General features: G+C 36.4%; 2 protein-coding genes across 2 annotated transcripts; both read left to right on the top strand.

Moving 5' to 3' along the window:
• Positions 1-16,031: 16,031 nt before the first annotated feature.
• Positions 16,032-32,572, top strand: LOC145681167 (mitochondrial import inner membrane translocase subunit Tim8 A-like). Its single transcript, XM_081752627.1, has 2 exons — positions 16,032-16,252; positions 32,125-32,572. Exons 1-2 carry the CDS (start codon positions 16,160-16,162, stop codon positions 32,317-32,319), a joined length of 288 nt encoding a protein of 95 aa, XP_081608753.1. The 5' UTR covers positions 16,032-16,159; the 3' UTR covers positions 32,320-32,572.
• Pex3 (peroxisomal biogenesis factor 3) lies at positions 32,463-34,129 on the top strand. Its single transcript, XM_081752626.1, has one exon. The coding sequence runs from the start codon at positions 32,463-32,465 to the stop codon at positions 33,750-33,752; it is 1,290 nt and encodes a 429-aa protein (XP_081608752.1). The 3' UTR covers positions 33,753-34,129.
• The last annotated feature ends 37,960 nt before the right edge of the window (positions 34,130-72,089 follow it).

Here is a 72,089-nt window from a genome sequence, read left to right as displayed (position 1 = left end):
GAATGACACTGTGGGAGGAAACAAGAGTACCCAGAGAAAAACCCACGGACACGGTATTGTCCATCACAAACTTAATTGGCCAGAGATTGAACCAGAGACCCGATGAACCAGAGGTAACCGCTCTACTACTGAGCCATCGCGTGCCCCTATTATTATTATTAGAGTAGGGAGCTAGAGTGAAGTGATGTAATAAGAATTATTGTTACCACGCATGCAAGATCTAAGCAATTGTTGATGTAGTGCGTTTAGAATTTTTAACGACTTGTGCCCCAGCCCACAAAATTTCTGTGGTTCTCTATGGGCCTTATGGGAATCGGATCCCATCTCCCACACGGAAGACACGAACGCTATCTATATTATATGCAGTGTTTTGTATTGCAGAAAAAATAATTTTTACTACATGTTATTTACAAGATACAAAAGAATATGTAGATAATAATTGCTTATTGCCATTGTTGGGCATTAATCAATTAAAAAATCAATTGCAATTAATCAAGCAATTGAAAGTAATTGCTGTGAAAATCAATTGCAATTGAATTAATTATAAACTATAATCAATTGGAATTGAATGACTGAATTTAATTGCACTTACTTTCCACGGCAATTGCTTTCAATTGATTGATTAATTGCAGTTGACTCTCATTGATTAATAGCCAGCTGCAATTAATAATTGATCATTACTTACAGTATCTTAAATGTTAATTGAAGCCAAACTTAAAAGTTAATTGTTAATTGTTAATTCAATTGAAATTCGCCCAACACGGTTACTGCATTGGAAGTGCGTATGTTACCAGGGCCGGCGAGAGGGAAGGGCAGGAGGGGCCAGAGCCCTGGGGCCCAAGGCCCAAAGAGGGCCCGGCGGCCGAGGATAAAGAATTACTAAACGTATATTTTTACTCAGTTCGCTCCCAATCAGTGCGCTCTTTGTGTAACAATTTTTGTGTACTGTGGTCTTGCAAAGAAATGACAGGTGACCAGATCCAAGAACAAGCAGCTGCACTAGTCCAGCGATACCCAAAAGATTTAGGAGATCTTTCTGATGAACTGCATAGCCTGAAATTGATATATTCAACCAATTTTGGTGAGAAAACGCTTTCACCATGGGATCTCCTAAATAACATCAAAACTGAATCTAGAAACTATTTCCAAATCTGACAGTAGCCCTTCGTATATTCGCCACAATCCCTGCTACCGTTGCTAGTGCAGAGCGCTCTTTCTCTCTGTTAAATAGAGTAAAAAATGTTTTACTCTCTACAATGTGTCAAGACAGATTATCAAGCTTAAGCTTGTTGGCAGTGGAGACAGAACTTATCAAGTGTACCAAACTGGATGCTATCATTGATGAATTCGCCCTGAAAAAAAGTCAGAAAGGGAATTTTGTTGTAACTATACGTAGAATAGGATACATTGTAACTAACAGTTGTCTAGTAGTAATATGTATACTAAATTTCTCCTACAGACAATTACTATTAATATCACATTATTAATCACACTATAGTTAATTTGAGCAATATTTCATTGAAGTAACTAAATTAGGCCTAATGCCTCATGTTTCTAGTTAAGGAAGACTAACTGCATAGCTTACTTCTATATAAATATTTATAGCAACAATTTGTGCAAAGGTATGTATGTATAGTACAGGGTATTTTGGATGGTTGAGAACATTTACTTTCTCAACTTTTATTAATTATTTAATACTTTTTGTATTTCCTTCACAAATTAGTTCGTTTTGAGCATTTGAGCATTAGGGGAGAACTTTTGCTATTAAATATATATATATATATATATATATATATATATATATATATATATATATATATATATATATATATATATATATATATATATATATATATATATATATATATATATATTCATTTTAGTTTTAAAGCCTTCAAAAATCTTAGAACCAACAAGTATGGGGTCTAAACAAAATCATAAATAGTGAATTAATGATTTTTTTTTTTTCATCGAACAGTGAACATAGGCTAGGTTCAGAGTTCTTATTATTCACTTATTTGGAGATATAGCAATACTGTTCAGCATGTAAATTAAACGCATTAATGATCTAATAAAGAGTTCAAAATAAGTCTTAATGTTCATTTTAGTTTATTTCCGTCCAAAGTGGTAAGTACGTAAAAAGTCATAAGGAAATATGTAAGGGGCCCGGGATTGCTCAGCCCCGGGGCCCGCGACCGCTCTCGCCGGCCCTGTATGTTACAATCTATAATAGTTTTAGCTTCAAAAATCACTTATTTATTATTTTTAATCTGGCCACTTTTGAATGGAATTGAATGGTAGCATCAACAGGTTACACTGTACTCCTTTGTACGAGCACGATCACTGTTCAGAAAGGAGCAAGTGTAGACATCTAGCGGTGAATGTAGTGAAGCTCTTGAGCGTTCTGCTTTTCACACTTCGTTCATGATTTCCTTTGCTACTCTTAATCCGGTGTTCAATAAACATGGAAAAATTAATGAAAAATGTAAAGAATTAAAATTAAAATTTAAGCTCTGAAAAAATTTATTATCATCATAGGCATTCTGCCATTATTGCCAGATGGCAGGTGCTTGCTGCTACTGAGAAGCATCCATGCTCCACGGCCTTCCTCTAATATCCTCGTCTTCAACTACGATTTTTCTGTTTTGATATCATTCATTAATTGTAGTTCCCTTCGTCGCCTTCCTCTCGTTTCTGACGTCATACCCTTTAGCACCTCTTTCATGATACAGTTTCTTTTTAGCCAATGTCCTAACCAGTTTCTCTTCTTCTTCTTAATATATCTAAAATTGCTGTTTTCTCCCTCACCATTTCAAGACACTCTCATTCGTTTTCCGCTCCATTCTTCTCCACACCCACATGTCGGAAAAATTAATGTAGTCAAAAAAAAAAAAGTAACGGTTAAAATCAAAGTTAATTGATTGAAACAATTTTCAATACTGTGCAATAAGATTATTTTGAACTATGAAAGTTTATGCATTTAATTGAAAATTAATTATGAGCATGTTAAAATTGACATTATTATAAATAGCGACTTTCACACAAATTGATAATTAATAAAAATAAAATTCATAAAATTAAACAATTTTACCAATGCTATACTATAGATAGAAATAGCTCTTCCTGCTAGTATAGTGGCTAGCACACGTACTTTTGATGCACGTGGTCCCTGCTTCGATTCCCGATGGGAGAAAATTGAAATTTAAACGCATTAGAGTGGTTGGAATTTTATCCTCGACTGTAGGTTCATATCTCAGTGCAGGAAAGCATCGACGCTAAATTTTATCAACAACAGATATTGATATAACGTATTCAAAGATATTAACTTTGATATGTGTATGTAAGGTCAGTTTGATGTCAAAGGGAAACTTGTTATTTTCAATAGTGTTGATTTATAAACAGGAATACAATATTAAACATAGAATATTAATTAATGTTACTTTTAATTTTGGTTATTCTGCTTCCATTGTGTACATATTTCTTCTAACACGAGCATAGGAGCCCTCTATGTAGGTCAGCGCTTCCCAACCTTTTTCAACTTGCGGCATACTACGGATGTTACTTGGATTCTCGCGACACACTTATAGATAGTATTATTTGTAAATATGAAACACAGGGGTATTTTTCTGTGATTATCGATCTCCTTATAGAGAAGAAAGCTCTATCACTGGTTTTTCCCCGTGGTAAATCATTATGCTTATTTTTCATTCTAATTTAAAAAATATTTGGTCTAGGAATTAATTCGTGCGGGTGGACAAGAGATGGCGCAACGAACGGAGCGTCCCACAGTTCCGTGTATCCACACATGTGTTGCAAACCCCTGTCATCGCGTATCGTTCGTAGTATAGGGCAGTGGATTAAAGCGTCAACAACACCAGTTTGTAGTTAAGTGAACATGGCGCAATTTGTGCCTGATAAAGTGTTTTTGCGGGGTGTCCTGCTGCATTACTTTAACATGCAGAAAAGTGCGACTGAAAGTCATCGTATTTTGGTGGAAGTGTATGGTGACCATGCTCTAGCTGAGCGAACGTGTTAGAAGTGGTTTGCACGGTTTAGAAGTGGTGATTTCGGCTTGGCAGACCAAGAGCGAGCTGGACAGCCAAAAAAATTTCAAGACGAAGAATTGACAGCATTGCTCGAGCAGGATTCGTGTCAAACGCAGGAACAACTTGCAGCAGCATTAGGCGTTGATCAAACAACAGTCTCCAAACGCTTGAAAGCCATGGGAATGATTCAAAAGATGTCACATTGGGTTCCACAAGAATTGAAAGACAGAGACGTTGAAAGACGAAAAACCATTTGCGTATTGCTGCTTCAACGACAGAGCAGAAAGGGGTTTCTGCATCGAATTATTACGGGTGATGAGAAGTGGATCCATTACGAGAACCCTAAACGAAAAAAGGCCTGGGTGAAACCAGGTGAACCGGGTCCATCACAACCAAAACGAGATATTCACTGTGCAAAGGTTATGCTGTGCATATGGTGGGATATGAAAGGTGTGGTGTACTATGAGCTGCTGCAACCGGGTGAAACTATGAATGGAGAACGTTATCGACGACAATTAATGCGTTTGAAGCAAGCTCTGGCCAGAACACGACCAGAATGGGAGAACAGACATGATAAACTTATTGTTCAACATGATAACGCTCGCCCACATGTCGCAAAACCGGTCAAAACCTATTTAGAAAATGTCGGATGGGAAGTTTTACCCCACCCGCCGTATTCACCAGACGTTGCTCCTTCGGACTACTACTTGTTCGATTGCATGAACAACGATTTGATTGGACAGCGGTTTACTTCTTCAGAAGATATCGAAACATGGGTCTCTGACTGGATCGCTTCCAAGGATGAGGACTTCTTTCGCCACGGAATCCGTACATTGCCTGACAGATGGGCGAAAGTGGTGGCTAGGGATGGACAATACTTTTCTTAAGGTATTTATGTATTTTGTGTTTGTACTACAGCTTCAATGTGTGCGTACCAACCGCACGAATTAATTCCTAGACCAAATAGAAAACAATTGCAATGAAATATTGGACTCAGGTTTTTAAAAATACGCTTTCTTTTTAAAAACTGTATCCAATCTTTCACTAAGAAGGAAGATCACTAAATAACGAACGAACAAACAAATCTCTTTTACTTTTAAAACACAAATGTAGGTAATTTGTCGAAAGGATTGAATGATATTTTAAATTTTCAAGTTACGAAATAATCTGCAATAATAAAGAAGCAATAATGGTCGTAACAATGATAACCATTTTTTTCAACATTAGAAATATACAGAACAGTAACCTGGTATGAAACTTAAAATTGTAGATTCATAGTAGAGGTTCGTAGTAATATGAAATACAAATATACATTTTTCCCTACGTTTTGCAATTTGATTACTATAAAATTAATAATTTTGTTTCGATTCCTCGCGGCACACCAGCGGCCCATTCACGGCACACCGGTTGGGAAACGCTGATGTAGGTGCTCTGAGGCTCAAGCATCCATTGGAGATATTTAATGGGCTGAGTACGCTTTGAATTTTAGCGTTGGAATTAACTTAGAAATTAAACTTTTATGCGGCGAATAATAAAAAGAAACTATAGTGCATGTGATCCTAGGTTAAATTTTAGATAAGGATGCATATTTGTTGAACAATAATTTATCAATATCTATTTTAGACTTTTCAGGTTTACAGCATATCGATATAACATTACAAGGATAATAATAACCCCTGAGTGTAATTTTGTATAATTATTTCTTTAAACAACTTGGTGTTTGATGTTCTTAAATGTTTAAAAAAATGTAAAATGGTTTACGTAAATTACAAGCCACTTGAATCATTTTCTATTTTCTCTCAAATTATCTGTGTTTCACTGCAATCATTATTATTTTAATACTTTCCTTATTTTGGCCAATATTGCTAAACACTTCTGAAATTCAGAAACGAAATCTTAATGTTTAGGAATTTTGTTCAATATAAAGTTTATGAAATCGTGCTAGTTTTAATTTTATCTACTGTCTTTGAAAGTTAAAAATAAGTTTGCGATTCATTTTATTTCAGCAGCTCTTTATGTCTTTCTCGCCGCTCAGAAAAAATTTGGGAACCACTGGTGTACCGGATCTACTTAAAATAATAATAATAATAATAATAATAATAATAATAATAATAATAATAATAATAATAATAATAATAATAATAATAATAATAATAATAATAAATGCTTGAATAAGAGTCAATTTTAAAATGTCTGTGTAGGTTAAGGTCCCGCTTCTATTTAATTCATCCAACTCTAAAGAGCAACTTTTAATTGAACATTTAATTAGAATAATATAAGGTGTATGAACTTACCTACATGTATAAATTGGAACGAAACACAAATAATTTCGGTTATTGAATTTATTTTCAGAAAATATCCTTACAAACAGCAATTGTCTTTTCTTTAATATATTTATAGCAGAAATTGGGAAATTCTGTGTCAAATCTCTTGTTAAACTGCAAACAATATAATATAAATCTGCAACGTGGAACAGGGTGTTCGACTTTACCTTGACAAGATAGTCATTTTTGGAAAAAAGTTACATAACAATGAACTTCTTCTGGATTAAAATTTTCAGAAAGGCGAATTCTCCATAGATATTTTTTACTTCACGTTACTCATGTCAAAGAATCCTATGGTATCCTCTAAATAACCACATGACAAGATAAAAAAGAATGTAAATTTGATCTTATCTAAAAATATCATAGCATTCCGAAAAATCATTTCTATACGGATGCTTCGCTCCATACAATTGAAACAATAGTCTCTACTGGACTGGACTGTTTTTAGTAATAAAGAACACAATATCAGAATTGAAAAAGATTTTTTTTAAACTGCCAAATTTCATAATTTATTTTATTATTTAATAGTAAGCTTCAACTGAAGCTCCAGAATTTGTAATTTTTAAATTGCTGTTGTTTGAACATAATTGCACACACATTCTAGAAGTTAGTAAAGATATAACATGGATGTTTGCAATTTATTGTCTTACTAACTTGTAAGAAATGATGTACTATTTACAAGACGTGAACCTATAGTTTTAAGTATAACCTTTAAGAAAAGTACGAAAATTGGTGATAAAATCAAGGACAGTGCAGGCCCAAAGAATATGTACCATTGTGCAGGGTTATTCAAAAACAAGGAACAGATTATAACGGTAACGGGCTAGAAGTGCTTAAAATTAGCACTCACCCGAATATAAAAAAGAAGAGAAAATCATAATTATAATTATTATAGAAACACACGTCATTGTTATAAGCTCTGTAAATATACAATATATATTTAATATTGGTCTGAATATAATTAAGCAGAATTCATGGTAAATAAATGATTTGCAACAAAGGAATCTCACAAGTATTCGATTTTACTGAATCAGGTAATATAAGTAGCAAATAGTTATCGTTTTTATTTGACGCCTCACAAACCGGGATTTTGTGATAACCTTGAAGCAGAAGTAAAGGTTTCCGAAACCATTTCTAAATTTGTGAGATTCCTTCGTTGTAAATCATTTATTTCCCATTAATTCTGCTTAATTATATCCAGATCTTAAAGGCAGAGGGGAGTAAGCCATTTTTTTTTCTGAAAATGAGTTATTGCCAGATTTAAAACTCGTGTTCTGATATCTCTTATTAGAAAGCTTATAGTTATATTATGAATACTTTATCAAATAGCAACAATAAAATTGGATATAAGTTCGAAGGCACTTAAAGGCAAAAAGAAGTAAGTTACTGTTTTCCGTCTCTCCTGAAAATTTAATAAAAATGACTTACTCCCCTCTGCCTTTAAGGTCCGGATATATTTTTTGTATATTTACAGAACTTATAACAATGACGTGTTTCTATAATAATTATAATAATGATTTTCTCTTTTTTATATTCGAGCTAGTGCTAATTTTAAGCACTTCTAGCCCGTTACCGTTGTAAAATTTAAAATATTGATTTCTAGTGAAAGACAATATATAAACACAGACGATACATCACTGGATAGAGAGAAGTTCAAAGTTTTATTTTATGCATTCAATATGAGCACCATTTGTTATGCGACAAACGTCGAATCGGTAGTCCATTTCTTGCTACACACGAATTAACTGATCCCTGGTTATTGATCTCATTGCTGTAACAATTCCATCTCGTAGATCTTGAAGAGTAGCACATCCTGAAGATTCAAGATGCTGTAGCTCAACTGATTTCAGCGTTAAAATCCTACCCACAAATTACGGCGCAATACACCTTGGTATAACTTAATGCATCTGTAAACTATTATTCTATATTGTTGTGTTGCGTGATCTCTAAATCCTAAAGATTATTACTTCAAAACTGCCTAAATTTTCGAGAGCGACTACTTTGTTTCCCTAACATTTTCAGTAATTTCTCTGAATAACACTGGCAAAAATCAAATTCCCGCTCATTTCCTGATTTTTCGATGTCTGTGGGAACTTTGTGATTGTACAAAATTCTGAGCAGGTCAAAATTCGAATTTGATGATGTCGCACTACAATTAAAATGGACCTGTTCCATTCTCTGTACAATGAGCAACACATGATGCCTCTGGTAGAGACCTGCACGGGCCGAATGTTTCGGCCCGAGCCCAATCCGGCCCGAACGTAACTCGGCCCGGCCCAGCCCGGGCCCGAAAAGTTTTGGAGATTTTCGGCCCGAGCCCGGCCCGGCCCGATAAGTTTTTTAAAATTCTTGGCCCAAGCCCGGCCCGGGCCCGATAAATTTTAAAAGTTTTTGGCCCGACCCCGGCCCAATAATTTTTTTTTAAAAATTAGCTCGAACCCCAATCTTTCTCAAAATTTAGAACTAAATTTGCCCTAACCCTCAGAAACATTTTCTAAACTCTGGTTCACAACCTGACGCTTGCCTCCCGAATTGTACCATTGCCTCCTAGAACTTTGCCTGTCATCGAGAGAACAAAAACTCCATTCCCTGTAACAAAAATCTAACTTAATTGATTTTTAGCATAAAGTGAAGATGGCAATATTGTTTAGCGAGAGGCAAAACATTCCCATCCCTTCTTGTTATATTTTGAGTTCAGTGAAGGTCAAGGTCAGAGATCAATTTACCGCATAATGCCTGCAATCCTCTATAGTGAAAGTGGAGCCGCTAAGCAACACAAACTGTAAATAGCTATTCCATCCTTTGTAACATTTTTCACGGACACACTTCTTCAACGTTTGGCTTTATTCCAATTATCGTTTAACGAAAGTCAATAATTATTAAAGAATTGCAATTGATCGGCCCCAGCCCGGCCCGACCTGAAGAGAAATCAGTGTCGGCCAGCCCAAGCCCGGCCCGGCCCGGCCCAAAGAAATAACAGTGTCGGCCCGCCCAAGCCAGGCCCGGCCCAAAGAAATAGCAGAGTCGGCTCGTGCAGGTCTCTAGCCTCTGGAGCTTGTTGCGGGTTTGATCCATTTGTTGCGGGACACTTTGAACGGTATGGAAACCCAGGAAAGGTCATAAACGCTATTTTGTCTTCTACAGTTTGTGATAAAGTTATTGAACTATTTGCTGACAGAGTGAAAAAAAGTGATCGTTAATGATATAAAACAAAAGAAAATATTGTACTATAATCGTTGATTTACCTCTCGATGTTAAGCATATTGATCAGTTAGCTTTTGTGTTAAGATGTGTAAATGAAAATGGTAAACTTGTTGAATGTTTCATTTCGTTTCTGTCAAACCCAGAACACAAGATTGAAAATCTAGCCGAATCAATAATGAATATTTTGAGCAGGGATTCATTTGACCTTACTAATCATAGAGTGCAGACTTATGACAATGCTAACAATATGTCGGGGGCATATAAAGGTTTACAAACTCGAATTAAAGAAATACATTCTAAGGCATTTTATGTGCTCTGCGCAGTTCATTCATTGAATTTGGTTGGAAGTAGTGCAGCAAGTAGCTGTTGGGAAACGTATTCACTTTTTGCTTTCCTTCAAAATATTTAGGAGTTTCCTCTTTCAATTTTACAAATCGTTGAAATCTGCTTGCTTCCTTCATGAATCCAGGAAACGAAACAGTAAAATCTTTATCACAGATTCGGATTCCCCCAAATACATCAAGTGGTTTCGTCTCATATAGCCTCGAAGGTATATATATATATATATATATATATATATATATATATATATATATATATATATATATATATATATATATATATATATATATATATATATATATACTGTATTAAACATATTTATTCCTTTTTGCAACATTCAACTTTCTTACACCTTCTGTTACCTTAGTATGGTTACTGTCACTAAGGATGTACGTAAGAATGTTTCGTAAGATCCACGGCTTTTCGAAGGATCCAATTTCAATATGAGAAACTTATATATATTAAAATTTGTAAAATTACTCCTGAAATTAGACTAAATTTACAGAAAAGTTGGGTTTTTGGGGATCCAAATTCCCAAGATCCATCCCTCAGTATGTCCCTGACTGTAACCAATCTTCGGTAGACCAGTTATCAGTTGCTTTGAAGTTTTCTAGAGAATTATAAATCTTCCCTTATATATAATTAAAAGCTTTTAAGCTAATTGATCAAGGTTGCTGCAGTACTAGGAACCAATAAGTGGACCATGACAATAGCTTTGATTTTACATATTAAAATATTTTTGCAGATAAACAATTTTCCGATACCTAAAGATATGTGTGAAATAATGCATCATTTTCTCTTTTAAGTTTCCCTATACAGCGATAAGTTGCATAAGAAATTGAGATTTTCTTTCTCTAAACTGTCATTCATGACAAAATGCCAATGCCATGCAGGCGCACTTTTGCCATACACCAGTGCGGTTGAATTGGCGTTTGAGCGCCAATTGTGACTTTAGTTGTTATTTTATAATTCTGTGTTATTTTACAAGTTGATGAAAATAGGAAAACTGAAGTTAGTTAATTTTTCACCATTGTGTTAGTTTTTTTGTAGTAGTTTCAAATTACCTGCTAACAAGTATGTTCATCATGGGTGTGTAATTGAATGATTTCCACAGGATCGATTAAGAAATTCAAAATCTTCCTCGCTGGTCTGGTGGATACCACGTGCCTCTATAGTGTACATGATCCCGAGTTCGATTCCCAATGGAAGAGAACAACAATTTAATTTCACAAACATTCACTTTCATTTGTAATTTGTGTTTTTTACTCTAAAGGACATAACCATAGAACATTAAACTAAAATATTTCATTAACCCTTAATAGGGCGCATAAGGAAAAGTTACGTAATAGGGCGCGTGGCGTACAAAGTACCACATACACTCATTTGGCCCCTGAAGACATATTTACTGTAATTTTTCAGTCCTAAGTTGTTTTTTAAACTATTTATATGTTAAAAAATTTCAAATTTGACATTTTTTTAAACAAAATTTATTTAAACTTATCATTTTAAGCAGTTACAGGTAAAAAGAACTAAAAGTTAGGAAAACTTGACTTTATTACAAGAAATGAATATAAAATGGAACGTTTGACCGACATTGTGGAACGAAAGTACTCAATTCCTAGTCCATCGTTTGCCCATAGATCTTCCATACGTGTATGCGAGGACTGCAGCACACCAGCAAGAAATAACAAACCCATAACAGCATTCATTTCTAATCGGTCAGTCTCTTTAGCGTCCCTTTCACGAGCATAGTTTGATCTATTTGTCCGTATCCAAACATTGGTGTACTCAACAATTTTGTCAATCAGCGAGTCAGGGAAAAGTAGCTTCCAAGTTTCGTATGGGGTTTTCGTTGCCAAAGCTTTACCTTTTGGTGTACGAAGACGCGCTCCTATTCTTTTTGCTCGAATAATATTTTTTTCTTTGAACTCTTCCACGTAAATTAGCATCGTTCATGTGAGCATTCCATTCACGTTCCTTGTCTTTTCCAATTAACACATTCCGGTTTACTGTTCCATCACTATCATCTTCTATTGCAGTTTCTTCATTAGCAGACATTTCTGACTCCGTATCGTGACCACTGTGTTCCAACTCATCTTTGGACTGATTAGATCCTTCCCCTTTGATGACATCTTCTTGAGCAGGTTCATTACTTCTAGTCTCATCTTCGTTATTTGCAAACAAATGTCTACGCAAAGCCTCTATACCAGGTTCAGCATTTCTTTCTTCTTCTTGGATTTCTTTCTAAACGCTATCAAGTAAAGAAAGCAAATGATTTCTTTCTTCATTTTTCCATTGTAGCCAAAATATCTTTACCACAAAATTCTACAAAGTAGTAGGTCTATTTACAGATTCAAATTATAATACATTACAAACACACAACACACGGCGACACGAAACGCAAAACAAGACGATTTAACTAAAACAAGTACGTAAAATGTTTGTAAAAACAGTGCCGGTGTAGGGCGCACAGTGTACAAGTGTCCGCACAAAAACACACAATAGGGCGCGCGGCGTACAAAAGACAACACTTCTTCCTAAAACGCCTAACCTAGCAAGAGCTGAGCGTCAAACTGGTTCTCTCTCTAAGGGTCAGGTAGAGGGGTAGTGGGGGGTAGATAAGGTGGGGGATGAGCGGCGGGGGTGCCGCATTGTGTCTCATACAATACTAAAAGTATTTGCTGCGGAACTTTGTACACCGTGCGCCCAGGCTGAGCAGTTTTCGCAACATCTATTTTTTGAATAATTTGTGCTAAGTAAGCAGTTTAACATTGAGCTCAAAAATTAGTAGACTGGATACATATATTTTGCAATGCCCACATGTTATTGTTTCTTTTGTAATTCTTTTTGCCGCGCTTCATATCAAAATAAAAAAAACAACTTCAAAGTGAAAAATAATTAGAAAAACACCAAAGACGGGGTATATTGCAGGTTTTACTGTCGTTGCAATGTGACTTTTCTCTTATAGAAGTCTCCAGCCGCAACTGTTCTATTGTTTCTCGGGTCATACTGAAGCACTACTGTCTTTTAATGAGTTGTCGAAAAGAAGTTTCACCAATCTATGTTACTAGCGAGTGATACACCATGCGAAACATATTTTCGGTCACAGTATATATTTTTGCACACCAGTGTACAATTTCATAAAACGTTAATAGACCATTAGTTACACAATCATTATGCCCATTGCGTGTATTTGATCAACATTGTGAAAAACAACCTAAAGTGTGAATGTTGTAAAATTCAAGTGATGCAATTGTTCTTGCCTTTCCTTTTCTTTATTGAAAAATCAAGTATTGGTTTCTTGAAACTTCCAAATTTCATTACTTCACATCCAACCACACTACCATTGTTATAGTAATATTAAAGCCTGTCTCAGACGGGACTGAAGGCTACGATTCACGACCTTACTTAACGATTGTGTGAGAAGTAACTTGCCCCTAGTTAAGGTTGAAATTTTCTGCTGTCCTTATTTGGAACCTGACTTGGAAGAAATAGAAACAGTTTCTATTTTCTTCTGGACTTCCATACAACTACCAATCAGAAAAGAGTAGCGCATGACGACATTCTATTTTATTTCTCGCTGTAATTTCAAAACAATGCTGCCTGGACAAGAGAAGCATTAATAAGTATTAGAGTCATACAGAAATATGAATTTTTGTATAACATGAAGCACGATATGTATTATTTTTTTTAAAAAATGCAAGAATAAAGACTTTAGAAAAGGTATGCAGTGAAGGTATCCGCCCGAACACTACATATGTAGGCCTATATTGTGCAATTTGTATACCAAAAAATGTAACATGTTTAAAAAAAACCCTGCAGGTTTACTTTTGGCACACCACTCAAAATAAATGTTCAAAAATTAGAATTCTTTCACTAATTACCTTCTTATTGTTTTCTAAATGATTTATGCTGGACATGAAAATATCCACATGGCATAGTTAAAATTCAAGGGGGTATCATAAGCAATTGTTGAAAAGTTATAATTCTTTTACGATTTGCGTATAAATACAGCATCCGGATGCGTGCATAAAACTACAGCCCAGAAAACACAAAACAACCTGCGCTAGATCGCCACTAAAAAGCACAAATGCTATCTAACCGAGCCATAGCAGAGCAAAGCTGTAGGGCCTGAGCGTTAGCGAGAGGGTGCGTCTGAAGGGAACAGGCGCGTCAGCGAAGCTGGGTATCCGCATAGCGAGGGTAGTGAAAACGAGTGGGTTTTGCCAATGATACGAGTTTCAATAGCATTTGTCATGGTTTCATAGTAGTATCTTTCCACTTGTAAACAAAATACAACTTCTGTAAACTTCAGAAATTCACCGCCGGTGGAAAATAGTTTCTATACAGGCATCTTTCATATCAACTCACTTATTTTATCCGTCGTAAAGCACTTGTAATAATTTTAGACTAGTAATCCTACACTTGTAAACATAAAATTCAGATGTGATGCGCCAAAAACAGAAACAATGAGAGTTAATTGTCATCAGTGTTATGTGGCTTTCATGAAATTTTAGGGAACAGTTCAACAATGCTGATACAATACAAAAATTCTGGATATAGTGCATGAGATGGGTTCCCGGCGCGGTGGAATTTACTTAATGGGCTATGTGGGCATCTTTTGTAGGTACTGAGCTGAGCGGATGCACTCAGTACCTATACTAGAAAATTGCTCTTTCTTCTTTATCTTAGCTTTCCGCGCGTGATAACTGCCCTCATTTACATATTTGGACAAGTCATTTGATTTTCAGTTCTACAATCTGGTGGATCCAAGGATCTACAGACCATTTTTCAGCTGATACAGACTCCCTCATGTGCATATCTCGCTGCTGAATTTTCGAGTCACTAATTTCAATAGCGTATGGAATTCTGTAAAACAATCCATTCTGAAGATTTTTTTTTTTTTTTTTGTAGGAACGACGATCTTCTGTAAGTAGTTCATTATTCACCATTGAAAATACGGTGCTTTCCTGTGCATTATTGCGGCGAAGAATTCACTCCCTGGTCCACCAGTTCCTCTTTCTCTCTCTCTCTCATTTTTTTGGGGGGAGGGGAGGGCGGATTTTCTATCAGCAAAGAGCAGATATCGCTGCTATGGCTATCTCATCCTCTTCGGATGAACTCATATTGTGAAATAGAAAAACAATAATATTTACGATTACGACAGTTGATTGCCCTGTGCGTAACACGTTTTTCGTCTGTTTAATACAGCGACCACGAGAGGCTCTGCTGGTAAAACCTACCTAACTGAGACCCCTACATCACCTAACGATAAAAGAAATTGCATGAAAGTTTGAGTTAAGCAACACTGTTAAGTTGTAGCCTGGGTTGAGGCCTTAGTTCAGATCCGTGTGAGACGGGCTTAACCTCATAGTTCTATCCAGGAAATTTTTAGTATTCGGGATGTATCCGAATACTAGATCGGAATACTACTTTTAGATTTTGAGGTCTCATTCCTAATTTTCGTTTTAGTTTGCGATAACTACTGTCATTACTGCTTTTTAAGTGCTATTCGTTACCTTACTCTTCTCAAATTTTCCTAACACGATATGGTTGTGATCCCCAGGCTTCAAATTAAATAAAAAGTACCGTCAGGCAAAGTGCTGATTATAGTGGTCATTATAAAGGGACAATGGGCCTTATGCAGAGTCGTTTTGACGTATGATTAGCGTTATACTAAAGGCCTGTCCACTGCAGGAAACATATGTTAGCCGAACTCTTTAGTATGGCACTAATAACGAGTCAAAATGACTCTGCATAATGCCCAATATATTTTATGGTAAATCACAATTGAATACTTTACAAAACAAACAATAAAATTACTCAATAAATTCACATATGAACATTATTGAATTAGCTTTTAGTTAAGGGACCACATTCCACACCTGCCTTATTAAAATTCTACGTACAACAACACAACCTAAAAAATGAAAAAAGTCAAATTAAAATGAAATGAATGAAGTCAAAAAAATGAAAATATGTCATGCAGAGTACAGTAAATAAAATCACAAATCTTACGTCGCGTTGACGCAAATCGTAATGAAATGTGTTTGAAAGTTATTTTGCCCATATGAAATCTTCGCAGTGTTATCAATATCAATGGTACCGAACGTAGAGTACGTGAAAACGTACTTTGGCGTCGTTATGTACTGTGTTGTTCTAACGTAGCTCGTCTGCTCATGGTGGGTGACTGGCAGTTTCTTAATTAATTCGCAATTTTCTTTTGAAGTGCCTTTGTGCAGCATGAATTTGGACAGTAATAGTAGAAATCAAAATCAAGTTGATCCACAGTTGCAACATTTTATTGAAGTTGAAACACAGAAACAACGATTTCAGGTAAAAGTGTAATGCCTTTGTGTAAAGCAAAAAGCCTTGTGCTAAATACGTAAAGATTTATTTTAGAACAAAAAGTGTGTCGCCAAATATTCGCATTAGAGGAAATATTAATTGTGTTCCTAAAACTTTATTAATTAAATCTAGTAGTGCCATAACTGTAAAATAAAAAGCAGCTAAATTTGCTTAGAACTTTCTGTTAAAGAGTTTCAAGATCCTCAGGGTTAAGGTAATTAGGATAAAGTTCAAGTTTAAAATGTGTTACGTTGATCAAATCCATAATCATATGAAGCAAGGACAGTTATGAGGAGTTCACGAGTAAACACGGAAACCTAAACCATCTGAAGAGATTACGGTAACCTAAATAGTAGATTGTAGTGGGCCATGCGGCATGTTGTAATCAGTATAGGAAATTATGGTAATTGTTAAGAACAGCTACTTCTCATCTCCGGTGCACGAGGATACTTCTTACTGTTGCACTAGCTACAAAATTGATTCTATTTGATGTACAAGTGGTAATGCAACACATAAGAAACCCAGATCATGTTGTATTCACACTCCAATATGAAGTGAGAATGCAACGTGATCTGGGTTTCTTATGTGTTATATTACCACTTGTACATCAAATGAAATCAATTTTATAACTAGTGCAACACTAAGAAGTATCCACGTGCACGAAATATGCGATATGCGTTCAATTCCCCCACACATACTCATACATTAAGTACAAGGGCACTACACATATATATTAAGTACAAGGGCACTACACAAACATATATATTAAGTACAAGGGCAACATTTAAAAATGCAACGAAAAGGAGAATAACGACCAGGAAGCATTCATTTTCACACACCTCAAATGGTTAAAGGATTACAAGGGCACTACAGGGATAAACATTTAAGTACAAGGGCCAAATTAAGAAATGCGACGAAAAAGAGAAAAAGGGCCAGGAAGCATTCATTTTCACATACCTCAAATTGTTCAAGGATTACAAGGGCACTACAAGGATACACATTTAAGTACAAGGGCCAAATTAAGAAATGCAACGAAAAAGAGAAAAAGTGCAAAGAAGAATTCATTTTCACATACCTCAAATGCTTAAAGGATTATAAGGGCACTACAGGGATACACATATAAGTACAAGGGCCAAATTAAGAATTACAACGAAAAAGAGAAAAAGGGCCACGAAGCATTCATTTTCATATACCTCATATGATTCAAGGATACAACCGAGCGAGTTCAAACTGTCTTCTTTCCCTTCGAGGTAATTCTTATTTCAACAACATCTACTCAATAATATTCCATGAGTCACACACTCACATAACTATAATCACTGGTAATCACTCCCCCCGACATTTTTTCTTACCGTGTTCTTAACACATTCCACGTGCACCTCGTCGCCATTACTCTGCCTCTTCCTCCACTCAGCTGCCGCCTATATCAAACTGCGCAGACGCACTTCCATGATCCAATGACGTCACATAGAACATGTGAAAAGCGCAAAACGCCTATGTAAACACACAACGTTGACAACACAACGAGAGCGGAATACACAAACGTCTTCTTTAATTTCAAATCACTCATTAACTAATTAAAATTGGGTATATTACCAACTTTTTAAGTAGGTAGATATTCAATGAATAATTCCTCAAAGTATGGCGTTTCTCGTCCTTCCCTAAATGGGAAGTACGGCTCCTTAACTATAACCGAAATTATTTCTAAACAAGCAGGACCGAGTTCATTAAATAGTAATAATAAGACTTTTCCTGTTTTACATCCCCTCACACATTGCACTCTCATTTTCGTGGCACATGCTCAAATAATTAGGTGTACAGGGTGGCCCAAAAGTAGGTATACAGTCCTGTACTAATTGGCTTATGGCATTTTATATAATTTATTTATTGTTACTCACACAGGCATTGCCTTAGATTCTTTATTGTTTGTTCTTATTTCTTTTCACTTATGTCTTAAGCTCGGAACAGACCTAAGCAAAGACACATGTTATCTTAACAAAATAAATTGTCATACTTATTAATGCAGAGCTGTATACCTACTTTGGGGCCACCCTGTAAATTGGTTGATTATAAGCGTGCAAACTGATGTACCATAAAAACGATTATTCATAAAAAAAAAAAAAAAAGGACCAACGTATGCACTAAAAGGATGAGTTGTATCTATTCCGCGTGCGCCTGCACCGCGGTGCGTCCGTAGGGTGCAGGCGCGAAGCAAGGATGGGTATGCACAGAAACTACTATTCATGCAAAGGAACACACATTAAACTTTGCTGTTTTGCCACTGCAGGAGCCATTTGATTGTGGTTGCATGTTGGCAGGGTTCCGCATTCATTGAGTTGTTACAAAGAAAATAATAAACATGTCTATTAACCCACCTTGCTCGCTCGGCATTACAGGTGATTTGAATATTGAGCTTTGATAAAGAAAGGAAAGAACTTGGCTACTAACCCACGTTCACGCATGTGGGCGGACCAGCATTCTAGAATATTCTCTTGCATTTTGTATTTAAAAGTACGATGTGTTTTTCACAGCGTTCCTATGTGTATAGTAGCATATAGGAAAAAAAATCTCGTGATAGAAACACATTGTTTGCTGTAAACATTACTGTGAGTACTCAGAATTATCGATAGTTATACGACTTCCTATAGCGCTTGTAATGATTTCACAATAGTATGCTAATTTTGGGTATTATTTAGTTTCTCCCCCAATTCAATTGGTAATAGTTATGGTTTGTTATTTGTAACAGTAATGAGTATAAATACAATGTGGACATATGGCATAAAAGCTACAGTGCGGATATAATATACATGAAGCTGCATCAGTTCCCGAAGGAGCGGGACGCTTATACTTTTAGGGATTATTCATTAAGTATGTACGAACTTACAAAGGAGGTAACAAAGCGACTTTTATTTATTTATCGACTGATACGAAAATAAAAAAAGAACGTACTTGTACTTTATATCTGCGTGTGTAGTACCCTTGTACTTTGACTATGTGTGTGTGGGGGGAGGGAATTTAACGCATATCGCATGTCTTGTGCACATGGATACTTCTTACTATTGCACTACGTAGAAAATTTATTGTATTTCATGTAGAAGTGGTAATAGATCACACAAGAAACGCAGATCAGGGGGCTCGAGCGTCAGCGAGGGGTGCGTCTGTAGGGAGCAGGCACGTCAGCGACGGTGGGTGTACGCATAAACGAGGTCGTTTACAATGTCTCACTATTAGTTACAGTATGGGCTTCGGAGCCGTGGATGGATTTGGAGGATATACTAAAATGCCATCCGTAATTTTACTCTTGTACACATAAAATAGCTCCAAAAAATCTGCGCCGCTAGGAAAGAATATTTAATGCAATCCTTTTTCATATGCACTCATTCATTTTAACCGTAAAATTATTTATGAAGGACTAGCTCTGGTAAACTTTCAGTTTTTTTTAGAGGCATTTATTCCGCTAAGCTTTTCAACATGACAGTATTTACTTATGAGTGAATTAAGTTAGGTTTGTTTTTTTACACGCTTGATCTAGCAGGGTTTATGAGAGCTTGACTCTTTATAAAAATAAGCCTTTTAAAAGCATTATGTTATCCATATGCAATCAGTAGTTGGATTCATGCCAGGGTTGTGGGGAAAAAGAGCTCAGTAGGTTTTAGTGGGTAAAATTATGTTTTATTAAATTTTCTACATACATTTAAAGCTGCATTCGTACTTAAAATACCAGTCTTCACGTTCTATTGTACACGTTTGAAATTAAACTATGGAATTCCCCTATCACAGGAAATTCGTGAAAACTTACCCATGTTTCGTTGGACACACTTTGCACTTGGTACTCACTTGTATTTCGATTTCTAGAAAGGAGAAATTTTGTAGAATAACAAAGAGGTAGGTAATTTTATATAATATAATACAGGAATAAAATCTTCTATTACACTCGGGTTCAAGGGTCAACCGTCCTGACTGAAGATTTCTGGTATTTCCCTCAAAACATGTCAGGCAAACATTAGGATATTACCTCAAGTAAGGAGCCAGGTATCAAAGCTGCTTTATTAACCATTTGGCACAAACGCTGTCACACACAGATACAATCAGTTATTATCCCCTAGAAGAAATATGCTTGCTTCAAAGTAGTTTTGACTAATATCTAAAGGATATAACGTTATAACACTGTTGGGTTATTCAAGACTTACGCTATGTACTTAAACGCTGATTGTTTACTATTAAGCTTATCCGTATTGGTAACCACTAATCCAATGAATATCGAAACTCTACTCAAGCCTATTTCAATCTTTAATATGCCTATACGCCTCTGGGTAAATACACATACACATGACAACAACGAACGTTCACAGGCATCAACTCAAATTATATAATCTTGTACTTTATTCTTTGTAGCTTCTCCAAGCTAAATGCTCATCAAATTATTCACACACTCTGAACTCAAACCTCTTTAATTACTTAAAACTTCTGCCAAAATCTCAGCTACATATAACTCAATTATTCCAAGTAAAACAAATTATCATTACAAACATAAACATGAATGTAGTTACGTCCTTCAATTGTTTTTGGTACAAATTAACACCTTGTCCAATAAAACATACGTAACACCTTGTCCGATATACACTCACGTAATCCCCTAACAAACACATAAGGTGATGACATCCCTTCAAGTTTGGGCTTGAAATGAAGCCAGGTGTTTTGGGCTAACGTAGAAACATTTCTGCCGATATTGTGCAAAAGTGGAAGGAAAATAAAGTTTATCAGTGATATTTGTCTGTACTTTAGATCGGCAGTTAATGCACATATATTAAGAAATGAAAATAATGCGTCCCTTCCCTTCTCCTCATTCACCCTCCTTACATCCAGAAAATTTTATATGATTTAGTTCTGAGCTAAACAAGGGAACTGAGTGTTGTTTTAACTGCTATTTAGTAGGTTTGTTGTGTTTTTATTAGCGAATGGTATTTGGGTGGTGTAATTTCAGAGTAATGCTTGGTATATGAGAAGAATACGAGTGTTGTTAGTGGGTTCGATTCTCCAAAAGTATCTTATTTTTACTATCAAACAGGATTGAGAAATAATTTCCCTCGTAACTATTTTAGATATTGCAACAAAATTTGGTATACACATTACGTATAAGCAATAGTATTTTTCAAGGTAGATTATGTTAGGTACCTGTAGCCTTGACCGCTGCAGGGAAAGGAGGAGCGGGGCACGAAATTTCAAAGAAGAAATTATTGGACCGCTCCAGGGGACTTAGAAAAAAAAGGGGGAGTTTCCCTTTTGCCAATTTGCTTTCATACAATTGTAAATTTTCAATGAACAGTTGTTATTTTGGGCAAAAGATATTGTTTAGGAACTCAAAATCTTACATTGTATTCCAACTGCCTGCTCCTGTAAAGCAGTGATCGGGAGCTGGTGTGCCGCGGTACACCGGAGTGCCAGCACAAGTTGACATGTGTGATGTGAATTTTTCATAATTATATTGTATAAAAAATAAATTTTATTTAATTTTTATTCCATTACTGTGTAAAGTATGAATGCATTTATTTATTTTAATAGTTGGTATGATAGAAAAGTCTATTTTCTTAATATTTTACCCCCCCCCCCATCTACAGTGAATTAAAAGTCATAGATTATTAATAAATTCAGAAGTCTGTTTAATAATAATGATAATAATATGAAATATAATAATATAAATAATGATATATTACATGTTTGTATTAGCAGTGCCAATACCAACAAATGCATGTGAGGAAATTACATTTTGTCTGCAATATTGGGTCATAAATAATTTATGGTGTGCTACGAGGAGCAAAAGATTGCAGATCTGCTGTAAAGGAATAATTCTACACGATATTTCGGTTCTTGCTGAAACCATCGTTGAATTTAGTTATAACGCAGATCGAAATCTATTTATGGCTAGCCATCGGCTGGCGAGCTGGAGCCTTCGAATCCAGTCCCGTGCATTTGCTTGGACTACGGCCTCCTTAAATTTCGTCCTTCACACGGAGAATACGTTTATAACTTTATTCTTTGTGAATAATTTGAATCCCTTTACCCCTTAGAATACACATTTCAGTTAAAGTGATATGATAAAAATCTATCTTGGCCCAAGTGCTGACTGTGTTCAAACATCCATTTGAAATGGTTCAACCGTTTCTGAGACTGGTAATCTCGAAGAAGTCATATTTATGAAAAGAAAAAAAAAAATCCCTTCTGTCGTTGAAAGCGAATTTCCGGAAACTCTGTATCATATGCCAAGTTGTTTCGAATTAGGACTTTATATACCACGTTTCATTTCACCAACGTATGTATAGTCAAGGGATTTTGAGGCATGACCATCTTATTACAAGAATTGTTACTCTCATCCTTTCTACTTTCTACCTTTTTCATCTCTTCTAAGGAAATCACTAAGAAACGCTGAATCGTCTTGAATTATTGTAAGTGGAAACCTTAAAGACCAAGTTTTATGTCTCTAACCTTGGAGGATTTCGGGATAATGGACAAGTTATTTTAACAGTTGCATCCTCCTGCAACACAGTGAAACACGTGTATAATTATTTTAAATAGGAAGTTCATATAGCCGTATCAGATTTTCTCTTTCCCTTTCAGAGATTCGAAGATACGGGCATTTTACTATAATAATTACGAATCCCCTCTTCTTCGTCGAATTAAAAAAAAAAAAAAAAAAATCCTTAGTTTTACCTTACGTTACAAAGTCTATGAACTGTCAAAATTTCAAGTTTCTAGCTTAAGCGGTTTGACCTACGTGTTGACCAGTTAGTCATTTGCTTACTCACTTCGGACGACGGCTTTTATATAGAGAGATTACATTAATATATTTCTGCGACCTGTACATGGAAAAATTAGCACTGAGTGTTCCGTGGTACACTTTATCAATTCTATTCATTACTTCTATGTAAACAAACAGTTTACAATAGATGTTTGCATAGAAATTCACGTGTGAGGGGGGCGCGGTGGCTCAGTGGTACAGCGTTCATCGCCGGTGCTTGGGGTGCCTGGTTCGATCCCAGCTCGCGCCGTGTGGACCTTGTGGTGGACAAACACCGTGCTCGTGAGTTTTGTCGGAGTTCTCCCGTTTTCTCCCACTTTCTTCATCCCACCATTTCATTCATTTCTCATCATCACAGTCTCCTATAGCCTGACCGGCATAATCGTGGGACGTAAACATTAAACATTTCATTTCACAAGTGTTGAATAGAATTGTCAGTAATGTACAACGAAATACTGGGTGCCAAGTTTTCCATTTAAAAGTTGTGTGATATACTAATGTAATTATAAATAGACTCTGGCTCGGGTTATACCTATACTTCACAGTGGTTCCAGAGAGGACCGAAATATTGTGTAGAATGATGTCCTAAACAGAGGTGGCAGTTCGAGGTATAAAGTAAGATTTTGAGTTTTGTTGAACTATGTACCCAATAGCAGGGTTAGCTGGTTTAAAAAAATGGTTTAAACCAAAAAACAAAAAGTGTTCGTAAAATCTTGATGAACACACATTTGTGGGTTATCACGTTTCACTCCCGTATTATATTCAGACCTAAATTCCTCATTCATTACTCAAAGAGATTATACTACAAAAGTAACTTTTTTTTTTTAAAAAAAAAATATAAGTTTATGAATGTTCCTTTTATGATTTTGTTTATAGTTTGTTATTATTGATACGCAACTGCAATCAAAGAAAAATTCTAAATGTTTAGTTTACCAGTGATAAAATACATTGAAATGCCGTAGTTTTGTTTGGGGGGAAGTGGGACATACAAACTCGACCTCATCCAGCATAACCCGGATTTTGCATAATAAGACCAAGGCGAAACAAACATATTTCTGTCCATATGTGATATAAATATATAGAGCAAATTATTTAATCAAAAAAACCTGGTTTAAACAAACAAACAAAAAAAAAAAAAAAAAAAAAACATGGTTTTTTGCCAACCCTGCCCAATAGCATAGTTGAGTATATATTGTTTAGCAGCTATAATTACAAATAGATGCTATAAAGTAGTTTCATATTTGTACCCCATAGTTCTTTTGGTTTTAGTTTGTTGATATTTCGACTCGTGCGGGATTCGTGCTCACTACCGTTTGTTACTTTTTGTAGGCTGGAAATCCTATATTAGCATCCTAAATTGCTTCAATGTTATATGTAAAAGAAAAAAAAATCTTAAGAATTTCCGAAGTAGTCTGATTTCACGGGACACTTGCGTTTCGATTAGTATCCATCCACCGCCAATCCGAATAAAAGCAAGCCATTTGTAACTGTTTTTGCTCACAAGATTATTTCTTTGCACGTTACTTTAGTCACTACGCACTGGTTGCTGTTACTCGCTTGTCGCTATTGAAGACTTAATATGTTTGCAGCTTTAGTGCAAATTTTTTGTTCAGTGTGTATTAAATTCTTATCTTTGTTTAATTAATTTGAGTAGGATAGACAGACTATATATAATCTATCGGTAACGAAAACTATTAAATAAGAAGAGGAAATAACAGATATCTCATTTCTAGTGGGAGACCCGGGTTCGTTTCCCGGCGGGAACTCACATAGTTCGGATTCCACGTTAATCATAGGTCCCGTCTCATAGAGCCTCGCTGCTGAAGGGGGCGTTAAATTCAAAATCACCCGTGCGAATTCAATGGTACACAGAGTAAAAGCACACGACTGGATCCTGGATTCGAATCCGGGTCTCCAGCTTACCGTACCGATGTGTTAACCATTACACTACCCAGTCCACCCTACTTCCTGAATAGTTATTATTATTTATCACTCTTGAAACCCGTGCTCAACTACTCAAGGGCCGCGGTGGCTCAGTGGTAGAGCGTTCACTTCTGGTGCTTGGGGCCGGGTTCGATCCCAGCCCCCGCCAAGTGAATTTTGTGGTGGACAAACACCGGGACAGGACGTTTGGGCGCCACCATTTGGGCGCGGACGTTTCGGCGCTGCCGTTTGGGCGCCGGATGTTTGGGCGCAAAGCCGTTTAGGCGCCAGACGATTGGGCGCGAGGTACATAGTAAAAATCACAATTTACGACATATAAAGTAAGCTAGGCATTGAAAATTAAGCGCGAATCAAGATATATACACTTCTATCTTTATCTCACCTCATTTATCTGTATATTTTCTATCTCTATCTTATTTATTCATCTAAATTAAATAGTTTAATGCGTTTGTGGCATTTGTTGCCTAACCTCGTCAAATGGATTGATTTTTCGCTTGTTTACGATTCTTGTACTTCTGATCTAATGATCTCATTTTTGTATTATATAAGAAAGCTAGGAAATGAAGGAATCAGACGAACTGTTAACAATTTTCTTAATGTTAATTAAAACATATTGATTTATTTTTCATATTTTTTTAAAGTTAATAATTACATACTTATGAATATTAAAATTTGTTTTCTTTCGTATTACGTATGCCAAACTCTTCTCTTCCTTATGTCCAATAAAGAACTACCAATAAAAGATTTCCGCGCACTCGAGTTGAGAGAAGTGGCCCCGCGTAGCGTAGTCGCTAACGCTCTCGCCTTCGATGCGAGTGGTCCCGGGTTCGATTCCCGGTGGAGCATTCTGTCGAAAAATTATAACATGCTCTTTCAGGCCAGCCACCCTGAATGATGTTTTCCTGATTTTTCCTCATTCACACTAGGTGGTACCTAATTTATAGGTCCAGGCCGCTTCTTTCCTTCCCTTCCCCCGGATAGTGTACTCCCTCAAAAGTGACGGGCTAAATGGCCTTAGATGCCGAAAGCCCAGAAATCTAGAAATCCTAATCGAGTTGAGGGAAAGATGTTAATACAGGGTGTCTAAGATATTGAGTTTAGGAACTGGAGTATGCCGTATTTCGGGTATCACTTCTTTTTAACATTCCAATATAAAAATCAAAACTTAACACACTTTTTTTTTTCGTCCCATTGTAAGCATTTAATCTGCATTGAAGAAAGTAGCGAAAGAAAAAAAAAGAACGATTTCAAAGTGAAAAACAATTCAAAGTGAAAAATAATAGTTAAGTGTACATATATTGGTCATTGGGCCACTAGAAATGTGTTTGACATTTACACTTATTGCATAACTACAGTAGAAGGTCTGCTTTAAGTTTTTTAATGGAATAGGCTCACTATGTACGTAATGCAGGCAATCTTATCTAGTCTGGTCTACTTACCTTAGCTTGAAAAGTTATCAAACAAAAAGCACACTTTGGCTGAACTTAAATTTACAAAATTTAATTGTTAATTCAGTTTTTAGAATTTTGAAATTCCAGTATTTCTAGTATATAAAACAAAATCCAGTATAATTCTAGGACTTCCACTACAGTAGGCACCTTGTGATATCTTGATTCGAACTTAGTACGCAGCGCCTAACATAAAGTCTTTTTAATTTAACTCGCGCCCAAACGTCTGGCGCCCAAATGGCTTCGCGCCCAAACGTCCAGTGCCCAAACGGCGGGGCCCAAACGTCCGCGCCCAAATGGCGGCGCCCAAACGTCACGTACCGACAAACACCGTGTGCGTGGGTTTTCTCGGGGATCTCCTGTTTCCTTCTACTTTCTGCATTCCACCATTTCATTCATTACTCATCATCACCGTCCCCTTTAGCCTAACGGACATAACCGTGGGACGTAAAACTCAAAGATTTCATTTCATTTCATTTCAACTACTCAAAAATACAAATGCTGTAAAATCTGAATGCTGTTGGAATACATCATTGCCTTAAAATACTCCAAAGTAGAATAGCTTAAAATACTAGGGGCCTTAAAATACTCCAAAGTAGAATAGCTTAAAATACTAGGGGCCTTAAAATACTCCAAAGTAGAAGTCCAGAGTGAGAGATCCGGTCTCCGACGTCCGATCTACCTCCCTGGAAATTGATCTAGGTAATTTCGCACACCACGTCCGTAATGAGGAAGGACTCGATCCTGGTGGAGCAACGTTTGGTATGAGCTGTCCTCCGATAAAACTGACGGCAGGATCTCATCCAGCAGACATAGGTATTGGTCGGCATTCAGCGTGCCGTATGAAGAATAAGCTAATGATCTTTGTTCTAAAAATACCACATCAGATCATAACTTTTTCCTCACCCATTCGTGATGCATTAGTGCAATATGGATTCCGGTCTCCAGTAACGGTGGTTTTGTTTTTTTACTTCTCCATTCTTGTAAGAGTGTGCATCACCGGATAACAAGACGTTGATAACTGAGGAGGGATAACAAGACGACGGGGAGATACGGGTTGGTTGCCAATTCCTCCATCGCTTATTCGGCAAACTGCATCCGTTAATTTTAGATCATTATCAAATACCTACTACTGCATCTGGATTTTGTTTGAGTACCATTTGCGAACGAAAAGTACTGTATATCCTCCGTATGAAGTTCAGCTCATTCCTCATTCCTTGGTTAAACGCCGTATGTTACGTTGGGGGCATTTTCTGAAGGATACGAGGACAGCGACAGTGGTTGCATCATCTGTCTATTCGGGCGACTTCTGCGAGGTTTGTCAGCCAAAGTTCCTGTTTCTCAGAATCTCCTAATGAGTTTGTCCGTACCATTGTAGGAAATGTGCACATAAAACTCTGCAGCTACCAAACGCGACCTGTGATTTCTACACATCGGTGTAATCTGCACACGTTTGGGTTCCTCAGCATTCGACCAACATTATTCAGTGACACCTACAAACATAAAACAGGCTTTCGTGAGTCCCAACTCAAGAGACATTGCTGGTTGTGAGTGAGAAGTGGAAGAGGCTTGTGGCAGACAGGGTTGTCACACAGGGTGATCATTTCAGGCATGGATTGTGATGAGAATGAACAGGGGGAAAGGCAGGCCATAATTAGTGAACAGTTTGTGATAGGACAAAAGGCAGCGACGTTCCTCTCCCTCGAAAATATTAGATATAAAACAAAATATTTGCATACTGACATTATTATTATTTTAATAGTGTGATATTCAAGACGATACTCCAGAATTGCTGCCGTGGTGATCGTTTATGTTCCTAAAATTACCCCATCCTCCGAAACATCATTTATGGGTAATGTAGATGCAAGGCGACATCCTTTTCTCTGTCAGGGCTGTCACCTCACTTTTGATCCACCCTGTATATCATTGCAATTGCATCTAAGAAGGCTTCGTGTGATAGAAATTCGATTATTTCCTCACTTATCGTATACGTGTACATTCAAACATCAGAAGGGGCCGCGGTGGCTCAGTGGTAGAGCGTTCACCTCTGGCGCTTGGGGTCCCGGGTTCGATCCCAGCCCCGCCAAGTGAACTTTGTGGTGAACAAACACCGTGTGCGTGGGTTTTCTCGGGGTACTCCCGTTTCCTCCCACTTATTCATTCCACCATTTCATTCATTTCTCATATCACCGTCTCCTTTAGCCTAACCGGCATAACCGTGGGACGTAAAACTTAAAGATTTCATTTCATTTTTTTTTCAAACGTCAGAGATGTTCTGTAATTTGACTAAGTCGAACGACTAAGTAGAAAATGACAACCCTATTCTGTATCTCAGCATTTTAGACCTTACGTTAAAAAAAATGTACAATACTATATTTTTCTGTATTTAGTTTGAGAACGCTTTTCAGTGAGATCCCAAAAAATGTTAAGTAATCTGTATTTTAAAAGGTGTAATATTCATTTTACATGTTTTTCGAAAATTTAGTTTTACATGATGTACATTTTACATAAAATTGGTCAACAATAGGTTTACAATATTTTTCAATGTTCCCTTCTTGTTTGATTACAGTTTAATATCTGTTGCAGTCCATTTAAGTTAGCTAAAACTACTTTTCGAATGCGGTGTTTTTTCTTCATTGAGGATTTAGGATTTTTTTTTAAAGTTCATTTTCGACATTCCCCAGAAAATTTCTTGTCAGCGTTCTCTTTTATTTGGTAGTGTTAGATGTATCCATAATATATCTAGATTCCATAAAAGTCAGCTATGATTTGTTTCAATGGTTTTTAATATTTAATACTCAGGCAAATAACTTTTCAGAACGAATCATTGAATTTCATTTTTTATATCTTGATATTTCTTGAACATACGTACATATTTCAGATCTGAAAAAAACTAAATTGTTGGGGATTGTCTGAAGATGTTTTTTAAAATCCCTACTCATTTTCTATTCTATATGTATGAGCAGTGAGAGCCCTGTTTCTTATTATCCCTTAGGGGTAATGAGACACACTGATTTTAACAAAATTTTTCGTATTTTGTTTGTTATGAAAAAAGCAACTGGAAGAATATGTTAATACATCAGCAGGTTTCATTTTTTCAGTATAATCACATTTTTTTTTTTTTTTTAGTTTCTCAAGAAATCAATGCAAAAACTAGAATTTCTTTTTGTCTCTTATTACCCCGCCTATCATGTATTCTTTTTTCTTGTATTTCATAAAAAGACATTATATGTATAATTTTTTATGAGCCAGTGGGGCCGGTGGCCCAGTGGTACAGCGTTCACCTCTGGTGCATGGAGTCTTTGGTTTGATCCTAGCTCGCACCATGTGAGCTTTGTGGAGGACAAACACCGGTGCGTGGGTTTTCTCGGGGTTCTCCCGTTTCCTCCCACTATTCATTCCACCATTTTCATTCGTTTCTCACCCATCACCTTCTCCTTTAGTCTAGCCGGTATAATTGTGGGACGTAAAACTTAAAGATTTCATTTCATTTTTTTTATGAGCCAGTTAATTCATATATTTGGTAACAGTAACACTAATTTAGCCATGCCAAATTAATCAAGCCATCAGGCGAAATATACCTTCAAAATAAAGGTCTTAAATACTCAAAACTGTGTTGTTGCAAAATTAACCGAAATATTGTCAAAAATATTTTGTAGGGTCTGTAGCTTATCCCTTCCATTGGTATGCGACTGTTAAGATCCTTGGAGTAAAGTGTATTACATGACATAATATCATAACCATATTAGCTGTGCAATTCGTAAGTTTAGTTTACAGTTCGAAAAAAGAAAAAGAAAAAATATTGAAAGAAAATTCCCAGCCTATTAAATATTAAACCTATATGCATTAACTGTTCAGCGGAAATACTGTTTTTTTTTTTTTTCCTAATTTAAAACCATGCCAATTTAAATTTGCTTTTCCTTGATGATGGATTTTAATTGTGTATCAAAATGATGGTTTTTACTTAAATATATAACAGTTCCGCAGTGTAAAATGTTTCTTCTTACTACCTATACAATACAAGATTACATGGTCTTTCATGTAAAAAAAAGTGCGGGAAGACAATCTCGACATCATATTGTAAATGACATTATTTGTAGAGCCCTCGTTTCAGCGGGAGTTCCTTCAATAAAAGAACCAAATGGTTGTTGCCGCTCTGATGGTAAAAGGCCTGATGGCATGACCTTGGTACCGTGGAAAAATGGAAAGGCACTAGTCTGGGATTTCACATGTTCCGATACGTTTGCTCCTTCCAACTTATCCCATTCTTCAATTCAGGCAGGTCTCGTCGCCGCTCACAGAGAATCAGACAAAAGACTAAAATACTCAAACCAATTGGACAAATATTGGTTTGTAACAATAGCAATAGAAACCAGTGGGTCTTTTTGTCACGAAGGATCTAATTTCATTAATGAAGTTGGTCATCGAATAGCAATCAAAACTGGTGACCCCCGAGCTACTGCATGCCTTTTCCAACGTATCAGCATCGCCATCCAGCGCGGGAATGCGTCATCGATCTTAGGCACATTACCTCCTGGTAAAGAACTGGACGAGATTTTTCTTCTATAACACACAATAAGACGGAAGTAGAGACATCCTAGGAGGCTGACAACCATTTTGACTATGATCATGAAGAATGTTTTGAATCCAGTTTGGATAAATATAAATTCTTGGAAGTCATGGCTAATACCGGTAAATTTGGGAGTGGTAGCAACATTATCTACAGATTTTACTTTGTTGCTCAAAATCGTTAAAGACCCGAAAGATATTGTTGTCAAGCTGTCCGATGTTTATTTTGGAACAAATATGCTATAACTAATGTTTAAGAAAATATGTCATACTTTTTATCATGTAACTTTAGTTTTGGTTAATGGTTGTCAAAATAAATCACGAAATTTCAATACAAGACAACATTTAACATTTTCAATTATTCAGGGTTGTTACCGACCAGAAAAACCTGGGAAAATTAGTGATTTCAGCTTACTCGTAATAAACCCGGGAAAAATCGGGGAATTTTAAGTACGATTTTTTTTTTTTTTTTTAACTTAGAAACTCGGAGTACTTGAGAATTGTTGCTCTGCTGAATTTTTGTTTTTGCTTTACCCGGCTACCTGGTAGGGGATTAGTTTATTTTGCAAATCTTCTCTGTTTAGATAAGGAGCTCCCCTTATCGGAAAAGATCTAGTTGCTTGTTTTACTTACATCATGCTCGCTAAAGAAGTGGAAACACTATTATCACTTTTTGGTAAGTCATAGCCCCAAAATACTGTGAATTTCAAAAGGAGCCATAAAATAGAGAAACCACCGGTTTCGTGATTAAAATTCCATGACATCATGTATTTGATCTTGGAGAAACTTAATATAGCGGAAAATCCTACAAGTAACCACAATCCTCATCTCCCAGAGGTCGAGAGAGTCTGTTCACCAGGATTTAATGACACGGAAGCGACTTGAAATTATGGAAGAAAGTGCCGTAATGGGGCAGTGCTGTTGGTAGAGAAAATAAAAATTTTTTTAATTGTGGAAAAATTTTAATCAGTATTCAAACTGTTCATAAATTAGGAGACTGTTTCTTGTTTAGTAATCATTGTTATGTATAAATATTATTTGTATCTTTCTTGATATTGTGATCGTGCTTCTATAATTCGTTCTCCTTTTTTCTTTCATTTCAGTTTCTAGTTCATGGACTAACTGACCAGTGCTGGGATCTGTGTGTAGATAAGCCAAGTTCCAGACTCGACTCGAGAACAGAGACGTGCCTGGTCAATTGTGTTGAACGATTCATTGATACAACCAACTTCGTTGTCAATCGCCTGGAGAAGACCCAGCAGTTTGCATCTGCTTCATCAGAATTTGCACTGGAATAGTGGACTTTGTGGACGATGACTGCAGAGTGTAGTGTTCTGAATGGTAGTGATGTTGAAAGTTTGATCAAGTTTTTATTTTCTTTTGTATGGTAGTCCATAACTGTAGTAATTGTAGTCAGAGTTGGTAATGCAGTAAAGAGTATATGTATATCAAAATGTTTTCCAGAATAAGGAATTTCTTGTCTCGGCACAAAAAGAAGTTAATCGTTGGCAGTGTTGCCATTGGAGGAGTTGTTTTGATGACTCGCTATGTTCAACGAAGAATTCGAGAATGGCAGGAACGAGAAACGAGAGAATTTCTAGAAAGAACCCGTCAGCAACATCACTTTGAAAGCACCGAGCGCACGTGTAATTTGACTGTGTTTTCTCTTGCTCCAAAAGTCAAAGACGCCATTTTGAAAGCGCTTGATTCTGAATCTTTAACGATTCAGCTGCGAAATAAACCCCCGAACAAAGTTGAGTTATGGGAAGAACTGAAACTTTTGGCCTTCACAAGAGCGGCCGTCGTGGTTTATTCCTACACAATGTTAGTAGTTATGTTACGAGTTCAGTTAAATCTCGTGGGGGGCTACATGTATTGGGATTCTGTGTCGAAACTTGGTGGCAATGTTGAACCTAGCCGACCTGACAAGCCCAAAGTGACAAGCAACCTTCAACAGAAATATCTTACTCTATGCAATTATTTCCTTGAGACTGGTTTACATAGATTATGTGAACTGTTGGAGAGCAAAGTGAAAGCAATTGTTAAGCCAATTTCTTTAAAACAAAAACTAACCCTTCAAGATGTAGAACAAATCTTCTGGGCACTGCAAACTTCAGTTGGTCAGGATGACCCACTTAAAAGTTTGTCAAACTATCTGGTGGGCCCTGAACGTAATCTGAGCCAAGAATGTGAGGATGTTGACGCTGAGTTGCTGAATCGTATGATCACGGAAACAGTGGATCTTCTGGAAAGCGAAGAAGTTATAGCCTTAGCATCATCTTGTGTAAGTCAAGGTTTTGGCCACATTGTGGATCGCATAGCAGACTATTTTGTCCCAACGGAGGAGCAGAAAGCTGCATATAGTGAACAAATGAATGCAGATGATGCGGGAACAAGCAGTATAGAACTTCCTAGAAAAGAGGATTCCTTAGTGGTTATATCAGCCAATGGTGTCGAAAGTATAGGACATTCCTGGGTGAATACTGTGAAAAAAGAAAACGCTGAACATTGTGTTAGAAATGGGTCATTTTCTAATTCTAATGCAACAGAGGTTTTTATTCACCCTAACAAGTGCTTTATGCCAATGGCCAAGTTGATACCTATTGTCAACGGGTTGATTCATCAGGCAAAAAGTGATGCTCCGGACCCTTGGATTCAACAATTGATCCTTATGGACAGGTTGAAAGTTCTTGGAGCAAATGTTTACGAAGCTTTCAGTCAGAAAAAGTAATTATCGTCGAATTATATTCAGAGTAATGATCGTTTCTTTCATACATAAGAAAAATCCCTCTGCCGTACCAGAACAATCTGTTGTAACTCGTTGCATACACACATATACACAGCTATATATGCATGTTGAGCCAACTTACTTTAATATGTGATTTAACAAAGGTATAGGGTTAGATTAGGTTTTATTTGGTATGGTTAAGAGCAACAGGAAGTATATACATGTATATGCTATTATTACCAAGTAAGCATGTAAGTAACAAATGGCAAATTTTTGTTCTTGAATTCAAAAATTTCTATAATTTCGATGTACTTATTCACATGTAAAACAGCATGTAGAGGGAAAATGCCAAAATAAACTTTACAAGTACGGATTTTTAATTTTCTTGATTTTCTGGTTATATAAACTACGATAGTTATTTTACTAGATAATCTTGGCCTTATGACTAAGAGAGATAAAGTAACTGTTTTGTATCGAGGTCACCCTTAACTGGAATGTTGGACAAGATAGTTTTTTTTCTTTGTTGCTGGAGAAAGTTAATTTTGTCACCCTAGTTATCAAATATCTTTATCAAGTTACGGGAAATATTATTATAACCGTTCACAACAATAATTGTGAACTCTAGAGATAAGTTATGGGAGTTTAATTTCTTTGACCTTTAACGATCGTTTCAGTGACTTTACCGTCAGCAACAACAAAAACCTGTAACGAAAACCCTAAGATTAAACAAAAAATGAACTACGAGGGTGGATTTAGGCTAGGGTAGATTTAATCCTGGCTAAACGAACCAATATATGTTGCCAGTAAAATAGTTTAGAATGATCGAGCCCCTTATGTGATTAGTGATGTGAGGTGGAAAATTTTCTGCTATATTTTTCCGGAAAATTTTCCGTTCTAAAAAAATATCAGTAATCAAGTAACAATTCCTCAGCAATCATGAAATTGATTGAATTCATGTATAGAAATGTTAAAAAGTGAAAGATTGTTTAAAGAATCTGAAACTTTTTTTTGGCTCAGACAATTTTCAGTACTATGTAGGAACAAGTTAAACAATTTTTCAAGAATCGAAATATTTTCTGCCTTATATGGAAAAATTGAACTTTTTATGAGTCGGAAAGTTTTCATTTTGAAGCAAAAAGTAAAACAACTTTTTTGTGAATCGGTAAGTTTTATTGCTCTGTAGAAACAAGTGAAGGGAATTTTCATAGATCGGAAAATGTTCATCACGATGTAGAAACAAGTGGAAAACACTTTTCATAGGCCAGACAATTTTGGATATTATGTATAGTGATGTTAGGTGGAAAATTTTCCACTATATTTAACTGCACATAGAGCTACAAAATTGAATTTCAGTAGAGGAAAGTTAGTCAGCAACAAATTATAATTTTCCAATTAGCTTTCGGGAACAGGAAAATTTTCTATTTCAAGTTGGGAAATAAAATTTTACAGTGTTTCTCTCTCTCTTGCTCTGCGAGCATCTTCGATGCTAAGCGGTTCGCATTCGCGCCTTTGTCATGGAAAACCTGGCTTCGATTCCCAGCGGGAGCTCATGTAGTTCGGATTCCACGCTAATCAGTTGGTGCAGTTTTATATAGTCTCGCTGTTGAAAGGGACGTTAAACTCAAAATCAACTCAATTCAACTGTATGTGTATGTGTATGTGTATGTATGTATTTTGCAAAGTGCAGAGAACATACATCGAGTTCGTCGAGTACAAATATCCTATTCTATTATTTAAAATTTCAATTTATTAAAAGTCATGAATATTTTCCGATTCATAAAAACATACTCCACTTATTCATTCGATTCATGAAAAATTGTTCTACTTGTTCCTACATACTACTGAAAATTGTCGAAGCCATGAAAATTTTCAGATTCTTTAAACGATCTTTCACTTTTTTACATTTCTATATATGAATTCAATCGATTTTATGAATACTGACGAATTGTTACTTGATCATTGATATTTAAGAACGGAAAATTTTCCGGTAAAATATAAAACATTTTCCACCTCACATCACGGCTAAACAACGATAAGTGGAGTATATTTTTATGAATCGGAAAATTTTCATCTCTGGGTGTGATAACAACGGATCCCCCCTCCATTACGAAATCCTGGCTACGTGCCCGGTGAACCGTACCTCACTATGACCGTCGAGGCTTGTTGGTTTGTCTCCAGCTGCTGTTTTGTGTTATGTGTTCGTCTAATCCAAGTGCTGTTTTTGTGTGTTTTTTTTTTTTTTTGTTCAATTTTCTTAGTGCGTGGACATTCTCGGCATCTCTACAATTATTTTCTTTTACAACAATTTTGGTTAACACGGGCGATTTCGGGTTTCTAACAAGCGCCATTGTGGTCATGCTGTGGCATGAGCAAATGTAAACTGTCTTATGTTTAATACAATTTTCACATCTAAAATGTTTCAGTGTAATAGAGGACATGGCTATTAAGGCTGCCTTGTACTATATCCTTTATGGGTTCAAACTTGAACCAGCACAAATATTTTAAGGGCATGGGCGCTCGAAGGGAGGCAGGGTGAGGCCCGGCCCCCTGGCTCACGAAAATGTATATACATAATATAGCAAACCACGTATATTAAATAGCAGAAATACCAGACGTAATATAGGAACCATGGAGATGCCCCCCCCCCCCCCCTAGAAAATTTTCTTCGGGCGCCATTGTTTAAAGTTTTCTTACGAACATCATGGTAAAAGAATTTTAGGTCCGGCACATAGTTATAAGAAGATTAGACGAAATATTGGAACAATTAAGATTAAAGGCATAAGGCACAAATTTCAATTTAATTTCATTGCGGAATGAAACAGTTCTTAGAGTATACATGGAATGGGCTTCAAAGTATTTCCAATACATGTAAACTTGCATTTTCTACAAACGGACGCTTCGCGTAACAGTGGTGTAGCAGAGAGGGCTTACCAGGCTCAAGCCCCCCACTTAGTGTAGTACTGCTTACATGCAATATCTTCCATGTAATATCTAGATGTTACATCGTTATTTTTTATAATTTATCACAAAAAAGTTTTAAACAGTCATGTTAAAAGAAACTTAGTCGCCAGAAGTTCTGTATTTAATCCTTCATAAGAATTAATCGGACTAATTATATGGTGCATTCTTATTATTTTTGATCTCTTTCTCTGTAGCATATGAGTCAAAATTTACCATTTGCGGGCGCGAATAAAGAGCATTTAACAAGTGGACAAGAACGCCCATGTTGTGGTTTCCAAGAGGAGGCAAGTATAAGCGACGTTTGAAATATAATTTCAAATCTTGCTGTAACTAATGCAAAAATTCTATTGGGTTTTCGATATTCCCAAGTACAATTTCCTCTTAGGGGGGCGAGCAAATGATCGTGATTGCACGTCTTTGTGCCGGCTCTTTATGACGCCCACTTTAGTGTTTCTGTCAGAAAGCAATGCAAGAAGAATAATTGCGACATCAGTTTAAGTGGAATAAAAAATGTTATTAAAAAGTACAAGGGCAAGACATGCAACCAGGATTATTTCAGAGTGTGGGAGAGTTGTCCGATTGTGTGGGGTTTTTGTCCATTTGTGCGGCAGTTGTGACAATTTCTGCATGTGGGAGTTTTGTCCATTTGTGTGGGGGTTTTGTCCATTTATGTGGGGATTGTGACCGTTGCTATGTGTGGGAGTTTTGTCCATTTGTGTGGGAGTTATGACCGTTGGAGGTTATGACCGATTACCAGTGTGGGGGGTTTTGGCTGTGGGAGATACGACCGTTCGTGCATTTGGGAGATTTGTCCGTTTGTGTGGGAGTTATGACCGACTGTGTGGGCGTTTTGACATTTCTTGAGTGTAGGGGTTTTGGCTGTGGGAGTTTTGACCTGTTCTGTACGAGGTGCGAGGCGGTAGGCCGATCAAATGAGATATCAGAGGGTCTAAGGGCGAACCCCCAGACATTTGTTTTTAAATTGATTATGATTAGAGGCTTTTGTGGTGCGAGGCCGTAGTAACGGAGGTCTAGTGGCGAAGCTCCCAACTAGCCGCAGTCTATTAAGTATGTAAATGTATTTGCGTAATGACTGGAAATTGCATGTATGCCTGTGAACAAAATTGCATAAGTAGCCATGAGAAATGACAATCTTTAAAATAAAAATTTTAAAAAGCAAACAAAATGTACTCTTGAATGAATTGTATATTATGTATGGGCACGGGCGGATGCAGAACGGACTCCTGGAGGGGGCGGGGATGCTAGCAGTGAAAAATTACTTAGATCTGAAATTGCCACAAATTACTACTAAAGTACACTGTTAATGGTGCCGCTGGGTAGGAGCAAACGACCTTTCGCCCTTCCCCTGCATCCACCTGAGTTTTTGCACGAAGGATATAGCTCCTTACACAACCTATGCAGATTTAATAGTAGTGGATTACTAATTACAAAGATACGTGTTACTACTCGAGGCTGCATATGGTATTTTGTATACACATACAGCTACATTAATACATTAACTTTGATACATTAATTGACATTTAGAACTTTATCCCTACTACAATTCTTAATACTAACTGGGGTGGTAGGTATGTATTGTTAAAGAAAGAAAAAAGTTCATAAAAAGCAAGAAAAGAAAGTTGCTCCTTAATTTGATTTGATCTACATTCTATGGGCTGTTCTATTAGCTATGGCCTAACCCATCACGACTAGGAAATGGCCTTATTCAGTGGCCACAATAACTCAGAAAGAATTAGAAAAGTAAGCCGAGTGAGCCTAATGAAGAAGCTTGGGCTTGAGACTAAGGTTTCATCCTAGCATTTGACTAGTGTTACAGAAAACAAAGGACATATTTCCATCAGGACGACCGCTTTTAAAAAGATTTACTACCTTCTCGATCGAGTATTTCCACTAGAATCGAATCTGATAGTGAGATTACTCTCACCAAAATCGATAATTTTAGTCAGTCAAATTTGGAGTAATTGTGACATATTGAGGCACAAAAACCAAATATCAAAAGAATGAAGAGAACGCAAGGTTGTCACACGATCACATACCACAAGTGTCTTAAAATCTTATTTTAAGCATAGGATTGAAAATCACTTTGTCAATAATTTCGAAAACTTTACTGATTCGGAACACCCGAATTTTCTGACACGGAGTTTCGGATCCGGATCCAGTGTCCGGATATCCGGACCCAAATGGATCCGGATCTGGCCATCCCTAATATAAACGTGTAAAACATTATGTTGTGCAGGCTTTCCGTTCCTGAGTTGAGGATAAATTTTGCGTCATATTGTCGAATAAAATACCATACACTGAAGACATCTGATTGGGATCCAACTTGGGACGATGGTACACCTTTACTTGCTATTACCTGACCAGGATAGCAGTGCGGTTTTGGGAGGATGGCGCTGCTGTTGTGTTGACATCAGTTTCTTGGTAAGCGCGGTGGGACAGGAGAGCGGAGAGTTTCACTCTGTAGTGTATCCAACGGTTTTTAAAAGCTGCATTTTGGATGTTATGCATAGCCTAATCTCTTTCCGCTTAATAAAGAACGCCGTAAGTTATGTGGTTGTAGTGAACCATTTCTGCAGTAATGCAGATGTATTGTGAATAGTGATATATGAATGGAAATTTCCAATTTAAGAACAACATGACACAATTGATAATTCAGTGAGCTTCTACCGTGTATTAAGCAGATTGTATAAAAATTGATTATGTTTTATTCGGTGTCATTATAAAACAGGAGCAGCCTGTAAAACGCTGCACGCTAGTGTGTTCGCAAGTTAATGTGGAGGGTGTATTTTTGTTGTAGTTTTTTTTCTTTTTGCTTGTTACTTAAGATATTCTTCAAACAACTTCAATAACTTTTAAAACTGTTTGTCTTAACTTGAGCCAGGGGCGGATCCAGGCTGAATGTTTGGGGACGGTCGTTCGAATTCAAATCAAGGAAAGAGTATATTGCAAAAAAAAAAAAAAAAAAAGTAAAACAACTTAAGAGAAGGAGAAGTAGCTACTGTTTGTAATTTCTAGAACAGAAATGGCCACCTGCAATTTCGAAGGAGGACTTTTTTTTTTTTTTTTTTTTTTAAATAGCAAGAACGCCGCATAATTTGTTGCAATTTATTGCTTTATTTTGACTTCTGCAACGTAAAACAAAAAAAGTAAGGCCTACCTATTTTAGGTTTTATTTTACATTTATAATACAAAGGTGAAAATTCTTAGGTTTAATTTTTAAAATTAAAAAACTATTCGGGGGGGGGGCAATTGTCCCGACTGGGTCCGCCCCTGGGTCACCCCTGACTTGAGCATATTCGTGAAGTGGATTATTACGAACAGGACAAAAAAACTGTGATAGACCGATTACGAATAATCCGGTTAGAAACACTGCTGCTTGTATTTTAGTTCCAAAACCGGCCGCCCGCACTCGTTCGATGATCAGGTAATATATAAGTGTAGGCTTTCGGTTCCCAAGTTAGGGACGGTAAAATTTTTCATCATACTTTCGGAAGCAGAACACCACACTTGAACTCATCCAATCGGGATCGAAATTGGGATGGTGGTAGACTTTGAATTGCCACGAGGGATGATCAGCAACAGATTACATTCCAATATTTCTGAAGTTTCGTCTGTTATAAAGGAATGAGAAGTGTGCAGTTATTTTAATATATGGAGCTGTCACCTGCAGTTTGTCATCCGCCACCTACGGCTTTAGTTGTATGTAAACACAAGTGGCAACTCGTTTGGAAAATTGGTCTCGCGAAGAAGTCAGCTCGGTTATTCGACTGAATCGCGAAACTGCGGCTGAAATTCACCGGCAGCTGGTAGGGGTTTACGGAGAGCTTTTACGGTGGATCACAATCCGGAAGTCAGTATAAGCATTAGTTCAATGCCTTAACCAACGTGTAAAGAAATGGCACATATTATAAATATTACACTATAAAATAGAGTTACGCGTCAGCTACAACATAAGATACTATTTCCTGTGATTACGTATTCTGTTATCTAAAACAGTAACATATAAGAGGAAAATTTGATGAGTTTTAAGATGAGTACGCAAGATGGCGCTTGCTGTTAGATTTTGCTACTCCTGTGCTCAATTTTATGAAATTTTTACTTACAAGTATAAATTATTTTATAAGTAGTTGTCTCATTACGGAATATGGATATTATATGACCATTTTTCGTGTTAAGGTTTACCTTCTAACCAAATATAATTCTATGTTTACGGAAATAGTTTTAGCGGCTGAATCTCATGCTTGCACAGGACGCCATAATGCTTTGTAACCTTATTTCCTGATCACTCTCGTATTATGTTGTACAGGCTTTCGGTTCCCGACTTAAGGATGGTCTCGTCATATCTTCGAAAACAAGAAACCGTACACCAAACCCTCACGATCTGGATCAAACTTGGCGTTGTGTTAAATCTTGACGTGCTATATTATGGTGTGAAATGTGCTTGTTTTTGGTTTCCGCGTTATGGAAGAGCAAATTTTGAGTCATATTTTTTCGAAATGAAAATATAAAAGTACCGAACTTATCTGATTGGGATCAAACTTGGCAGTGGTAGACCTTGCTCTACATAAGCGCGTGAAAGATTATGTTGTGCAGATTTTTGGTTCTAGAGTCAAATTTTCTGATCAGGATCCAATTTGATGCGGTGCTTGACCTGTCATGTGAATGTGTGAAATATGTTGTGTAAGCTTCTTCCATTGGACATAATGAAAACGTAATAAATACTGCTTAAATAGCAATTGTCAGTCTTAGACAATAGTATAATAATAATAATAAAGTGGACGCCTTTTTCACAATTTTCGCTTGTTGAAATATATCGTAGTTGCACGACGTGAAACAAAGGGCTAAATCATGAAATCTCTTGAGCTCCTCCGTGGCTAAACGGTTAGCGTACGCGCCTTTGGCGTTGGAGAGCCGGATTCGATTCCCGGCGGGAGGTCATGTGCTTCGGATTCCACGTTAATCAGTAGGTCCCGTGTCATATAGCCTCGCTGCTAAAAAGGACGTTAAACTCAGAATCAACTCAATGAAATCTCTTGGGTGTTATACTGGATTGCTAACTGCAGAGCATTTTCGGTTGCATAACGGAGTAGGATATATAGGTAGAAAGTAAAGGTAATACTAACTTACTTACTATATGACCTATGAAACCCGGAGGTTCAATGCCACATTCACAAAATCTATCTATGGACTTCTATCCCTAACCAGTGAATCCAGTTTCTACATTATATTCATATTCTGCGAAATCCATCTTAATATTGCCCTTCTATCTGTACCTAATGGACGTTTTCCGATTGGAATTCCAGTTAGAAACTTTGAAAGCGTTCCTATTTTCATCCATTCTGGCTACATGGTAAGCCCACCTGAGCCTCCTAGATTTGATGACCCCTAACAATGTTTGGTAAACTGTATATGAATAACGTAATTAGAAAAGAAAAGTAACTAAAACAAAAATTACGTGAAAATACTGTATTGTCATCAGATTTATATATCTTTACAAAATTTCAGAGTTCTAGTCCGTAATGGAGTGCGTGAAATTTAATTTGTAAGATTTGACTCTAACAGAAAACTAATCTAATAAAAGGCATTGTAATATAAATTCTGAGACCATCAAGAATGATAAATGCAAGTGAATGGGGAAATAGTGTCCTACAAAAAGTGTGGGAGGGGGAGAAAAACTCTCGTGGCCTGGGATTGGATCAAAACAAGTCACAATAGAGGAAAATGTTAAGCTTCGGGTCGTAAGTTTCCAACGTATTGTCCTTCTGTGTACACACAGTTGCATAAAACTTTTTAGTAGCATCCAGCTAAATCTACAAAGGAAATAAAAATGACCAAGTTGCGACGGAAATGATGTCAGTGCCCTCTACTAGATAAATAATGAGAATAAGAGATTTCATCATAATTTTTCTCACAATTAATTGTAATTATCTTCTGTATTTGTGTCTTTGGAAGATTTTGTTATATAAGTAGCGAAAATTCATTCAAAAGAAAAAAGTATGAGAAATTATATTTTGTTGATGTGTTGATGTGAACCACTGTTGCAGTATGTCAAGATCCTGACTGTTCTCCTTAGGGGATTAACAAAAGATTTTTTTTTTTTTTTAAATCAACACTCGGCTGTTTGAAAGTTAATGACTTTTACTTAACTGCTGTGATGTTGCCACAATAAATTCAAATTTTAGTATTTTTATTGCAGGAACCTAATGTTTGAGAAACCATATGGGTCAATCCGTGCAAAGTGATCGAGAAAAAAGAAAAATTGCTGCTCGACCTTTTCCAAAAAATCTAATTTTTTCCATGAATGTTTATCCTATATCAGGGTACTTCAAAACCACTATTAATTATTTTTTATATCCCATAACCAGTGGTGCCCACCGCCCCTCATGTCCATGACGCACCTCCCTCAATTGTCTATCCGTAGGTGTTCTTCCATGAAAAAAAAATCTTTTCGATCAATTTTTACACTCCCTCAAACATATTTATATAGATTTTCAACCCCCCCCAAGTATTTCAATGACGCAGTTTGCGTCATAGCCCCCCCCCTTGTGGGCACTCCTGCCATAACGACTCAGCGGCTGCCGCCATTTTGTGTTTTTTCGGTTTGAGCCGTTTAACTTGTTTTGAATATCACAGCATTTATTTGTCCTACTGTTTAAGAGATCAAACTGAAAATTGCTGGACGTCTCAACTCGTGCAGAGCTAAAACTTTGATCTCTTAACATTTTTGCCTAAAACCACTTGAAGGGGTGAAATCAGGGCCTACAGTAGCAATATTTTTGGACATTGAAGTCATGTGTGGAAAGAGGAAGTAACTGACGTAGAGGTCTGAATTTATATGTGCATGTAGTCTGGGATCATAAGTTAATACACAAAAATTTACAGACCTGTAGCTGTTCTCAAAGTCCTGAAAAAAAAATCGTAAATTTGGAGAATTATGTCAATTTGGCATGTTTCACTATCCTATATCTCCAATGAGACTGGATAAAAAAAATCTGAAATTTTGGGAAGAGTTACTCAGTTAGTAGGGCTATACCATAACACACAACAAAGCATGTTTTGTGTTTTTGAGCAGAAGGGGGTTAAAGATTTAAGGAATGACGTCATACTCTAGGAGGTGTTTTGTTCACAAATTCAACTGGAAATTCGTTGTTATGAAGTAAAATAAAGAAGAATGAATGGTTAGTCCAATCAAGGCTCTAAGCTCGTTTCTTTCCTCTAGTTATGACTCACTGTCTTATCACATCTACAGCAGCACTGGTGAAGAATGCCGCTATCAGCTGAAAGCGAGAAAAGTCAAAATGCAGACTTGAAAAAGTTCCGGAAGTACTCCTTTCTCTTGTTGTTTGCTATACCAATGATATTCAATCATGTTTATTCTTGTTTTAACTGTCAACTCATGGAAGAGCCTGTTGTCCTTTCGTTTGACCAACATTCCCGAGTCAGTGAATACCGTAAAACGGGGCTACTTTGACAGGTTTTGGACTAGTTTAGATGTGTACACGGGACACTTTCTGCAACCAATGAATGATACTGTTCTCATCATAACAATAGGTATCTAGGCTATCACATCCACTACTAAACCTAAGTCTCTACAAGTAAGTTTTGGCGGGAAGAAATTAAGAAATACCGGTCAAAGTAGCCCCGGGGGTGGGGCTACTTTGACATCTTATATATTTGCTGCATAAGGTCAAAGTTACTCAATGTATGGAGATATTTTGACATGGAATTTATGTAAAGTGTATAAATCCCTGTTTTGGTCATGTGTAAGGTACGGTATGCTGTATACTTGATAAGCACGAAATCTTTATTTTGTTGTGGTACATCATTATACACCACTATACAAGTTTTTCTAAAGCTTTACTTTTACTATCTTTTACTTTGAACATACACAATGCTTTACCTTACATTGTTACTTTATTTTTTACTCTATTTTTTTTACTTTACTTTACTTTTAACCAGGCACGTAGCCAAGGGGTGGGTCCGGGGGGTCCGGACCCCCCCCTTCGAGACCATAAATTTTAAAAAATTAAGGAAGGATGAAACAAAAAGAAACGAGAAAAAGAATCAGCATTAAAAATATAAAATCTACAGCAAGCGTTTGGTTACTCTTATGGGGAGTTTTGTGTGGAGGAAACGAGGGGAGGGGGTACAGCTAAAAATGGATATTATTGTAACGAAGCATTTCGAATTCCATCAAGCTCCATGCTAATCTTATGAACTATAGAAAGAAATCTCGTTCCTGTCCTTAACGACATTAAACGAAGATACAAAGAAGAAGAAAGGAGACAAGAAGAAGCGAGCTCAAATCACTTCGGAATATCTTTTTCAATACTGTTTTATATTCTTTTACTCAAGATTTCTTCATAGTTTGTTATTAAAATACTTACTAACATATCCTCATTTTTTGTCCTAACAAACAATTATGGGTATGTTGCCAATAAAATAGCATAGATGAATTGAGTCCCTGGTGAGAACAACAGATTTCATGTTACGACCCCTTTCCTCATTACGGAATCCTGACTAAACGAACCAATATACGTTGCCGGTAAAATAGTTTAGAATAATCGAGCCCCTGATGTGATAATCACAGTATTTCGTCACGGACCCCCCCTATTACGAAATCCTGGCTACGTGCCTGTTTTAACATAATTACATATGTGCCGGTATGTTATCTTTACATGTAACAATGGAAAGAAAAACCTTAGTCGTCAACATCACAATCGTAACAAGCATACTGAGGATTTTTTGATCAACCATTACAAAACCCACACACCCATTTTTTGCACAGGACACATTGTATCCACTCTCATCCACCCTTGTAATTTCGATAGTCACACACAAATGGCACAGATGTTTTCGTCATAGCTTTCTATCTTCCTTTGTAGGCATCTTTTGGTGCGGCGGGGGCGGCGGCCAGTCCTTGAGGTGCCAAAATCTTCTTCCCTTGCTTCTTTCCGTTCGTACTCGCTGAAGTTCCCGGTTCTTCTTCCCGTGGGAGCAACCGCTTGCGACAAGTCAAGATATTTTCCCCTTGCTTATCTCCGCTCGTGTTCGCTGCAGTTCCCGGTTCTTCTTCTCGTGGAAGCAACCGCTTTCCAGGAGAAGCCACGATCTTTCTTCCTCTTTTCCCTCTGCTCGTGCTTGCTATGGTACTTGGTCCCGCCCTGGATTGCTGAAGAAACTCTAGGAGACTTGCGTTCATCTCTCTCTCGACCTATGTGCTATCGCGCGCTTTCGGTAACTTTGAGAGCGGAGCTTCAACGTTGAAGGGAACAAGACCTGTAGCGCGGAATCCTGCCTTCAGGTTCTCGCCTACGGTGGGAGCCAGGGAATCCGTTAGTCGGCACAGTAGACCAGGAAAGTGTTCCTTGGGAATCGATCCTTTTCGTCGGGACTCCTTCCGTCATGACCTCAGTACGGCTCTCCACTTCCTCTTTAATGGCCCATAGACACCCACGTCTAACGGCTGGAGCAGATGCGTCGAGTTGGGTGGAGGAGCAGCCAGGTACTCCCATGCGCAAAAAAATTGCGCGTATACTGTAACTCACGATTTTCCGTATTTATTCCTTTTTCCTTACGTTTATGGGTAAAATTGAGTTATTAGTATGTGGAGATAATAGAGAGCAATCCATCTAAGGAGATATTTCCAAAAAATATAATAAAATAATAAAAATATAAACAAAAAACAAAATTATGCTCGGTTTTGTGTATACTGGCAACGATGATTTCTAGGGATTTTTTCAGTAGTACAGCACGATTGCGGAGGGAATTCAGTAGGGAAGTCGAGGAGATGGATCAAGGAACTGGATACTGAACTAAAATGTTGCATTTATTGGTTAAAACCTAGTGTGTAGATTGCCTGCCAAATATAAATTAGCTTCTGTAACTAAGATGTCGTACGAAAATATAGAATTAAACAGAAAAACTCTTATGTTAAGGTTCGAAGCGATACGCACCATGGTTATGAAGATTATTTCTTAAGAAAAAAGAACAAACACAACGTAGCCTCTGTGGTTAGGTGGATAGAGTGGCGGACTCGTAGTTATCTTATTACTTTGACACCACATCGAATCCCATCCTATCCCATTTTTTTATTTTTTATTTTTTTTACAAAACATTATAATTTTCATGTTAATAAGAACCGAAGCAATATACTAAGGACAACTTATTGATATCCAGGATTACAGTATTATTGGTAATAGCTATTGTTTTCCGTTCATGTTGTTGTATAGCTTCTCTTACTCTGTTTTCTTGGGAAAATAACAATTTTGTCTCCAACAAAATGTAAAGGATATATACGGACAGAAAAAGACATCTTAATATCAAACGTGATTTATCGTGATGAAATGGACTAGTTTGCCATTATTAAAAAAAAAAAAAAAAGTAAATTACTGAAGTTGACTTCCCTTTAGCTTTTAGCTAAAAAAAAGATTTTTTTTTTATAAGACTATACTTTATGAGGCAAGGTGTGTGATCATACCCACAAATTTAGCTAGGGAGTGAAAGATAATCGTTTACACAAACATTTTACAGGTTTAGGTGCGTGAAACACCAATACACAATGGTCTCGCTTATCCGACCATCCTTTGTTACACATACCGTATGATCCGATATATCATTGCAGAAAGCACCAATCGGCAAGAAGAACTGCAAGTTGTGGTCTTAATCTATTTTTCATGCTCTGGAATATATCGCCTAGCGCGTCCGTCTACACGTTGACTCATACATCTATCATTCAGTGCAGACACGTATCCAGGTTTTCTATTCGGAGGGGGCCCAACACGAATCCTCGTAAGCACGTAATTCTAATGTTTTAAAAATATCAATAATAATAATAATAATAATAATAATAATAATAATAATAATAATAATAATAATAATAATAATAATAATTATAATAATAATAATAATAATAATGCAACAGTTCTGTATTTCTCTTAAACTTTTTCCTACTTTTCATTTATAAACCGGTTTACTTTGGAAACTGCATTATAGCACAAACAAAATGAAACATATTTTCGAGAGAAATGTAACTAAAGAAAACTGTCTGCTACGTATATCACATAACAAAAATAGCAAGAAGACATTGAGTGTATCGTTCTAATATATTAAAGTTAAAAACAGAACGGAAACAAAATGTTAATCCTATTTAATTCCTGTTCTTTAATTCCAAATGGTATAATGGCATTAATGTATGTTCTTAGAATTATAACAAGACAACAGCACATTGCCCAAAGTTTGAACACTGACTATTAGTAAACTGATATAAAAGAATCTCAAAAGGGTAAAAGCATGTTTATTAAAAAGTGCTTGAGTTTCGGAGGGGGACAGCCCTCAGGCCCTCACGCTGGATACGTCCCTGATTCAGTGCAGTGCAGTTATTTGTTATAAAACATTATTATTAGATGTGTAATATGTAAAATTATATCATAAGTTTTACTTTTAACAGGTCTTTTCTTAACACATCCATATTATCCAGCGTTCTGCCTGCCTGTTTATGTCGGATAAGCGAAATTCTACTGTATTTCCCAAGCTAGCGTATACATGAACTAGAATTATATTGTCCTAGAACAGACAATAGTGTGAAATGTTTATATTAAAAGGCTGGAATAAAAAAAAATAAATACTGTTTTGGTAGCGTGAGAACAAATTAAAAACAATTCAATATATTTCCTAGGTATTAGATTACCATCTTATTGTGTCGATATGTATTCTTTTTTTAAACATAGTTTTAAAAGTCATACCATTTTCAATATTCCTAAGGAAATCGAAAGAAAAACTCCTATGTGCCTCTTGTGGCAAAGCGGCTTAAGTGCGTGGTCTGAAACGTTAAGGTATAGATAGAGTACCCGTACTTCAAAAATGCAAATCCGGGACGCTACTAAATTACGAGAATCTTTGAAATGCTTAAAATTGAAAGAAGTGTTGAATACTAATTTACTTTTCTCCATTAGATAGAGCTGTTCAAGCATTACTTTATCACATTTTTATTCCTTTCGCTAGACCTTCTTCCAAGGGCGCCGATTTCTCTGTAATTTTTTTTTCTGGGAGGGCATTCAAATGCAGACGATATATATTAGGATTTTACGGCAAATTGCATTCAAATTATGCCAAATATTGTATATTTATAAATACAAAGGGGGCCTACATGGGCTTTGGGAGGCCCGGCCCCCTAGGATCGGCGCCCTTGCCTTCTTCCTAGTTAAGCAAACGTAAGCAGATGATTTATTCCCTTCCCCTGGTAAGCAAAATTGTTTTTGTTTCTCAAGATTTGTTGTGTTTCGTGAAATAACAGCAGGAATTTCCAGATTATTTAACCATCTAAATGAATGTTTTCACTTAGAGCCATCCCGTCGATTCGCTTTGCCTAGGACTAAAATAAATTAAGGGTCAATAATGAAAGAGACATGTGGATCGAAGATCTTTCTTTGTTCGAACTTTGATTTTTTCAAATCCATGATGGGAAATTATATTATGTGTACAATTTTCGAAATTAATAGTATACAATCGTAAAAATATCTTACAAAACGATGGTTTATTGCAAAATACTTTGACTCAAAGAATAAATTACAAGTAATAAACTTGTTACTTTTCCTGAAGAGTCTAAGTCTTGAATGAGACAGAGGCTCTTCAGCGTAGTGCTTGGAAAGATTGCCTCACTTGTTCTACCTTCCCGTGACTCAGCCTTGATTCGACTTGATCCTAAACGGATTATTCAGAAGTCGAAGTCGGAAGATGTTTCCCATTTTTCCCAAACACTCTTGGTCGATTACAATCTGCCTCACTTGTGAGGGGACAACCCCATGCCGTAAGCGTCGGTGGACTACCGATAGGCAACTAGCGACATGTCCCCAAAAATTGGTGGTCCCGCAGCCAAAAATTGGTCCCACTTCAGCTTTGAAAACTACACCACCACTGGCAGAGAAGCGACGGAACGCCAACGAACCACAAAATTGTTCCCCTAAAATACGTTAAATCGCCTTTGCATTAAGGTGAGTCTACAAACATTTTTTAAAAAAGTAAAAATAAAGTGCCCTGAGCTGGGCGTGAACCACCAACCTTAGGGTTATTAGGTGCGTGTTCTTCCGAATTCGCCACGGAGGCGATTGTAAAGACACAGCTTGTAGAGTGATAAATCGTTGAAGTATTTTTAATATTTCTAATCAGAGTGCTCCATTAACCGTGTATATTTGACGATAACTGTTTGGAATCAGATCAAATGCACTCGTCATGTAATTTTATAACAAAATGACAAGCGTCTATTTACTTTTTTCATAGTTCTCCCATATTCACTTGCTAGTGATCGGCGACAGTTGCCAACTAAATTCATACAATTATACGCACCCACCTCAAGATTTTTCACTTCATGATGTAAAGGCAGGAGTTACTCTTGACCCCCGGAGCTCAAGTATTGTCCTTATAATAACAATTCGTCAGGGAAAAGTAATATATAATAATAACCGCATGCACATGACTGGGATAGTTCGTGTTGGTCCCTTTGCGATTCTCCGTGACAAATCAAAGGAGCGGGGATCAAAATGAAGTCCTCGCTGTTACGTGGTGGTAACTTCAATATCCTCGATTCTAGATATCTGCTTCGACTCGACGAATCCCTGCCACTAGTGGCACACTAGCGGCAATCCTTCGACGCGTCGCTATATTGACGATCGCCATTTACCAGCAAGTGGGCCACTAAGTGTTGGCGACGTTTACGGCATGGAGAAGCTAATAAACAAACAAACCAATAAATAAATCTAAAACCTTATAAAAATGTTTTCCCAAAATTTACATCTAGCAAAACCATTTGTTGGTATTCCAGAACTGCAAATTCACCTGTATTCATAATTTACTTCTATCGTACTTTTGATATGAGAATGATGTGTCTGAAACTGTAACACAGGTCATTAAGACTTTTTTTTTTTTTTTTGCTTTAGTCAGATTTAGCAGTTTTACTTAGCAGTTAGTCAATTTGGATCTGTGATTTTAGAGTTTTAGAGATTTCCTTAAATTTTTCATTTCTACAACAGTTGACAACTAACACCATTAACGTATCTCTTTCGATATTTCCATAGGCAATGGCTTGGTCACTCCCAGTATATTTCATACAATGAACTACGGTGTCTTACTCCATTAATCCGAACTACATTTAATATCCAACAACTCTGTACATTTTCTCTTAAATCTGCAAACTTTCTACTAGGTTAAAACTGAGTATTTTCTATTTTCTTCCTTTCTTGCTAAAACGAAAGTGTTCTTTAGACAACCTGAAATGATGACTCTATATTACATTATGTTGCATAGGGCATTTTATGTAGCATATCATTTGACAGTTGGACACTTTCTTCGTATATTGAAAGCAACAGGGATTAAGTCCTTCTACACTTACATGAGAAGTAAACAAACTCTTTTTAATTCGTGGAATTGTGCCAATGCACTAGTTCCAGAGAGTTTTAAATTTAAGATGATGATGATGATGATTATTATTATTATTATTATTATTATTATTATTATTATTATTATTATTATTATTATTATTATTATTTTATTGACTTAGGTTTTCCTGAATATTAAGCAATATTTCACAAAAAGCTGGTATTTTTAAACAAATGTGTTCGGTATCAAGTTTTCGTAAAGTAGTCACTCTCTCCTATAAATAATTTCAGAGGGGCCGCGGTGGCTCAGCGATAAAGCGTTCACCTTTGGTGCATGGGATCCTTGGTTCGACCCCAGCTCGCACCAAGTGAATTTTGTGGTGGACAAACACCATGTGCATGGGTTTTCTCGGGGTTCTCCTGTTTTCTCCCATTTTCTTTATTCCACCATTTCATTCATTTCTCATCATCACCGTGTCCTTTAGCCTAGTCGGTATAACCATGGGTCGTAAAACTTAAAGATTTGATCTCAAATAATTCCAACCCAAACAGTTGCAGGAAGTATGTCATTTCGAATAAAACAAACTACTCTATAAAATTCTGAGTACAGTATTATTATTTTTAAAATATACAATTCTAGCGGACCTTATTTCTAAATCGAAGGGTAAGAAGACTAAATTCACTCTTATTATTATAGATTAATTTCAATTGAAGCAGTTAAAATAGTTGGGGAAAAATTAGAAAGCCATACTCTATATTCCAGTGTGCCACAACCGGATAACAGGCACACTGGCGTGTCCAGCAAATTACAAGAATATTTGTCGAGTTTATTTTATTTATTATTATCAACGATTCTCCCATGGATCAGCTGTCTGTATACAGTTAAACAAGTATCACGTTGAGGGAATGAGTGTAATTATTTACTTTAATAGTAATAGAAAGGTATATTTTCTTGTATTTTCTACCGGGAATAACTGCATCCGGTCTAGAAAGCTGGGGCTAACAACGAAGGAACCCGATGTGCCAAACACACACCACTCTATAGTCATGAGTGCCACAAGTCCTTTTCTACGTCTTGGCACCCTAAAGGTTGTTGCCTTCAAAGAGAGAGAGAGAGAAATAACTTAAGTCTATTGCACTTCCATGCTTAAATAAATACATTATGTAAATAACTGTTTCGTTTTCTGTTTTTATTATTATTATTATTATTATTATTATTATTATTATTATAAATTTCTTAGGAAGTTGACTGCCATATGTATGCACACTGCTCTCCCGTGCAGCGCCTCGTGTATGATTTTCCATACATAAACTATATATTCCAAGTTTGTTGTGTTTGTTCTATAGGTGTGTTTGTAATTAGATGCATATGGCGTAGAAGCCAAAATTTAATGTCCACGCTACGTATATGCAAAACCATAGACAAAGAAATTTATGAACAAAGACATTTATGGCGCTAAAACAAAGGGCAAAAATAAAGAATTACTGGCGGATTGTTGCCCGTTGTGCACAGGTATTAACGGTTAACAGTGTTAAATTTAAACACATAGTTTTAATTAAGCACGAATTTAACTTATAGAGTACAGTGCGGAAAGGCTGAGGAGTTTGCTAGGATCGTTACAATATCGAACCCCGTAAAATGTACTGCAAACCTGTCCGCAAGCCCCCCGTAATGTTCAACAGATGTTGTGCATTAATGCTCATTTCAATGCAAACCTATATAGACCTACGCACTTCAATACTAAACGAAGGTGCAGAGACTATTCATGAGTTCCAGTATTAAACTCTCTCACCCAATGTATTCTCCTAACATGTCTCCCAGCGATTACAATATTTTTTGGTATCTAAATCACTTCCTAGTAGGATAGCTTTAACTAGAGACCACTGATTAACCTGGTATTGGATGTTTCACTTTCTTACCTTTGGAGTTGACAGTCATGGGTTGAACTTTTACACGCAAATATCTAATATTAACAACGTTTCTTGTAGAATTTCGTAATATTGTATTATTTCTTTGTATTATTCATTAGCTTGGTTAGACTTGTTTAAACACTTTTCTCTTTGCACTTATTCCTTAACGTTGGATAAAAATACACTAGCTCTCACCGGGAATCAAATCCAGAACTAATGCACTTGAACCATTTGGCCACAGCAAGGCACATTTAAAAAGAAGTTTCGATTTTCTTAGGAAAATTGTGATTGGGTGTAACATTTAAAAATATATTTAAGAATGGGTACGGATGAAACGCACTGAATTTTCTCTCTCGAATTTCTTAAACTGACTCGTGTTAGGCTGCAGCTATTACTGAAACATTTATTTGGGAAATGCGAATAAAATAATGTGTTTTAGAAAACTTTGTTCGAAGCAACTTACGTCCAAAAGTAAAGTACCCATTCGTCATATTTCTGTTAGAAATAACTTATGCCATACATTAGAATTATTAAGCAGATAATTGTATGTGAACTATGAGCAAAAGCGTTTGAGTACTTTCTGAGAAAATCGTTAAAAAAGTCATCCCCAAGAATAAAATATCCCTTGTATATCTTTTCAGGACAAACGAGTTATGCTATTTATGAAATACGAACAAAATTGCCAGAGTAATTATCGACAAAATCGTAGGGTAAAACTTGCTCCGAAAAGTAATATACCACTTCTAGCTTTTTAGGATGATGGAATTATGCCAATCGTTAGGTTATTTATGTAACATTTATTTATGAAATATGAACAAAATTGGGTCAGGCGTTAATGGGAAAATCGTCGAAGAGTAGGCTAAACTACCTCTTCTGAATGTTTACTGGACGAACGAGTTGTGTCATATTGTCAGGTTATTAATGATACATTTATTTATAAAATGTGATTGAGAAAATTGTTCAAAAAAATGCATCCCATACAGTAAATTACACCTTACGTATTTTTTCAGAGCAATGATTCATACTATATTTGTAAAAATACAAACAAAATCTTTACAGCCGTTTTTGAGACAATTTAATGATTTTAAATTTTCATCCTTCAGTAAACTACCCTTATTTTTAGGTGTCGGAGGATATAGAATTCGAAACGATAGTGTTATGAACACAAATCTCCGGGTGTAGATGAAATTCCGGCTGAGTTAATTTTAGCTGGGGACGAAAAATTGTGGAACAAGATACACAAACTCATTCTCCTTATATGGAACAAGGAAGAATTGCCACAAGAGTGGAAAGAATCAATCATTGTTCCAATTTACCAGAAAGGCGACAAAACTGTAATAATTATCGAGGCATTTCTCTTCTGTCAACATCCTATAAAATCCTTTCAAATATTCTGTTAGCAAGACTGACCCCATACGCAGATGAAATTATTGGAGATTATCAGTGCGGATTTAGACGAAATCGATCAACTATCGACCAAATATTTACCATTCGCCAAATGCTCGAAAAAAAGTGGGAATACAATACCCCGGTACATCGACTATTTATTGATTTTAGAAAGGCGTAAGACTCGGTTAGAAGAGAAACATTATACAACGTCCTTACAGAACTTGGAATACCGAGAAAGCTAATTAGATTAATTAAGATATGTTTAAATGAATCCCAAAGTAAAGTCCGGGTAGGAAAATTTTTGTCCACGAGCTTTCACGTCGAAAATGGCCTGAAACAAGGAGATGCGTTGTCGCCATTATTATTTAACTTCGTTCTGGAATACGCTATGAGGAAAATCAAAGATAGCAACCAGGGCCTACAGTTGAACGGTATTGACCAGGTTATGACATATGCTGATGATGTAAATTTAATAGGGGATGATAGGAGAACAATAGAAATAAATGCAGAGATCTTATTAAACTCTTGCAGGGACATGGGTTTAGAAGTAAATGCAGAGAAAACTAAATACATGGAAGTGCGTCGGGACCGGAATACAGCAAATTATGGATGCGTTAAAATATTAAATAATACTTTTGGTAAAGTGGATAGTTTCAAATATCTAGGATCAATATTACCAAACAAAAATCATATTCAAGAAGAAATTAAATGTCGACTCAAAGCAGGGAATTCGTGTTACTATTCGGTTCAAAATCTCTTGTTGTCGCGAATTTTGTCGAGGAATTTGAAGCTTAAAATATACAAAACGATTATTATGCCTGTTGTTCTGTATGGCTGCGAAACATGGTCACTTACTCTGAGGGAAGAACATAGACTGAAAGTATTTGAGAACAAGATCCTGAGACGAATATTCGGACCCAAGAGGAACGGGAATGGGGAATGGCGGAAACTTCATAACGAGGAACTACACAATTTATATGATCTACCCAACATTGTTAGGGTCGTCAAGTCTAAGAGGCTTAGGTGGGCGGGTCATGTAGCTAGAATGGAAGAAAGTAGAAATGCTTTCAAAGTCTTGACTGGAAGACCAATCGGAAAACGACCATTAGGAAGACCTAGGCGCAGATGGGAGGACAATATTAAGATAGATCTCGCAGAGATTGGAATACAAAGTAGAAACTGGATGCAGTTAGCTAAGAATAGAAGTCAGTGGAGAGCTTTTGTGAACGCGGCATTGAACCTCCGGGTTCCATAGGCCATATAGTTAGTAAGTTTTTTTTAAAGTGTTATAAAAACTTCATGTCTAGAATTCGGTCCAGATACGTCGAACAGTATGGCCTCTATTTGAATACATGAAAAAGCGTGACGAACCGACAAACGAACAGATGGACAGACATCAAAATTACTTTTTCGATATGTGGGGGCGTGAAACTTGAATTCATTGAAATCTCGAATTCGATTTTTATCACTATTACTACAATTTCTTCTTTCGTCGCTCGAACGTGAAAACGAATAGGAATACAACGACACGTAAGGTGATAATTTGTAATTCCCAAAATTTAATGAGTTAAGTTTAATGTGTTGCCGTGCTAGAAAAAAAGCTTATGCCTGTTTGTTATATCATTTTAATATGAGTTTTTTCACGCTACTATATAATGTAGAAATATGGCATGATTATCGCTCATATTCATGCTATCTTTTGGAAATATTCGTGTTCCGCATACATAGATCTGTATAATTTATCTTCGTTCAACGAAAACATCCCTTACACCGACTTATGATTGCATTTTGAAATCGTGTTTTTGTCGTCGTTAGAATTTAGTAAATATAAGCATAACACTCAAATTAGTTTTTGACTTTTACAGAAAACCAAATTTCTGTAAAAAAAAAAAAAAAAAAAAAGCCCAAAAGAAAAAAGCTGCGGCTGACTTAATCCCCACCCTCCTTGTGCAGTGCATAATAAAACGCAAGTGTTATATAAATTATCCCCTACTCTCATTCGTTGCCGCTAGGGCAAATTATAAATAAAATTTTAAAAAAATCATTCCTATAAATCAAAAAGGCCATCTAATCAAAGTAAATAATTAAAAAAATAAAAATTAAAAACAAAGTCATTGTTTTTAAGCACTCAGGTTGTTAAATATATAATTTGCTTGTAGTTTACTTATTGTATATTATTTGTTTAATCATAATACATAATACTCGTAATTTTAATCTCACGTTAAATTCTTAGCCGTAATCGCTCTTAACTTTACAGTGTATTATAAAGATTTATAAATTATTTGTTTTAATTTGTTTTTTTTATTCATTATCTTTACGGCAAGCACTTTTCTCTTCCCCAATATCTTTTCAGCGGCCGGTGAAAACGGGAACTGCTTATATAGTTTTTAATGACCTTTTGTGGGTGCTAAGAGCCAAAAAGCCAAAGTTTAAAGCAAATGGTTAAAAAAATGTCGTCTGTTAGCAATCCAAAATAAATCGTCCTATTCCCAATAAACCCACAAAGGTCGGTCATAATTTCTTGCAATTGTGGATATGAAAAAAAGAGAGAGAGGGAGAAAGTCAATACTCTAAAAAGAAAAAAAAACACAAGCACACACACACACAGACAAACGATAATTTGACATCAGCTTTTTCCTTTCTTCCTTTTTTTCACGACAACAAGCATCATTCGATGTAACGTCATGTCGATATAACAAGGGGTAAACTTGGGAAGACTGTCAAGGTCGCGTATGTTATTTTTCCTGTTCTTGACACACAAATCCGAAGTGAGTTGTCTGCTGTTCAAGAACGGGCAGGTAACATACAAGACCATAAACTGAAAACAATAACTGTTTGCAATAGTACACGTATTCTAATACTGAATAAATACGTCGATTAAAGGATACTATCAATAAGTTATTTCCTTATTATACTGTTTCGGTTCTTATTAACATCAAAGTTATACACTTCCAATAATGTTTTGTTAAAAAAAAATGGGATGGGATAGGATGGGATTCGATGTGGTGTCAAAATAATAAAATATCCACGAGTCCGCCACTCTATCCACCTAACCACAGAGGCTACGTTGTGTTTTGTTCTTTTTTCTTAAGAAATAATCTTCATAACCATGGTGCGTATCGCTTCGAACCTTAACATAAGAGTTTTTCTGTTTAATTCTATATTTTCGTACGACATCTTAGTTACAGAAGCTAATTTATATTTGGCAGGCAATCTACACACTAGGTTTTAACCAATAAATGCAACATTTTAGTTCAGTATCCAGTTCCTTGATCCATCTCCTCGACTTCCCTACTGAATTCCCTCCGCAATCGTGCTGTACTACTGAAAAAATCCCTAGAAATCATCGTTGCCAGTATACACAAAACCGAGCATAATTTTGTTTTTTGTTTATATTTTTATTATTTTATTATATTTTTTGGAAATATCTCCTTAGATGGATTGCTCTCTATTATCTCCACATACTAATAACTCAATTTTACCCATAAACGTAAGGAAAAAGGAATAAATACGGAAAATCGTGAGTTACAGTATACGCGCAATTTTTTTTTGCGCATGGGAGTACATATTTCTCTCCTTGGCTTCTTGAAGACAGCAGGTGAGAAATGGCTGGCAAGGTTGTCTCCGATAACAATCTTAAGGTCAGTCGGAGTGGTATTCTTCTCGAGGTGTGTGACAAAAACTTCGAAAAACCACATCTCGAGCAAGTTCATGTCGAACCACCCTTTTGGGCTGCTTGCATACCTGGTCCCTGGCCGGCCTCCTTGTGTCGAGTTCTGGTAGAGAAATTTGGACCTGTATACAGCCACTGGAGGCAGAAGTTGGCCGTCAGCCGATCCACAGAACATGATGCTTGTTGACATTTTGGAATGTTTCGCCACCCGCTCAACACGTCTGTGTCCCCGAGGAACAATAACCTTTATAGCTCCAGGATCATCCACGACACAGGTTTCATCGTAGTTGTAAACATTCCTAGGTTCAGCATTTTTTAGGACAGTGGATATGTTCTGAAAGAACTTCTTGACCTCTGGCTCTCCAACTTGTGCTCTTGCACCCTTGATGTTCGTCGCCAATTGTTGACGTAAGTTGTTCCTTGCAGCGAACGCCTTCACGTAGTCGGGACCTGGGACGTTGCTCCTTCCTATCCATTACTCCACAACTCGCCCCTGCTTCTCCACGTAGTTGGATGTCACCTCACGAATGTCGCTGGATGTCAATGGAAAGCCCCAATCGGTTGCCGTAGCTAGGGCGTTCACAAGCATTTCCTCCTCCACTTTTTCAAACACAGGTAGATGCCCGGGCATTCCCATGTGCCTACCGTGGACTTTATTAAGCAATGTAGTGCGCGGGATTCGGAATGTCCTGCTGGCTTCGGCCTGCGACATCCCCTTCTTGATTGTATCCAACGCTTGCTCAATCTGCTCGTCGGAGAAGTTGCGATACTTGCGGGCACCTGGCTTTCGTTGGTAATGCCTCACCATTTTTTCCGTGGTGTTAACTGGACCTGACGCAGATTACGGCTAACACATGCTATTCGCTTCGAAGGGCTTACTGTAATGCGCAGTTGCTTGTAAAGAGAAAGAAAGGCAGACAACACTTAACTCCAGTGTCCAGTCTGCGGTACTAAAAAAATGTGTTCTCTATCAAACAATTGGCTTACAATACAACAATGGTACCGGTATCACAATATTTGCCGGTGTTTCCTTCTATCGGCGTTCCTTTGTGTCCTGTGTGGGCCTTACCGGTATCCATTGTTCATTAAAGAAAGTAACACTGACAAATTACAGAAAAAGAATAAAAAGAAAGAAAAAAATGCGGAACTTATTATTTACATAAGATTTTCTTTTTCTGAGCTTGTTTACGACACGTTGATATATATCGTCACAGTGCAAATTAGATTATTCATTTTTGGGGGGAATAAACAATGGCGGATCTAGAAGTCCTTATATTATATATATTGGGCACAGGAAGGATATTGAAAGGGGGTAGAAATACAATGAGAGAAATCCCTCATCCCCTCCGGCAATTCGCACCGTGGACACCATATCAGCCTTTATCTATGAAAGTATATGCAACAATTCTCACAGGAATCACGAATTGTTCATCTGTCAAAGTAGCCCCGCTCTATGTCAAAGTAACCCTAAATGTCAAAGTAGCCCCGTTTTACGGTACTTACTCGCTGTAAACACTGACTTGGGAATGTAGACCAAACGAAAGGACAATAGTCTATTACATGAGTTGACAGTTAAAACAAGAATAAACATGATTGAATATCATTAAAATAGCAAGCAACAATAGCAGGGAGCACTTACGGACCATTTTTTTTTGTCAAGTCTGCATTTTGACTTTTCTCGCCTTCTTTTGATAGCGGCATTCTTCACCAGTGCTGCTGTGGGTGTGATAAGACAGTGTTACAACTAGAGGAAAGAAACGAGCTTGAGAGCCTTGACTGGCCCAACCATTCATCCTACTTTATTTTACTTCACAACAACGAATTTCCAGTTGAATTTGTGAACAAAATACCTCCTAAAGTACAGAGGTTGTTCAGCCTATGTTTGGCGAATTTCGTTCCTTCCGCCTCCCGGGCAGAATGGACTCACCCGACTTGCCTCGTGGCTTCCTGGGAACGGAGTTGTTTTCCCGCGCGGACGACAATAACGCACAAAACAGGACCATTGTTATAAGCGTTGTGTTAAATTTGTTTCCAAGTGTGTGGGATTCCGCTGTGGCCAAAATAGCCTTCCCAAAACCGGCTTATTTTGGGTACCATGTTCCGGCTCTTTATCATGCTTACTTTAGTGTTTCTGTCATTAGAAAACAGTGCAAGAAGAATGGTTGCAACATCAGTTTAAGTGGAATAAAAAATGTTATTAACAAGTACAAGGGCAACGAAGCTCCACCATTTGGATCACAAGCGAAGTTGCCTAGGAAGCGAGAATGCACCAAGGCCACCTCCACCATGCAGAGGAAACTTCGCAAAATGGCAATGCAAGAAAATCCGCCAACACAACGGTGTATGGCAATCGTCTTGACGTGTCTTTGGGGACTGTGAGCCGGATGTTACACCATCAACTCAAGCTGGAAAAAGTAATGAAAGATCGCGGTCATCTTCTCACGGATGCCCACCAAAAGGAACGAAAGTGTAACGCCCGGAAGCTGTACGAACGGCATCTGGCAAAACAAAGGTGGATGTATGATCTGTCAGGAAAGTAAATGTACACCTATTTTTCGAGTCTGGCATTCCTGCGCTCCATCCGTGGAGAGTATGAGAATTAAATCAATCAAATGTTTACTGAGGGGCAAAAAGAAAAGCTTAATCTGAATAAGACATTGCAGAGGGGCACAAGCTGTGAATACGAATAGTGCATTGTGTAAATAAAGGACGACACCGAAAGAGAAAGCCAGAAACAGCTGTTAAACTTACAAAAAAAGAGTAAAAATTGTCGAAGTGGGAACATAAAACATAAATACAACAAATACGCCGACAACTAAACGATCACCATGCCATGATCTTAGTGTAGTGGTTAAGGTGCTGGCTTACAAATGCAAAGGACGCAAGTTCGAATCCTCGGCAAGGACATTTTTAAAAAATTTTGTTAATAATACATACAAATCATGAGAGATGGTAAAAGAGGTCGTATTTAGTTTTTCGTAGCACTTATTATTGGTAATATTTAGTACTGATAATACTTTTTGTCTTTGCGTATTGCTTTTGTTCTTGTCCTCATTTCGAAAGAGAAGAATATCCGAACAAATGCCACCAAAATTCCTCATATTTTGAATGTAAACGCCATTTGCAATTAGTGAAGAATAAAAATTGAACGTTCCGATGTAGCTGCAAAAAGTAAAAAGAAAAACATGGAAGTCGACCATACTCATGGTTACTAAAAGTACAATTTCTACATGCCTTACACCTCCCGACCACGTTTCTACGTTAGCAAGTAAGAGGTTTGTGTTTAGGTTAGGCTCGTCAATACGTTTTGCAAAGGGGCCCGGTTTAGCTCTGACGCACCACAGGTGCGAGAAGGGAGAAAAACACTTTTTCTCTCTCCCTCTGTGTGTCTATTTATCTATCTATTTGTATATATATAACGCTATTTGTGAATGCCATAACCACCCTAATTTTCAGCGGATTGAGACGAAACTTGGCACAAACATTAATTGTTGAAATATCTTGATGAGTTCGTTAACCAGAATAATCAGATGAAAATGTTCAAAATGGTGGCCCTTCAAACTCTTAAAAAGTTCCAAGGGAACCAAATTTCGCCCATAAATAGGTATTCAGAAAGTTTGAATAAATTTTCCTCTTTTACTGAAATATTTGTGTGCAGAAACTTATTGAAATATTGGACCCGATTAATCGCCTAAAGAAGGTTCACGCCCTTTCGCTACGGTCAGGTTTTTTTTTTTTTTTTTTTTTTTGCAGGAGGGGGTTATCTTCCTATTGGAACAAGATGATTGTTACTGATGATATGAAATTACACATTGAAAGTGAAGTAACTTGTGTAACGTGTTATTTGAAAGAATAATATAATAAATGTGCATTCCTCTAACACAGAGAACTCATGTATTTCGAGTTCGGGAGCCTGAATGGCGAGGAGTGTTATTTGATTTGCTTTTTAGTAACACATTGCATTGCAAATAAAGGTAGGCAACATTAGTGGTAAGTAAAACAATATATAATAATAATAATAATAATAATAATAATAATAATAATAATAATAATAATAATAATAATAATAATAATAATAATAATAATAGGTGTTGTTTGTGGCAAGGCAATATCTTCCTCAGTTCTTCTTCAAACGTAATGATTGTAACGCCATATCTCCCTTACAAACAAAATATTAGCAATTTATATCGAGAGAACGGGAAACTGTAGAGCGATGGGACCAACGTTGGACAGTATGCACTCATAGTACTCAGAAAAGTAAGCGATTTCAATGCAAAAGGAACGAAGAGTCATTGTCATGGGTACTCATGGGGCCACGGCAGAGCCCTCTTTAGGCAAAATGTCGATAGCTTATATCGAGAAAACAGGAGGTGATACTGGGATGGGACCAACGTTGGACACCGTGGACCCATAAGGCGCATCGAAATTATTAGGGAGGCGGGCGCCAGCCAGCCTTACTTATTTCCACATAATAATATAAAATTATATTGTCGAAATACACACACGAGTTAGCTACTAATATTTCATATTATTATTATTATTATTATTATTATTATTATTATTATTATTATTATTATTATTATTATTATTATTATTATTATCATCATCTACTGCGTCTTTTCATTACGTGAGCATGTTTGACATGAAACCAAAGAGAAAATCCATCCTGTAGCGAAAAGAAACAATACTTTCTCTCAAATGGATAAAATGTCAAGCCGAGATTGATTCGAACTCGCATGGACGGCGCGAAAAGCCAGTGCTTTGTCCACTATTTTTTTAACTGACTCACCGAACGCGTTTCAGTAACTTACTTATTGCTAATTTTACTTGCTTCACTCGTTTAACTTGCTTTTTCTAATAACTTATAACGACAGGGACACGAACACAGAAACATCGAGAACAGTTAAAAATGATAGATGCTCTCCCGCCGAGAATCGAACCCGAGACTCCATACACCCAAGGCTCACGTGCTAGCCTCTAGACCACCGGCGATAGCAACGCTCACTTCCTGTGTCGTTAGGGATTACGACCACTGTATTGCCAGCTATCACTTCTGTGGGTTGTATACTATGATCACATGTTTCTTCTTTGCTGGAAGAGTAAAACCTACATTATATGTAATACATGAGGTATTTAGACCTACATGCTCTTCATATAATGTAATAAAAGGGTCATGGTGTCGGATTTTAATACATGACGTATTGCAGTATACAACATGCTTTGCATTACTTGTTTGTTTGTAGACAGCTACTAGCTTAGTGTTCTGAAAGGTTGTGTATAAACTAGGGATAGCCCGTTCCGGAATTATTAGTTTTCGGACTCCCGAAAGTAAAGCCGGACAAATTCCGGAATTCGGAAAATTCCAATTTTGTAATAATTTCGGAATTCGGAAAAATCCGGAATTTAGAAATTTCTGATTTCGTTAACATTCCGGAATTCGGAAAATCCGGATTTTTTCGAAAGTCGGAGTTTTTCTCAATTCCGGAATTTTCTAAATTCCGGATTCTTTCCGAGTTCCGAAATTCTTCTGAATTCCGGAGTATAACTGAATTCCATAATTTTGCGAAATCCGGAAAGTGAAAGTTCCGCTTCCGAAAAATGAATTTATTTTGGTTAATATGAATCGTGGCGGAAATAAGTCTTTGACCAGGTAATGGCGACTGCTTTGAAAGAAATGGGGAGTATGAGAATTCAATCTGTCATATTTGTAGTTTCGTGTGGAGAAAGAACGAACTTGTGAACCAGTGGTTTAAGAAAAACTCAAGTTATTAATATAAACTTTGCCGACTTCATAAAAGAAATACGAAAGACATTTTGAATCGAAAAATATAACATACAAGTTTGCAAGCGGAGACAAAGAAACTTAACGTAACCAGACTAAAGACGGATCGTTTACCGCGTAGCGATCGCGGTTCAGTGGTCAAGGTGCTTCTGCGAATGCACGTTGCAATTTTGTTTTCTTACTTTAGAATTTTTGATGGCGATTGATCAGCGATAACATACGTTTTATTATATTCAGATATTTGAATACTCGGATGTTTCAATACTTGAACTATCAAATCTTCAGGAATAATAATAGTAATAATAATTATTATTATTATCTCGTAGAAGATTAAAAGCTAGAAGCTAAATTATTGCTCAGGTCATACCATTACAAGGAGAAACGTGACATTTGGAAAGAATATTTCGGTTTGGTTTAATGTTGCTCACGAGAGGAGGAGTTTCTCATCTCGTTTCTAAAACAAATAAAATAACATGAGAATTAACATTTTACATTCGAGACGGGTCAGGGCTAAATCAAAATTTTCGTCTGTCTTTGGAGATGAGAATCGAGACGAGACGAAAAGTATCGTAAACATTTCCCGTAATGTCTCGATTCTCGAAATAGTGTATGTCCATTCTTTAAGTAACAATTGCTCTGTAGACTGAATCTCATAGGCTATTTCGTTACATTGTATTTCAGAGCTCATTGAATTATGCTCTGTGTAGGTATTTTTGTAGCAAAGCTTTTATATTTACCTCTGCATATTCTAAAAATTAGTTTATTATATGCCTTACTGTCGCGTGATATTCAGTTATATTTATTACAGTTTTTTCCTCAAAACATACTTTCTACATGAAACTTCAATAAAAGGTTCTAGTTTAAAATGTTGGTAGTTGCAGAGGTGTGTCTTGAAGGTACGGAACCCTTTCCCCGAAATCTCTACTTTTAAGTAAGTTTTGCCAAATTTCAGGGCAAGTTTAAAACTATTATTATCATTATTATTATTATTATTATTATTATTATTATTATTATTATTATTATTATTATTATTATTATTATTATTATTATTATTATTATTATTATATCAACTCCATGTATAATCTTTAAAAGATATACGGTTTGTATCTGAATAGTAAAAGCTAATTGATTGTCGATCTCGGTCGTCTGGAAGTCTTCAGGAGGCAAGGACATCGGTCACGTTCTGGGTTTGAGTTCCGAAGGGGCAAGTATTCGGGCTCGAGCAAAAAATTGTTAAAAGTTATAGGCTTCATCCAAACATATTCAAAACAGCTGGGACCGGGTTTGGGCTTCTCAACGGCTCGAGCGGCTCAGTAGGTTGTAATATAACTATCGTCACTCATAAATATTCATGAGTGTGTACTTTTCTGACATGGTAGCACTTGGTAATGCACGTTTTAAAAAAATGGATACACCCTTTTACGCATACTAATGACACATAATGTATGCAGGTGCGGCCGGAGGTAACATGACACATAATAAATGTTTCCGGTCAAAAGAAATGTTAATTGGACAAGCAGAATACAGAAAAAACCTTTTCGGAAATAAAATATGCAGATCACACACGTAGAACAAGGTAATTCATTAATATTCAGCACATGTAACGCGACAGCTGCTGCTGGAGAATATTGTAGAAATTTTGATCGTCGGAATGAGTGAAAGAAAGCACTAGAAGCTTCCAGATCTTTTTTCTAAGCTTATTATTGTTGGAATAGGGGAAAGAACACTCTCGAAACTTCTGGAAAGGTTTCTTGTAGTATACTTGTTCATTTTTTATATGGGAAAGGGACATATTGTAATTGTTGGAAGTATAAGGGGGACGGAACTGTTTGTTTTAATCGGGAATTGATTGCGGATTTTCCGGCATTGAAAAAATATGACTCGGTGTACTTTTATGGAATTATAACGTGACTAAGATATAGTATAATGTAATATGTAGGGAATTATCATTAATGATTGCACCGGGACTCGAATTACTATTCTCCCACGTGGAGAACCGTACGCTAAATGTTATGCTTGCATTGCGAACTTGTTACTTATATGTAGCTATGAATTGTGTATGACATAACAGGTATATATAAATTATTGTACAGAAAGTTAGCAGAATGCGCCCCGGGAATTGAACCAGGACTCTTTTACGTGAAAAGCCGTACGACAAACATTTTGCTTAGCAGATGTTGTTACTTATATGTAGCTATGAATTGTGTATGACATAACAGGTATATATAAATTATTGTACAGAAAGTTAGCAGAATGCGCCCCGGGAAACGAACCAGGACTCTTTTACGTGAAAAGCCGTACGATAAACATTTTGCTTAGCAGATGTTGTTACTTATATGTAGCTATGAATTGTGTAAGACATAACAGGTATATATAAATTATATTGTACAGAAAGTTAGCAGAATGCGCCCCGGGAATCGAACCAGGACTCTTCCACGTGGAAAGCCGTACGCTAAATTTTATGCTTGCAGTGTGAACTTGTTACTTATACATAGCTATGAATCGTGTGAGACGTATAACTGGTATTTAGAAAGTATATGGTAAAAACTATTATTATTATTATTATTGTAAACTATTGTGTTTTTGTTTCATAAACGCTAGTGTAACAATGAGGTTATATGGCGACAGAACGTTTAACGTTACCGCAGATTGAATTTAAGGGTTTTTCATGTTGAAAGCTAAGGCAATAAAAAGAGACCCGAGACTGTTTGAACATATTACCCAGGATGAAATGTAGTAGTGAAGTTAAAAGGGAAACTTTATACTTATAGTTTGTAATTGGAAATCGTAATATAGCAAATAATTAATTTTAATTCTTTTATTGTTTTAGGTGGTGAAGGAAATAAAAATCTTAATAGAAACAGTGGAGAACAAACCTTATTTTCCTGAATTGTTTGTTGTTGAAATATAGCGGAGGTTTTTTTAGTGAAAAGGAGTTATAGATTGGTCTTAAAATATGGATTTACTGAAACCGTTAGATGTTAGTTGTATGAAATATCGAAAATATTGGATAATGTGTGATATGAATATTGAATACTGAAATATCGACATAAAAGTTATTGTAAGTTTTTACATCCAACGAATATACTGGCTATACTAAAGGAGTCGGTGATGAGAAATTGATGAATATGGTGGAATGAAGAAAGTGGGAAGAAGCATGAGAACCACGGCAAAAACCCACGCACATAGTGTTTGTGCACCAAAAAGCTAACTTGAAACAAGCTGTGATTGAACCAAGGACTCCATGCACCAGAGGTGAACGCTGTATTGCGTACTCACCATAGCTTTTTCTATGTATTATATTTGGATGAATAAAAGTACGCATGTATAAGTTGGTGGAACGAGAATGTAGGTGGAAACGGGAGAACTTTACACTTACACAATGTTTAAACTAGAAATACACTTTGATTAAGGTCAAGCATTTTGTTTTAGAAGTGACTTATTTTTATGATCAGCGCTATTTAATGTTTATGAACGAAGAAAGAAACTGTAGCAGTTATTGGAGAATTATACTATTGAAACTCTTTATACAAAATTAGGTGTTTATATAACTTCATACATACTAGTAAAGAAGATATATTTAATAACATGTATTGTACGTTAGGGACAATTTTGACATTATTTAAACAGTGTAGGTAACGACTCTTAAGGCAATACAAGAGACGGACAATTATTTGACAGCGCAGATTAGTTTTATATGCAGATGGAAACAATTGCTTTAAATAAGAGATAGCACTTTGAACGTATAGTTTGGTTAAAATTGCTTTACTTTAGAACTCATAACATTAAGTACAAGGTAACCAACACCATTGGCGATAACTATTAGCAGGACTGTGACCGATGGGAATTAGCGTGTTGGAGAGACAGATACATTTTGCGTACATAATAATAATGAGTATGAATATTTGACTTTGGCACCTAGAAGATTATGCAACCGACAAGTTAAAAATGTTTTGAGGATTGCATATAATATTTACAGACAGTCTGATACGATTTTGTATTTTATTTGAAGTGTGATGAATGTTTGTTGAACTAAAAAAGGTTATTTTATTTATAGGTCTTGTTTGTAAGTTAGAAAAACAAGAAAATATTCTTGTAATGGTGTTATGACCACCAGAAACGAAATAATAGCTAACATGTCCTTTTTACAGTTGAAATAGATTTCTGTCAATTTAAACTTTAATAAAAACTAGTCTGAATTTCGACAATTTTAAACTTTGTTGTAATTGTTACAAGTGCATAAGAAAATAGTATTTTAATGTTTTAGTTGTCTGCATATACAGCGCAGATATATTTGTGAGTGAATACATGACATACAGTTATAACATATCAGAAGTGATGTACTCCCGAAATTAGATCTTCCTAAACGTTAAAGAGATTATATTGTGCAGTTTTCACTTATTGAGTTAAATTTGGTAATTTAAGACGAACTGTGGTTTTGCTTTTTACCCACTGCAGTTGTATTGGATTGAAATACTGAACTTACTATATCTGGATTTTTAGTTACTGTTTTACTGGTTTTGTATGGTTGCGAAACATGGTCACTTACTCTGAGGGAAGAACATAGACTGAAAGTATTTGAGAACAGGATCCTGAAAAGAATATTCGGACCCAAGAGGAACGGGAATGAGGAATTGCGGGAACTTTATAACGAGGAACTACATAGTTTATACGGTTTACCCAACATTGTTAGAGTCGTCAAGTCTAGGAGGCTTAGGGGGCAGGTCATGTAGCTAGAATGGAAGAAAGTAGAAACGCTTTCAAAGTCTTGACTGGAAGACCCATAGGAAAACGACCATTAGGAAGACGTAGGCGCAGATGGGAGGATAATATTAAGATGGATCTCGCAGAGATAGGAATACAAAGTAGAAACTGGATGCAATTAGCTAAGGATAGAAGTCAGTGGAGAGCTTTTGTGAACGCGGCACTGAACCTGCGGGTTCCATAGGCGATAGAGTTAGTTAGTTTACTGGTTTTATGAATGATTTGGGAGGGCTGTTGTTTAAATTGGAATTTGAACCATTACTAATGCTTGTAACGAGAAACTATATATATATCTATTGGGAAGTGTGGACTTTCTTTTACGCAGATGAGAAGTAGCCTGTGTGTAAGACAGCAATACGAAAACGAATATTTGCACAACGAATTGAATTACTATTGCTTACAACAAGATTTATTTTAACTGTACCTGGGACTTTTAATTGATAAGTAAATTAGTAAATTATATTTTAAGCGGTGTTGAGATTTATTTTGTATTAGGTTATCGACTACTGTTTGGATTATTTTTAATTTATGTTTTATATAACAACAAGGTTATAAAGAACAATATAACAGTAATATGGGTTTTCGAACCACAATAGGGATAACTTTAATACAGTTGCTGTGTACATGAACTGTTATGGAACATTAATCACTTAGTATATATCATTTTTATATTATTGTAACTGCAAGAGAACTGTATTATAAGACTACCTAACACATGTAAATAATAGTTAGAGCTAAAATACTAAGTTACTGGCAACTGAATTGTCAGTGAGAGTAATGTATTTTTAAAGAAATAAACTGATATTAGAAAAAATAATCTTAGTTGTTTGTATGCTATATGAAGAAACTAGTGTTTAAGAAACAGTGCATTAAAAGAAAAAATAATTGTTTAAGAAGAATATGGTAGGAAACAAACTATTTAATACTTTATTTTAGATTTTTAGAGACATTACCAACGTAAGTAAATGATGAACTATTGTCGATTGAACGGGAATCACCGAGGTTGATACCTTGTATTTAGTTTATGATATGAAGACTTTAACATTTTTGTTTACACAGTTACTTTTAAATGAATACTACATATAATCTTGTATGCAAAATGGATTGAATTAAGGGCGTACCTACGCGAGGGATTCATTGGATGCGGACCACATTTAAAACTTTATAACCCAACAAACATTTCAACACTTTTTTAAAGAGAATTATGGTTGCAATAGGAGAGAAATGTATGATATACTGTAGAAAACTCGATGTTACAGTACCCTTGTACTCTTTATGTCTTATAAAAAGAAGTTAGTGTACTCTTTTGCTGAGAATATAGATAACAATATTGTAAAATTACGTGTCGTTTTATTGCAACTAGAATAATGTTACTTCAATAATGCTTAAACGCAGTCACTGTTAGTGCAGAATCCACCCTCCAACAATTTTCAGGATGTGTAGACCCTTACTTGGTATATGATTTTAAAAAGAATAAACATTGTACGGTAACCTCTTGAAACTTGTAGACCCACAGTGAAGTATAGTCGGATATGGGGGAGGGCACGGTGACTCAGTGGTAGAAGAGATTTTTGATGTTTGTGATTTAAAAACCGAGCAAGTGAACTTTGTGGTGGACAACATCTCTTTTCTCCTGGTACTTCCATTTCCTACATTTATTTATTGGCTTAAATAGCTTATCCGATCTTTCTCTCTTGTAATAGAATCATTGCAAGGCTATGATCATACCTTATAATTATTATTAAATAATCCTTATTGAAGGTTTAATTTACTTCATGATTTCTTTGGAACAATAAAAAATTTTTTGCTTGAGATGGATTGTTTTCTCAGGGAGGAAATGTTAGAATCATGAGAACTTGCTTACATGCTGTGTGCCAAACATAATAAGCCCTTGGCGGGCTAAGATCGAACCATGGACCCATCACGCGCCAGAGGTGAACGATTTGAAGGCGATGAAGAATATTTTATAATCCCACAGTAGTATTAATAATTGTTTGAGATTCTTAGTATACTATGTGATACACAGGTTACACGAATTTTATTTTGTTCTTTTTGAACTAATGTTTAAGAGGACCAGAAGGATAGATTTCAAGAACCACCTATGGTTCAAGGATTACAGTTTTAATTTTACAGCTTTATACACATGCATTCAAAATTATATGGCCATTAGATGGTTGTATAAGATTCTTGTTGGACTTGATTTGATTTGAGTTTAACATCTCTTTTCATCAGCGAAGCTATATGAGACGTGGACCTACTGATTAACGTGGAATCCGAACCACATGAGCTCCCGCCGGGAATCGAATCTGGGTAGACTTTTGTTGGAATAAATGTTTTCGCTGGAACCTTTTTTAAAATTTAATGTAAAACTTTAAACATAATGAAGAAAATAAGAACATACTGAGGTGAAATAAACTTGAAAACTCCCACCGTGCAAAAGAATTAAGGAAAACAGCCTCTGTTTTCAAGCTGAGACTATCCATGGTTGAGATTGACCACCAAATATAACGATTATTTTTCTCAGATGATGAGTTTGTATGCTTATGCCAGTAGCTAAAACTGGAAAAGTGAACCAGGTAGTGTTTGCAAAATGTATCTTCTCACGTCCAAGTCTATCAATTCACTGACGACACAGCATTTCTAACAACGGCTCGTACTATCCAACGTATCAACACACTAATGCAGCCAGCCATCAACACATTTGTCCACTGGTGTGACTTAATCTCAGAACATGTGCAATTGTGATGGACAAAAATTCCATGGGTAGTGGGGCTGGTGGACAACAACAACTTCACGAAACATCTGTTGGTATTAAAATTAACGATACATGAACTTTCAAAAGACGAAATGTTTCTTTATCTGGACTGGTAATACTTTTTGAAATTTCATCGGAACAAGCATTCAACTTAAACTATAATAAACGAACGAACTATCTAGTTGCATTATAGGAGGGCGATACAGGTGTGGATGAAAAGTTTATGTATTGATTTTTGAATACGAGTTGTGTGCGAGTAATTCAATTTTATTTAACTTTTAATATTAGAGATTATTTTATACGACCATTTAATATTTTATTATTTCTTATACATATTCGCTTTCATCATTTGTCCATTGTAATGTTAGTAGAAAAAATGTTTTATTTAACAACATGAGCACGAAAACCTACAAGAAAAATATTAGACAACATTCATAATTATCACTGTACGGAATACTTCTTTAAATGGAAACAGTTTGATCCATTGGTAGAGTGCACCCATCTGGCACGAAGATCCCTTGTTCAATCCCAAGACCGTGACAATTTGTGATGGACAACACCCTGTGGATATTCTCGGGGTTCTCCATTTCCTACCACTTTCTTCATATTCAACATTTTTACAATCATTAACCATTCAACGTTGCCTACTTGTAAAATGTCTCGAGTAGATGAGTATATAAGACTCATGCCAGAACAAAATGTTTTCTCTTTG

The sequence above is a fragment of the Thermobia domestica genome, chromosome 3 (assembly GCF_964235325.1).
Source record: "Thermobia domestica chromosome 3, izTheDome1.hap1.1, whole genome shotgun sequence".
Taxonomy (NCBI): Eukaryota; Metazoa; Arthropoda; class Insecta; order Zygentoma; family Lepismatidae; genus Thermobia; species Thermobia domestica.
Note: the sequence above shows the minus strand (reverse complement) of the source record. Positions and strands in the feature narration are given on the sequence as shown.

Coding starts and splice junctions, on each gene's coding strand:
- Pex3 (XM_081752626.1), top strand. CDS start 32,463: ATGTATATCAAAATGTTTTCCAGAATAAGGAATTTCTTGTCTCGGCAC.
- LOC145681167 (XM_081752627.1), top strand. CDS start 16,160: ATGAATTTGGACAGTAATAGTAGAAATCAAAATCAAGTTGATCCACAG. Junction 16,253..32,124: donor CACAGAAACAACGATTTCAG/GTAAAAGTGTAA, acceptor CTTTCATTTCAG/TTTCTAGTTCATGGACTAAC.